Here is a 57,313-nt window from a genome sequence, read left to right as displayed (position 1 = left end):
ATAAAGTTGATAATGTAGCTCTGACGACTAATACTTGGACATCAAATGCAACAAAGAGTTACATTATAATTATGGAGCAGATTATTTTTTAAACAAAAACACTGTGAACCATTAATGATTTTATTTCTTGTGTTTATCTGATAAATAAATTGAACTTAAAAAAATGTTAATTAAATTTAGTTGGACACGAAGTGCTCATAATTGTTACAAGAGTTTACAATGTTTAACATTAATTGACATACTTGTTCATATTTACTACACTTTTACCTAGTACCCGGGTATGGTACTTGGGTACTTGATCGGAAAAACGTCTGAGTAACCGAGTATTAAAAATTGACTGATTTGACATCCCTAATATAAATACACAATTAAATAGATGTTTATGGTAAAAATATTCACAAATAACAGAAGTTGTCAGAATGAAAAAATATTTTTTAAATAAAATTGTGCTTATGTTTTGTCCAAGGTCATAAAAGTGATATAACCCGTATTTTTAAAGTTTAAAATTTCTACAAATTAAGTCGTACTTTTCTTTATGCATGCTCCAGTTCATGTTATAATTTATAACTGAGAATTTAAAATATTTTAATGTCACTTTTAAACTCTTTTTTTTTTTAAACTTAATGGCTATTTATACATTATATAAAAAAAGCTGAATTGTATGTAAACAATGGCCTTTATTTGTAGAAACTATGACAACTTCTTCATAAAAGCCCAGAAAGTAAGAAGACTGATTGCTGAGGACTTTAGAAATGTGTTTAAGGGAGGGGTGGATATACCCTCCCCCCCACACTGACTGAGGCCCCGACCTATACCTGGTTTACGGAGGAGGACAATCGCCCCAGGGCAGAAGAGCAGGATGTCTTCACTCAACCTATCAACAGGGCAGGTCTGTTCTGGAAGTAGCAGGGCTTACATACGAGTATATTCTAATAACTTGAATGGTTTATAGTTATATGTTATGTTTAGCTTGCTTTGTAAATTAATAGTTGTCTTTGAAAATTATTGAAATTTTACTTTAAATAATTTAATATCTATGATATTATTTCCTACAATTTATATCAAAGTAGGTTTTTAAAGTGATGCATTTTTAAAAATACTTACCATGAAAAAGTATATTCATATAATATCATTTACTCCCTTTGTGTACAGGTGTTCCAGCTATTACTGTGCCAGCCTCACTTTCATATTCAGGGCTTCCCATTGGTCTTCAGTTTGTAGGACCCAACTTTCATGACAGACAAGTATTGACTGTGGCCAAGTGGTTTGAACAACAAACAAATTTTAAACAGCTAGACTTAAGTTATTTAGATAAATCTTCATGAAAAGATTAAATAAAGAAATTTTTCTATATACTAAGTTTTCTGATTTAATGATGAGCTATGCTTTTGATAAGATTGACTTTTCGTGTTAGCTTGTGAATTTTTGTCAAAAGTTAACAATTTACAAAAAGCTCCCTCTATTATAAGGTTGAAAATTTGGCGGTGGGGCCTGAATAAAATTTTGTTTGTTTGCAGTTGCCTACCGACCCACTGAAAATGCCCCCGACCCAATTTTTTTGGCCATTGTGTAATTAAATTTTTTTTTCAATTTTTCAGAATATTGAAACTGTTTCATTTTCAATTTTTGACTTTTTTTTATCAATCAGTGGTTTATAGCAAGAGTGGAGGTAATTCATGTTTATAGTAGACCTATGAAAAGCTCTATTCTTTGTTATCTAACAAAAATCTGAATTTTTTTTGTAAAAAAAAAAAAAAAAAAAGGAAAAAAAGCCATACCTACCTACCCACCCTCTCTAAAAAATATGGGTCAGCAACTGCAAACAAAGAATTTTTTAAGCTTGGCCTGGTAGTGTAATGATTTAGAAAATGGTATTACATACAAGTAAGACTGATTTGGTTCTATTTAAAGAACTTTATTGGAAAAAGGTACTCTAATGATGTTCTACCTACACATGCCTAACCAATATTGCAGCATCCTGGAGCCATATTTCAGTTTGACAATACACAGCCACATATGGCTTCCTTGACAATTGCATTCTTGCAAGCCACAGCAACCTGTTTCTACAATTGCATTAATTAAAGTAAATTGCCATAGTTAAACCAAATGAGTATGATTTGGACAATATTTTAGCATGATTTTCCAGACAATTGCATCTTCAACTCTGCAACAGATGACCAAATCTCTACATTTAGAGTGGGATACATGTACATTCCTAATCAATTCTTAATAAACCTAGGTTTCATAAGATGCCGTTTAAGATGAACATTGGTGTCTGTTGGGCGCATGCCAGATATTGACCTTTCATGACCTTGAAATATTCATGATTTAAAAATTTTTGAGCAGTAGTTATGACATTTAGATAGTAGACATGTATATATTTCTCATATATATACATATATTATTTTTATCATTTATTCCAAGCGTTCTGATTGACTCTAACTTGATCACACGATTAAGTATATAACAGCATATAGACTTGAGTTACTATTTATAGAATCTGAAAGACTGAAATGCATATCGACTTATGTTCTCTAAAATGAAGATAATTTTCTGTAAAAAAGTACTCATTTCAATTATAGCTAAAACAATGTATGATTTGATGTTTCTAAAAATATTTACTTCAACTTCTATTAAATTTTTTAACGCTCAGCAATTGATGAGACGAAACAATGCATTAGATTAGGATCTACATGTACTTTATATTAAAACATATTTGATATGTTTGTCAAAAATTGATATAAAACTTAATGAAATAAATGAAATATTTTGAGTAAGTAAATCCTCTAAATTACTCTATCAATATAAAGGAAACACATTTACATTACACAACTTAATTTTTTTTTTTATCTCTAGTCTCTAAGTGTTACTTGTGCCTTTTCCCCATTATTTTCAATTGTCAATCTATGTAAAAAAATAATATAACAAATGTAGCCCTTTAATTTGGTCAATCCATAGATATATCAACTTCACAGAAAAGCATATTGATCTCGCACTTCGTGCTCGGTCGATATGATTTTTTGTGAAGTCGATATATCTATGGATCGACCTCATCAAAGGGCTATATTTGTATACATGTAGTATATAATTATAATATTGAATTGGGATATACCGGATATATGTGTCTGTATTTTTATTTCTTGCTACAATGTTTCAGAACAGCTTCTTGGTAGAGACTTTTCAAAAGTCTTTTTTAAACGTTGGTCACTTTTACTAGCTTATACCTAAAACTTTTTATCTTTTGAAAACGTTTGGTTATCTTCAATGCATTCTTATTTATAAATTAAACCATCCCATCAATAGTTGCATTCTCTATTGAAAATATTAAAAACGTAATTTGTTTTATTTAAATAATTTGTGAATTTCAAAAAAGTTTCCATCCTGCAAAGGACGATCTTCCTTCGGCATCGCTTTGTATGTAATGTAATGCCCCTGTTTGATGTGAAATGCGTGTTCTTACGTAAACGTCATCGCCTACGTTAACGTGTGCAACGACAATACCCGTTACTTCTGTCTCGAAACCTAATGTCTAGAGGTAAATAGAGCCAAATTTATCATTAGTTCAACTGAATGGGCATCGTCGGTACCTGATCGAATTGTCCATGTAAAAATGTAGACACCCGACTAGGGAACCATAAATACTCCTGTTGTAGGATGATAAGCGTTTCCAATGTTGGTTTTTACAGTGTCAAAGACCAAAACATAATGATCACTTGGCGAAATTAATATGGCTGACATATAGGCATAAAATGCAATAACACCGATGCCGTGGACAGTGTTTGAAGACAAAAGAAGTCTTTCTGTAATAGAAAAGAGTTTAAGTCATTTCTTTAACATGATAACTGGTTTGATATTGTGTTTTGTGACTATTAACCATGCATTATGAGATATACGATTAACAATCTCAATGTTAGCTTTAATAATTTTTCCTACTCTGAATTCTCCCAGTTATGTGGTTCCTTGTTGATTCTGAGTTACTAGTATGTTTTGCCTCATTTTCAGCGAATCAATTTTTTCCATCACTTGGTTTAGTAAATTTTTGCACACATTCTTTCTCCATTTGTGTAAGGAGGTTTTCTAAATGATAGATGTGATTCTTGTTTTTCACATTACTTTTTTTAAGCATTGAAATATCTCGTTCTTGGGTCTTTGAAATATCCTTAAGTTCACGTGTACGAGTTTCCAAGGCGTATACAGTAAAAATCGGTTATAACGAAGTCACAGGGACCTATGAAATTACTTCGCTATATCCGTAATTCGTTATAACAGTATAAGGAATTCATTAAATTTATAAAGCTGGGGATCCAAGATGACTTCGCTATATCCGTAAATTCGCTATATCCGTGTTCGTACTAAACGAGTTTTGCTGTATTCTTCTTGCATACTCTTTCTTCATCCGATCAAATTCTGCTTTATTTTCCAAAAGCTCAAGTTCAAGATTATCATATCGTTGTTGTTGAGCATGGTTAAGTCCATCAACTCATCTACGGTGTTCAGAAGGACTTTTAGTTTTTCCTCAACAGAATGAAGTCCATCATGCCCTTTTGCACATGTCCATGATGGTGAAATAGATATTACATGTATAAAAAATAATCTGAAGAATCTTTCCATGATTCTTACATTTAATTTGATGTTCGATTTCAGTTCCAGTATAAATTGTAACAAGAGGCCCATGGGCCACATCGCTCACCTGAGAAGCTTTGACCATTCTGTTCTTTACCAGATTTCCCCCTTGTTATACATAATGCATCCCCACCCTACCCCACTGATCATAATTTAGACATTTTGAAATCTACACTACCCAATGATCCTTCCATGGGCACATATGTTTCAGCATTTTTGGTCCAGTGGTTCCTGAGAAGAAGATTTTTAAAGATTTTTTCTATATATTTCTATGTAAAACTTTGATACCCTATAATGACCCCGCCCTTCCCCCGGGGGTCATGATTCCTACAATTTAGAATCTACACTACCCCAGAATGCTTCCATATAAGCTTCACTTTTTCTGGCCGCGTGGTTCTTGAGAAGAAGATTTTCAAAGATTTTTCCTATATATTTCTATATAAAAATTTGATTCCCCATTGTGGCCCCGCCCTTCCCCCGGGGGTCATGATGTGAACAATTTAGAATCTACACTTTACCAGGATGCTTCCACATAAGTTTCAGCTTTTCTGGCCCAGTGGTTCTTGAGAAGAAGATTTTCAAAGATTTTTCCTATATATTTCTATATAAAAATTTGATTCCCCATTGTGGCCCCGCCCATCCCCCGGGGGTCATGATTTGAACAATTGAGAATCTACACTACCCCAGGATGCTTCCACATAAGTTTCAGCTTTACTGGCCCAGTGGTTCTTGAGAAGAAGATTTTTTAATGACCCAACCCTATTTTTGTCTTTTCTTGATTATCTCCCCTTGCGAGGGGATATGTCCCTTCATTTTAACAATTTAAATTTCCCTTCACCCAAGGATGCTTTGTACCAAGTTTGGTCAAAATTGGCCCAGTAGTTCTTGAGAAGAAGTCGAAAATGTGAAAAGTTTACAGACGCACAGACAGACGGACGGACGGACAGACAGACGGACGGACGACGGACAAAATGTGATCAGAAAAGCTCACTTGAGCCTTCGGCTCAGGTGAGCTAAAAAGAAGACAAGGAGACAATACTATAGCTGCAATGCCATCTTATCTTACGTCAAATGTTTTCGTTCTCATCGAAATCTAACAGAGATCTTTAATATAACATTACACTAAAACTGTATGTACATGTTTATATAAGAATTGCATTAGTGGGCTTTTGCGAAAGGCGCTGACTTTTACAGTCGACGGCTTACTTTTACACTTGGACAATAGACGGAAGCTTTTTTGCAATAAAAATATTCAGCTCATCATTTAATTACACGAAAATAACGGACTGAGGCAAAGCACATATAAGTTGCCCATGAAGAATCCGACAATCAACCTACCCGCAAATACCACCCTTCACATGCTAGTGCCCCTAACACCATACCGTTGACCAATAGAAAGATTTTCTGATCTATTATAAATCCTGTACCTCCATACATAACACAGGTTTAAATGTCTAAGTCAACCGTCAAATGTAAAAGTCAGTGTCTTCGCAAAAGTCCATTTATAATGCTATTGATATATATTATAATCACTTCAAAATATCATGCCGTTACATCAGTTTAATGAATTAATAATATTCTTAAGATTCAGGGACATTCTTCGTAAATTATCAAAACATTGGAGCAGACTCTTTTTTTTACCAAGTGTGTTCGATTTATTAGCTTTCACGAACTCAAACTGAGAACAACTTTTGTCGACTTAAAGCTGAACACGGTTTTCAAAAAGAAAGTCTTGATTATCAAGACGTCTGGATGATCGAGACTAGTCAGTAGATTGTGTCTGCCATTTTCGATCGGACTCTCACTATATCGGAGGACACCTATATAAAGGGCCCGACTTAGTCTCTGTTAAGTGTAATAGTCTGGTCCTGATTTTTAAAAAGAAGGCTAGAAATAACTTCTAACGGCAAATAATTATTATTTGGTCCAGCATAGGTTTTTAAACTATTTCGAGTATGCTGAATCCGAAAAAATATGCTGGCCTTCATGAAAATGGCGTTGAAGAGGTCAAAATGGCGATTCAAAATGGCGGACATCCAATTTTTCTATATTTTCTCTTAATACAAAAAAACCAGCCCGAACACGCCGATACCCGTGACAGTACCACAGTCAGGTGTAACGAATGTAAAGAGTATACCCTACTCTGCTACCTTGCCTGTGACGAGAAGTGTATTTTGCTGTTGAGAAATTCAAAATATGTTATTATGATAATGTCTCGAGTAACTCTTTATAACAGATAAGGCTAAATCTAGTTAAAAGCATTCTCAAAAAAAATTCTTGTACGATGAGATGTAAAGTCCATTTATAAGGTATAAGTCAAGAAAAATCGTATATTGTACAGGTCGACACTTTCGTAATTTTGCTTTTATCAAAATGTCTAAATACATAGGTTTTTCCCCTACACAAATATCAATGTCAGAAGTTAATTAAGAAAACTTCATTTCTTTTGCCATTCAGTTGTAAATTACAATTTGACAAGAAAACTTCATGAAATAAAACAGTTCAGTAATCTCCTGAAGAAAACAAATTGAATGTACTTGATAGTACACTGTAATTGTAATATCTTATGTATATGACTTGTATAACACATGTTTTTAAGGACAGATGATATAAATATAAACTTAAAAAAATTGAAAAAAAAAACGAACTGAGTCATGTTTAGGTAAGTAAAATGAACAAGTTTAACCGTATAGTTTTTAATTTTTCATTCAAAGTTTTACAAAAATGGGATTTGAACAGACATAAATTTACATAGGTTATAAACTTAAAGACGGTTGGTGAAAGGTACAATTTTGAACATCACAGAAAGGTTTACAATTTGTTTCATATTTTAGAAATTTATAACATGTATTTGCATCATTTACAAAAGAAATAGGCCAAAATATATATACAAATCCAGACATCCATCTTTTGTTTATCATCTGTCCTAAATAACGTCTATATTATTAAAACACTTTGTGAGGAGTTAAAGATAGTGAGCACTTATCTGTTATACACTAAATCATGCAGTTGCAGCTCGTACACATTACAAATATTTGCTTGAGATAAAACTGGCATACTTTTAATAGCTTCGAAAAAAATATTTAAGTAAATGGAAGTTTGATTTTCAGAAATCAGCTGATATCATATTCCTAGCTCACAACCATGAAGAAATTGTTCGTAACAAGTTTTCTGTTACCATTTCTGACTTTTGGAGAACAAATTAACAGTCCTGAGGATGTAAATGCAAAATAAAATGTTCTTGAACACACTTTAAGCGATCTAGTGGATTTTGTCTGCATTCAGATGTTGTGAGGTGTGTTGTATTTGTATTATTTCATCATGTATATTATTAGTAACATTAAGTTTCTTGAACATTCCAGAGTGGTCAACATGTTCGGTCATTTTTCTAGAACATTCTTGAACTTTGTGCATGTCCAGAACTTTCCAGTAATATCATGTATTTACAATTTCTAGAATATTCTAGATTTATATTACTGTATAAATACCCTGTCAATTCGATGCAGAGATAGAATTGTCGTATAAGCATCATTGAGGTATTACTGGGATATAATTTCACTGGGACATTGTGTGCAGCAACGGACACTCTGATGTATGTATTTTTAGATTCTTGCTAAGTTTGTACTTAATGATTTGTATATTACTGTAAATAAATTATTGTTAAGTTTAAACTGTGTGATTGATCTTTGCTGGCATTTAGGGTTATTCTGACCCATAACAGAATTGGGGGCTCGTCCGGGATAAAGAATTTCTTGCACTTTTGCAGTTTATTGTCAGAATTTTGTTTATTGAACCGTTAAATTTGATTATAAGCCAGCAGAAATCAACATGGTGTTTTCGGTCACAGACTTTCTTAGTTCACCAAGTGTTCAGGTTTTTGATACGTTAAAAAAGGATGACTTGATCGCATTAGGTTTGCATTTTGGGTTAGATGTTAATAGCTATTCTCTGTAACCACTTAAACTTTGTTGCCACGCATGGTCACCAATTTTGATGAAACTTCACCCATGCTTAGTACTTGACACCAGAAACAAATATCAAACAAAATTTCGTTGCTATGTGTCTCGGTTGCTATGGCAACAGCCAGAAAAGTTTGAAAAATCGAGATTTTCAGCCACTTTAAATCTTGACCGTGGCTTAATAAAAACTGGAAAAAGCATACAAACCATTCTCACAAAAACATGACACCTTGATGTCACTTATACTGTAAAAAAACTGTTTAGAATATATCTCCAAGTAAGTGGTAACCAAGGGTACATTTGGAATACATTTAAAATGCTGAAATATGCTGCAAAACACTCCGTATTCACTAATGGTAGGTGTTACATGCTAAAACTCAATCAACGACTTAAGAAAAACAATGAAAATGTTTGACCTTAAGTATATAAGTATGAGCAATGTTATTCTATAAATAACTTTTATGGTTGCCATGGTAACACAGTATAACCATGCAAAACCAGTAACTAAGATTGGGTTAATGCTACTGTCTTGAGGAAAAGCATGAAAATTCAAGATTGGCAAATATGCATCCTTAGGACCTTGCAATACCAAAACCATAAGAAAAATTGGGTATAAATGCTACTTTGCAGTGTTACCATGGAAACAAAGTACCAGTGCTTAAAAGTGAATTATTTTTCGCTGCATTAAAAATTAAATTGCCATTTAATCAAGAAACAAATTAAAGGACTCAGCTTGAAAAGTACTTATATGTTAGAACTGACGTTGAATATCATATATTGATAAAATTTGATGAATAAAACAACACTGTTGCTATGGTTACCAAGAAGGGAAAATGTTCGATTTTGTGAACTTTATATTAATATTAAACCCTGTGTGCCAACTTCTTGCATCCACTTAGAGATTGGATGACAGTCAAAATTAAAAGTCAAGTTAGCTGTTTATAAATATCAATCATAAAAGTTTTGGGAATCTACATTTAAGGGTACGTATCCAAGGAAAGAAAATATTTTTCAGGTTTTTAAGCATATTTTTTCTGCTTATTTCCATAGCAACGCTCTATTTAAAGAATCTAATCTGATTTTTTTCAAATGGGAAAACTTGGAGCACACCAACATCTTATAAAATTGATCATTAGTTATGAGGAAATGTGCCTTTTTTAAAAGATAGGATCGGATTTAAACATACAGAGTGTTACTTTGAAGGGTTCTTGTGGTATAAAAACCTTGGCAACCATTGCCAACCAAAATGAAATATCATATTTTGTTCTTGGTATATGTTTCAAGGCTTTTTTTTCTATTATTTGGTCACATTTCATCCTATAATTGCTTTTTATTTTTACGTGTATGACTTTATAAAATTCAATGAATATTTTTTTTACTTTTGAATACTTTGTTACCATAGTAACGTATGTAATAGTTGATTTACCAAACATGTTCATCATGCATTTGAGACATCTGACCTTCAACTTTTGGAAACAGTCACTGCCAATTGTTTGCTTTGCCGCAAATGTTAACTGTGGGGCTCTAAACATGTTAAAAAATGCCATTTTCCGAACTTTAAGACATGTTGCCATGGTAACTATAAAACATAGCAACCAATTTTTGCCTGATTTCAGTTTAGGGTATCAATGACTTTTATCATAGAGAGTTTGGAGAAATTCTGAGACTATGCGTGCCACAGCTCCTATATAAAATTTCAAATCATTACAGAGAATGGCTCTTAAATCCTCTCAGAGAAAGCAAGACATTAGAATTAAGGTTGCAAACAAACTAGTAGAAGAAAACATCTTTGAAAAATACGATCTTCCAGAATATACAGTTAAAACAGAGTTAGGCTCTTACAAAATGGCAGAATATCAGTTTCAATTAGAGTTAGAGAAAATGCGATTAGAAAGAGAAAAATTAGAAAGAGAAGAGCGAGAAAGAGACAGAGAAAGAGAAAGAGAAGAACGAGAGCGTGAACGGAAATTTGAATTAGACAAATTAGAAAGACAAGAGCACTTTGAGTTAGAGAAATTAAGATTACAGCAGAAACCAGAACCCTCATTTGTCAAGAATGAATTTGATGCAGCAAAAAATATTAGGTTAGTTCCGAAATTTCAAGAAAAATCTGTAGACAAGTATTTTCCCCAATTCGAGAAAGTCGCAGAAAATCTTAAATGGCCACAACACGTTTGGTCAACAATGTTACAAAGTGTACTGGTTGGCAAAGCAGCTGAGGTATACTCTGCCCTAGGGGTAGCTGAAAGTTCAGACTATGAGAAGGTCAAAGCAGCAATATTAAACGCATATGAATTAGTACCTGAAGCGTATAGACAAAAGTTCAGAAAGTATAGAAAGTTTGATAATCAAACATTTGTTGAATTTTCACGAGAGAAAGAAGATTTATTCGATCATTGGTTTAGATCTAAGAATCTTGATAAAACTTTTGCTAATTTGCGCCAAGTCATCCTGGTAGAAGAGTTTAAGGAATGTGTTTCTCAAGATTTGAAAACACATTTAGAAGATAAGAATGTGAAAACTCTTGAAGAGGCAGCAGTCATATCTGATACTTATGCTCTGTCTCATAAAAAGAATTTTGTTTCAAGATCTCAGACTAGCTGTAATTCTACCAATTCAGACACATATAAAAAGAGTGGTTCAGGGTCTCAGTCTTTCACAAGTTCCCAGTCTCCATCCCAAGGTGGTTCTAAGTCCGGTCCAGGACGTTTTGAAGGATCTTCTGGAATAGGGTCGCTTCCTACTTGTAGTTATTGTAAGAAAAAAGGTCATCTGATCAGTGAATACTTTAAACTTAAGAGAAAAAATGACTTTGATAAAACTCAACCACATGCTTGTGCGGCAGTTAGAGGAGATAGAGAAGCCTTAGTTTCGATTTGTTCTGACACTCCTGATGTCCAGGGTTCACAGTCCAGTTCTATTGATTCTATGGAGGATTATAAGCCCTTTATGTCTCAGGGATTTGTTTCACTCGGTGACTCTAGCGAAATAAAACCTGTCCAGATTTTGAGAGATACTGGTGCTGCACAGACGTTATTGTTAGAGGGCGTGCTTCCTTTGTCTGAGCAGACTTCTACTGGTGGGTCAGTTTTATTACAGGGTGTGGAGCTAGGCGTCATTGATGTTCCCCTGCATAGAATTAGTTTGAAGTCAGATTTAGTTACTGGACCTGTTATCGTAGGTGTTCGACCTACTCTTCCTGTTCCAGGCATTTCTTTGTTGCTAGGCAACGATTTAGCTGGTGGAAAAGTTGTACCAGATCCTATAGTTTGTGAGAAAATCACTCCAGATGTCATGTGCGATGATGAAGATGATGACATTTATCCAGCCTGTGCTGTTACTAGAGCGATGGCCAGAAGACGAGAAATGGAGGCAGACCATACTCAAGCCTTTGACGAGACGAATTCCTCTGTTGATATTGATTTGAATGACACTTTCTTATCTGACCTTGATGGCACTCAAACAAGCATGGAACCACACAATATCAAGAAGCAAGAGAAGAAAGAACTTTTACCAAAATTTGGTGGTGAGGATGATGAGTTGCATCCACTAGTTAGCCAAGGCAAGGACATCCTCAGCCGAGAACGTTTACTCTCTGAACAACATAAAGACCCAGATATCATTCAACTTAGCAAGAGGGCACTTCCACCAGAAGAGGCTACTAAAGTTGGAGAATGCTTCTATATGAAAGATGGCATCCTTATGCGAAAATGGCGACCACCTGACGCTTCTCCAGATGAAGTGTGGCGTGTTGTTCACCAGATAGTGATCCCAGCTGCTTATCGTCGAGATGTCATGAGTTTAGCTCATGATACACCTATGGCTGGTCATTTAGGTATCAATAAGACTTATAACAGGATTTTGAGTCATTTTTATTGGCCTAAGCTAAGAAAGGATGTTTCGAAGTTTTGCAAGTCATGCCATGTCTGTCAGATGGTAGGTAAACCAAATCAGAAGATACCATCTGCTCCTCTCCAACCCATTCCAGCTTTTGAAGAACCGTTTAGTCGAGTGTTGGTGGATTGTGTAGGACCTTTGCCTAGGACTAGATCTGGAAACCAGTATTTACTTACCATTATGTGTACATCCACTCGATTTCCTGAAGCCATACCTCTTAGGAATATAAAGGCAAAGAGCATAGTTAAGGCCCTAACCAAGTTTTTCAGTTTTGTAGGAGCACCCAAGGCAATTCAGTCGGATCAAGGCTCAAATTTTATGTCGGGGTTGTTCCAGCAAGTCATGCATGAGTTGGGTATAAGGCAATATAGATCAACTGCTTATCATCCTGAGTCCCAGGGAGCGCTAGAACGTTTTCATCAAACCCTAAAAACAATGCTGAAGACCTATTGTTACCAGTATGAGAAAGACTGGGATGAAGGGGTTCATCTTGTGCTATTTGCTGCACGAGAAGCAGTCCAGGAGTCTCTTGGATTCAGTCCTTTTGAATTGGTGTTCGGTCATACAGTTAGAGGTCCTTGGAAATTGTTAAAGGAAAAGTGGCTGACTGAGACTAGTGATCTTAATCTTTTAGATTATGTGTCTGATTTCAAAGAAAAACTTTACAATGCTTGTAAATTAGCACAAGAAAATTTGAAGAGTTCTCAGATGAAAATGAAAATGTGGTATGACAAAGATGCCAGAAATAGGGTGTTTAAGCCAGGTGATAAGGTTCTTGTATTTTTACCTATTCCTGGTCATCCTTTACAGGCCAGATTTTATGGCCCTTATGAAATTGAAAGCAAGATCAGTGATGTAAACTATGTAGTTAAGACACCAGGTCGACGTAAAGAGAAACGGGTTTGTCACATTAACATGTTAAAAGAGTATTTTGAAAGGTGTGACCGAAATTCTGTAAAACCAGTTTCAACTTTAGCCAATGCTAAGACTGTTCAAAATTGTATTGAAAGTGATACGAGTGTAGAAATGAATGAGAAAGATTGTAATCAGAGTGTCCGTTTGAAAAACTCAGAAGTTTTGGCTAATTTGGATGCTAAACTTGGACATTTGAACATTCACCAAAAAGAACAAGTTAAAAACTTGACGAGTGAGTATCATCAAATCTTTTCGGATGTTCCAAAGAAAACTAATGCAACTTATCATGATGTCATAGTGGGTGACGCTCTGCCTATCAAACAACATCCGTACCGTCTTAATCCAATAAAATTGCAGTACCTAAGAAGGGAAGTGCAGTACATGTTGGACAATGACATTGTTGAACCTAGTAAAAGTGATTGGAGCTCACCCTGTATTCTTGTACCAAAACAGGACGGTTCGTACCGATTATGTACAGACTTTAGAAAGGTGAATTCTGTTACCAAAACCGATTCATATCCAATACCTAGAATCGATGACTGTATTGACAACATTGGAAACGCGAAATTTGTCAGTAAATTTGACCTGTTGAAAGGCTACTGGCAAGTACCGTTAACAGAAAGAGCAAAAGAAATATCTGCTTTTGCTACACCAGATGGACTTTACCAGTATAAAGTAATGCCTTTTGGCATGAAAAACGCACCGGCTACATTCCAAAGGATGATTCACTCCCTTCTTCAAAACCTCGAGGGTTGCGAGGCCTACATTGATGATGTCATCATATACAGCAACACATGGGACGAACATATCCGAATCATGCGTGCTTTATTTGACATTTTAGCTAAAGCAAACTTAACTGTGAACCTTGAGAAGAGCGAATTTTGTCATGCTTATGTAGAGTATTTAGGTCATAAAGTAGGTCAAGGTTATGTTACACCAATTATGGCTAAAGTGGAAGCTATTGCAAAGTTCCCGATTCCTACAAACAAGAAAGAGTTAATGAGGTTTTTGGGCATGGCTGGGTTTTACAGAAAATTTTGTCCAAAATTTTCCTCAGTAGTTAGTCAGCTTACAAATCTTTTGCAGAAGAGGGTTAACTTTGAATGGACAAAAGACTGTGAAAAATCCTTTCATAAAATCAAATCTGTCCTTATGAGCAACCCAGTTCTGTCAACTCCAGATTTTTCTAAGCAATTTAAGCTTACTGTTGACGCTAGTGATGTTGGAATCGGGGCAGCTTTGTTTCAATAACATAGTGATAAGGTAGATAGAGTTGTTTCTTATTTTTCAAAGAAACTTACAAAATGTCAACAAAAGTATTCCACCATTGAAAAGGAATGCCTTGCTTTGTTGTTAGCCTTACAGCATTTTGATGTTTATCTGAATGTTACTTTGCATCCAATTCTTGTATATACGGATCACAACCCCCTGACATTTTTGCATAAATTGTCAAACAAGAATCAAAGACTGACTAGATGGAGTTTGTTGTTACAAGAATACAACATAACAATTAAGCATATCAAAGGCAAAGACAATGTTATTGCAGATGCCTTGTCCAGAGTATCGTGAACATATATGATTTTGTATTAATGTACATATATTTCATTTTAACAATATAAGTTTTCATTGACATTCATACTTTTTAAGGGGGGAGGTGTTGTGAGGTGTGTTGTATTTGTATTATTTCATCATGTATATTATTAGTAACATTAAGTTTCTTGAACATTCCAGAGTGGTCAACATGTTCGGTCATTTTTCTAGAACATTCTTGAACTTTGTGCATGTCCAGAACTTTCCAGTAATATCATGTATTTACAATTTCTAGAATATTCTAGATTTATATTACTGTATAAATACCCTGTCAATTCGATGCAGAGATAGAATTGTCGTATAAGCATCATTGAGGTATTACTGGGATATAATTTCACTGGGACATTGTGTGCAGCAACGGACACTCTGATGTATGTATTTTTAGATTTTTGCTAAGTTTGTACTTAATGATTTGTATATTACTGTAAATAAATTATTGTTAAGTTTAAACTGTGTGATTGATCTTTGCTGGCATTTAGGGTTATTCTGACCCATAACACAGAGAAAACGTAATGAAGATTTAGAACTCAGGATTCTACAGAACCAAAAAGAATTCGAGCAAATGAAGGATCGGTATAGTGGAACAATAAAAACTTTGGAAACTCGTATATACGTAAACTTGAGGATATTACAAAGACTCAAGTTCGTGATCTTACGACACGGAGAAAAAATACAGTAGGAGAAAAGAGGTTTGTTACCCATTTAAAACGCCGAATTACAAATGTGGAAAAAGTCCATGTACCACAGTTTGAAAATCCATGTGACCCCGAAAATAGTTCCCATGTAAATGTTGCCAGTGGAAAAGCATTATTGATGGATAAAATCAACCCTGAGAGAATTCAGAGTAAGAGAAATCTTAGAGGTGAGTGGAAAAAATAATTCAATAAAATTTTCTTCACTTGATATGATGATTGCATTGTCAAGTGATATGTCTGAACTTATCGGTAAAATTAAATTTATTTTTAATTTTAAATATATCTGTTCACTTTGTTTTATAGAGCGATCTGTCACTCAAAGATCAAATGAAACTGGTATTATTGCATTCTATGCATATATGTCTTCGATGGTTGGGAACCCTAGTACACGCCTAGTATTGGTCTTTGATGTAGTTCGAACCAACATTGGAAATGCATACCATGCTTCAACTGGGGTCTTTATTGTTCCTGAATCTGGAGTCTATGTGTTTACCTGGACATTTCGATCAGGGAATGGTGATGGCCACTCAGTTCAACTAATGATAAATACAGTAGAATATGGTTCTGTTTATCATCGCACACTGAGAGCTGTAGAAGCAGAAGAAACAGGAATAGTTGTTGCGCAGGTAACTACCGGAGACGATGTTTATGTGAGGATAAAATCCATATATCGTCTAGGGATAGCACACTATATCCAAAGCGATTCCGATGGGAGAACATCTTTTGCAGGATGGAAGCTGTAAAGTAGATGTATGTCTGCATCAGTTAATGAAGAATACCATTCATTAATTTTTGAATTTATAAACTGCTCTCATTTTTTTAATTGCAAAGACAATTTACACACAAAAATGGAAATTTGTAGATGTTACCTGCACTGAAAATGCAGAATTTTGTAAAACCGAAGTACATATTAATTATCCTGCTCTTGTACTTTTACATTTTAAGTGTTGAAATATTTTTCATTGACAAGAACACCATTAATACTTATTGATGGATGAGCTCAAGAAACCTAAGCAAGCTTAAAGTGGCTTACTTTTTAAGAAAGCTGTAATAATGTAGCCTTTTCTATTTTTCCTCTCCAGGAAATGTCAGATTAAAAAAAATCGGAGAATGCTACATTATTGCAGCTACTTTTTAAGGTAGTTCAATCCTTATGTTCTGAAAATCAGCAGTTAAGTGATTGAAGTCACCCGAGTAGTGCAGTGGTTAGACCGTTTCTATAGAGTCGTGGAGTAAGGAAATAATCCTTACGTCGCGGGTTCGAATCTGTATGTGGGACGTGGAGACCAGTCCTTTGGATGAGATCATATAAACCGTGTTCCGTGTCCAGTACGTGCAGGCACAAAAAAGATCCCTTACCGCTAAATGGCCCTATGTGCCGACCATTGATCAAATTTTGCACCTTTCCACAAGCTAGTGATGGCGTTTCCATATGGGTGCAACCTTCTCTAGAAAACAAATATAAAAATATGGTAAAGTACTTTTAGGGTGAATTTAATACCGGTAGTTCGCCTTTAAAGAGGAATGTTAGATTTTAAAATGAAAAATAAATATTGACTTTATTACCGAAGGGTTTGGTAAAGTGTTTCCAGTACTTCCAGAAAAAAATAAAAGAAAAAAATGACGGGAAAAACTCAGCCATCTGTTCTTCGTATACCTGAAAAAAGTATTATGCTTAATACAATGTAATTCTGAAACGGAATAAAATGCATTATAAATATTGTACTTAATTTTTTCAACATGAATTGAGATAAGAACATTTGACCGGCTGTGCCAATTTTCAATGACATTTATACTTGTAACATATGATGAATGTACAACTGAGATAACACGTGGATAAGTGTTGATAATTTCGCAACATATTCAGAACTTTATTTTGCGTTGGTTTGTACGACGGTTTCAAAGACTGAAAACAAAACAGGCATGAAGGCATTGCTAACATTTTTTCTCCTAAGTGCTCTTTTACCAGAAAGGACTTGTATAGAAAATAGCAACGGGGAAGAACATATTTTAGAAAATATGAATGTTCCTCCAAACAAGCTGAAAGATGAGAAGGAGGACATAATGCACATCCTAAAACAACAAAATAAAGATCTAGAACTCGAACAAACCGAAGACAAAGAAGATTTTGAGAGGATTAAAAGCGAACTTTATAAAGCCATAAGCATTCTGGACAATCGCTTACGTACATTTGAGGGTGTAATAATGGATCAAAATCGTGAAATTTATAAACTAAAACAAGAAAAGGAGGAAGACAGGAATTATATCAATCGATTAGAAAAGCGCCTTACTCAGTTGGAATATAAGTTTGAAAAAAGTGATGAAAAAAGGAATTCTTCCTGTGAGAAGAAGTCTATAGAAGACATTAGATCTACTAACTTAAAGAACGTCGAGAGAATCCAGAGTAAGAAAACGTTTCTTTATAAATGCAATAAATAAATATAAAGAGTATTTATCACTTAATGCACAAGAACGTATTATAACAAGTATTGCCTAATATTAGTAATTGATTTTCCTTCTACAGAAAGACTTCTCACCCTTCCAACAACTTCTCATGGTTCTATTGCATTTTATGCATACATGTCTGCCTGGATACCGTCACCAAATCAACACCAGGTGCTGGTCTTTGATGATGTCAAAACTAATATTGGAAACGCTTATCATCCATCAACTGGGCTTTTTATAGTTCCTGAATCAGGCGTGTACGTCTTTACATGGATGTTTCGAACTGGTGCAGCCCATGACCATTCAATTCAGCTACTGATAAACAAAGACGTATTCGGTTCTTTGTATCTTCAGTCAGTTAATGGTCTAGAAGCACAGGAGACAGGTATCGTTGTTGCCCAAGTTAACGCTGGAGACGACGTTTACGTGAGAACACATGCTACGCTAACCTTAGGTACTTCGGACTACATCCAGAGCAACTCTTACGGAAGAACGTCTTTTGCCGGCTGGAAACTATTTTAAACATAAAATGAATATTTACTTTATTTTTGTCTTTAAAGTCACTTTAATCTCATTTTCTGTCTTGTTTATCTCTAATATATATGCCAAACGCCAAACAAAACAAAAAGAGAAAACGTTTGAAATAAGCTGATAGTAGTTTATACTGGGTATAAGGTGCCCCTGCTTCTTTCCTGTACTGTATATTCCGTTATGTAGTTTCCCCCTGAAGTTTAAACCTACAGTAGTACTAGTATGTTGTTTCTCTGTCATTTAGTTCTTTGCTTCTTTTCTGTAGTTAAAACCATGTACCACAGAGTCTGACGCATTTGTTTCATACTTGGATATTTTACTTGAAAAGACGTTAATGGTAATCTAACAACCAAGCTCTATGATAAATTTAATGACTTTAAATTTTCTATCGTCAACTTCCCTTACTTATGCAGCAATGTACCTTCAACACCTGCATACAGCGTTTATATATCTCAGTTGATTCGATACACAAGAGCATGCTCTAAGTATGAACAATTTCTAAAACGAGGTAAATTATTGACAAGCAAGTTGATGAAACAAGAATATCAACAGTCTCGTTTAAAGTCATCATTTGGTAAGTTCTATGGTCGATACAATGATCTTGTCAGCAAATATAATTTATTGAGTCAAATGCTGACTGACGTTTTTCATTCCAATCGTTAGTCCATTATTTATACACCGAATTGACGATTGATTTTTCCGTTATTTCCTGATCATGACAAGGAGCGCACGGCGCATGTGACCGGTCAGCAGGGGATGCTCACTCCTCCATGGCACCTGATCCCACCTCTGATGATTCGGAGGTCCGTGTTTGCTCTGCTCCTATTTTGTATTGTTTTATGGACTTTGATATTGAATACTGTTCCTTATCTCCGTATTCTTCATGTAGTTTCTCTGCTTCTTGCTGTATACCTCGTATTTAGTTTCCATGCTTCTTTCCTGCTGTTAATACAGAGTATGTAGTTTTCCTGCTTTTTTCCTGCAGTTAATACCGTGTATGTAGTTTTCCCTGCTTCTTTCCTGTTGTTAATACGGTGTATGTAGTTTTCCAGCTTCTTTCCTGTAGTTGATACTGCGTATTTAGTTTCCCCATTTCTTTCCTGTAGCTAATACCGTGTATTATATTTTTCCTTGCTTCTTTCCTGTATAGTTTATTCCGTTATGTAGTTTTCTTTGCTTCTTTCCAGTAGCATATACCTGGTACGTAATTTCTCTGCTTTTTTCCCTTTTTATTGCAAAAAGGGCAGTGCTCTTGATATTGATCCTTTTACGGCGATATGTGTTTTTCTGACGTCAGTGACGGATACATTTGGTAGCCAAGTGTACATGGTCCGCATGCAGGATCATCCTTACGCCGTGGATTCGAATTCTACCGCAAGTCATGGACACTGGTCCTTCAGAAAAGACCGTATAAACCGAGGTTTCGTGTGGCGTGTGCTTGCATGCGAAAACATTCTTACTTTTCGGCCGTAAGAGACGAGTGGAGGCCTTTATTTGCATCTCTCCAAAACCCGAACTCTTTATCCATTATCACATTCGATAATGCTTGTCATCTAGATGCTTATGTAAGAGGATTTTAAAGATTTTTTAAATTGTTCTTCATATATGGTCATCATATCATGACCAAATGACCCAAATCCAGGGGCATGGAAGTTGAAAAAGAACTAGCTGCTCAATATCACCCTACTATTTGCCTGCTGGACGTCCACGGGTTAAAAAGCGTGTTGTTTACAAGTATTAATATTTAACTAACTGGCACTCATTATTCGAACCAAATCAAGACAACCGCAATTGTTGCTTGATGCATGTATTTGAAATATCGAGGGTAAAATACTTAAAGAATAAGAAATTGGGACTGCGAAATCGCTTTGAGATACAACACTTATTCATGGCGTATTTCGATATAGTGGATGACATAAGCTCTTCTGGTTACATGTCAAACAGAACTACAGTATCATTGTCCTTTATGTATATAGATGTGCTCATGTAAATAATACATACATGTAATAATTAAATTATTTTATCAAAAGCAAAATAATTTTATTACAGCAACTTTATTACGAAGTACATTATCAATTTATGAGCACCTCCTGGTAGTGTTAAAAAATCGTAAAATACTGATAACTGAATCTAGTAATAAGCGTAGAGTGTCCAGAATAAGCATTATTTAGTTGTTTTATTTCACAAAAATTGGAATTTTGTTCCGATAAAATTTCATATGCTTAGAGTTAATTAATCCCTTGCCGAACATCGGAGCAAAAGGGATATCAGTGCCCTTTACATACAAAGCACACATTTTAAAAGGGCAGGGTGATTCCCGCCAAGCGTAACGGTATCCCATGATGTATTTGTTGGAGCATGTGCCTTTATAGGAGACAGTTATTTTGTGAGGCTCCTCCTTAATGATGGGGGTTTCCATCCACACTGAATCTGTTCCGTCACATTTTAACTGGTTATTGGTAGAGCAACAAAGCTAAAAAAAGATGGTAAATTTTGTACCTTGCGAAACAAAGCTTAGATAAAAATTTACCGGCCATTGCTTTGAACCTTTTCTATCAGAAATATAATGCAAATTTAAAGTAAACTCTCGTTTTACTTTTATTAAATATATTTCTTGAAAGCCTGATTATTTTGTAACAAGAATATTGTCTCATTAAGATATTAAGTAAATAACAAATATGTCAGAAAAATTTAAATTATCGAAAGATATCTTGCACCGATGAAAAAAGAAAATACTCTACAGCAACCTTTGTAAAAGAACTTTTTCCATTTTTAAACCTACCTCAAATCCAGCCTTTGACCTGACTTCTATTTCCACTGCATTATCAAACTCGAACCCGACAGTGAAAAAATCCAATATCTGCGTAAAAGGCTGTGATGTTAGGTCCCTGGAATGGACCTACTTGCATGTTATAAGCAACAGACAGACCTGCCAAGGCAAGGCGATGTCTCTTTGTCTCGCGGATGAACACTAAACTAAAAGAATTAACAAAAAGATACAACGAAATCAATCAAAATTGTCAAAGACAAACAAATGTTTCGCAAAATAGCAACAACTTTTGTTTGAAAAGTAATTTGACCAAATTAAGAGCAAGATAAATTTTGTTCCATCTTTATTTATAGCATTGTTTGACGTCATCATTTCTTAGTTCTTTGGTGGATAAAATGACTTTGTCAGCGAAACATATGGAGATAACGAACAGTAGTCACGCCCAAAAGTCCATAATACAAAACAAAATAGGAGCAAAGTAAACACGAAAAAAGCAAATACAATAAATAATTACGTCGAATGCTGACTGGTGTTTTCATACCAATTGTTAGACTTAAATATTATGAAAATCAACTGGTTTTTCTGTTTGCCTAATCATGACAAGAAAATGGATGTCACCGCTCGACAGAAGATGCCAACTTTTCCAACCTGTTTCAGCCTCTGATATCGATGTTTTAAGGGGTTCATGGTTGCTCTGCTCTCAATTTGTAAAATTTTGATGGTCCTATCTTGGTTACTTTTCATCTTTATATTATATTGTAAGAAACAATGTTCCCCTTTTCGCTTTACATGTATTCTAAGATTTAATGATACGTTTTTTACCTTAGAATGAAATTCACATTTGCACTTTTGAACCAAGTTTTCTTTGAGAGGCTCCTTTGAGCAAGTTAGACAAACTTTTTACCTCATCTAAGCCGAAGGCTCAAGTGAACTTTTCTGATCATTTTGTCCGTCCGTCTGTCCAGCTGTCTATCTGTCTCTCCATCTGTAAACTTTTCACATCTTCGACTTCTTCTCATGAACCACTGGGCCAATTTTAACCAAACTTGGTACAAATTATCCTTGGGTAAAGGGAAATTTAAATTTTTAAAATTAAGGGCCAGGTCCTCTCACAAGGGGAGATAATCAAGAAAAGACAAAAATAGGGTGGGGTCATTAAGAATCTTCTTCTCAAGAACCACTGGGCCAGAAAAGCTGAAGCTTATGTGGTAGCATCCTGGGAGAATGTAAATTGTAAATTGTTCAAATCATGGCCCCCAGGGGTTGGGTGGGGCTACAATAGGGAATCAAATTTTACAAAGAAATATATAGAAAAAATCTTTAAAAATCTTGAAGCTCTCAAGAATCCCTGGGTCAGAAAATCTTAAACTTATGTGGAAGTTTCCTGTGGAAGTGTTAATTGTTCAAATCATGACCCCTGGGGATTGGGTGGGGCCACAATAGGGAATCAATCTTTAAAAATCTTCTTCTCAAGACCCATTGGGCCAGAAAAGCTGAAACTTATGTGGAAGCATCCTGGGATAGTGTAGATTCTAAATTATACAAATTATGACCCCCGAGGGTTGGGTGGGACCACAATAGGGAATCAAAATTTTACATAGAAATATATGTGAAAAAAATTTTAAAATCTTTTTCTCAAGAACTACTGGGCCAGATCTAGAATAGCTGAAATTTATGTGGAAGCACCCTGGGGTAGTGTCGATTTTAAATTATACTAATTATGACCCCCGTGGTGGACGATGGGGTCACAATAGGTCACAAGGGAATATCTGGTTAAGAATGGCATGGTCAAATCTTCTCAGGTGAGCGATGTGGCCCATGGGCCTATTGTTTAGTATAATTTATATCATCATCATTTTCCACATATTTCATTTTATTAATCTAAATACATATCGTTGTCTTTAGTTTTCTCTATACACTGTATAGACAGGTAGGCTATATCACTCCCTGCTTTAAAACCTTGCAGTATAGAAACGATAATAACTCAGTACCTTCCGTATGGGGACTTGTAGTCCGGTTAATCCATAGTTACAGACATGAACACATTCTGCATTCTGTAGTTAGGTACGTATCCATAGTCTGCGGTTTGGTGCCAGCGAATATCTGGGAATCCAGTAATTACCGAGGGATTGTTACGATTAGGAGCTAGCTGAAATTGAACAAAGCATTACGGTTATGTTCTTAGAATTTGTCCAGAAATCAGATAAGACATGAGCACAAATTAAGGACGGACAAGTCATAGGATTTTCTTTTATACATATTTTTTTTGATTCATAGTATGGTAAATTGCATCTCTCAAGCATTGAATGATTCCAAATATTTCAATCTCATTTATGAAGATTAAAACATACGTATTTTTAATCAAACGTCAGCGTCTGAGAGATGTTTTTTAACAATAATAATTCACAAAATGTATAAAATTTTAATTATAGAAATTAGCGTAATTGTCCTGCAGTTTGACATTAATTTTGATACATGTATATCTAAAGTTAGTGGTTTTAAGATGTAGTTATAGTTGATAGTTTTACCTTACGACTTACGTGATCGCTAGTTGAACATATTACTAAAGATTTTATGCTAGATTATTAATCATGGATTGCTTTTCAGCTTACCATTCATGATGCCAGTTTTATGACAATTATACATACATGAATTGATTGAATAATTTTGTATTACAGCTTGTGCTAATTATAATACAAAAGGCCTTCTTTTCTGCCACAAAGCAGAAGATGTTGCAAAACATTAGCAATCATATGTGTGTTGATATATTTTATTATTAATTGTATTGAATCAGATAGAAAGAAAAACACCTCTAATCACGTTGATTTGTTATCTAGACTGATCATTCAAAACACTGGATAACATTGACGTTACCATGACGTCATAATTAAGATGACGTCATAATAGAAATATTTACTTAATGTCACATGTACTTTTACGTCACATATAAGAAGATTGTCATCAACAAATTGTTTATATTTCAGCTGATATATTTTGTACTCTGTTATTTGATGAAATGTGAGGACACATTTTTCTCAAAGAGGAGGAGAGTGTCACAGGGTGAATTATAATTAATTAATATTACTTATTATCATTCATATCATTTTCATATATTATTATAAGGCATCATATTATTATGATATATTATAGATGTCACAGCCTAGTCTAGGTATTGAAGAAATGAAAACTCAAAACACGGCTGCTTGGTTCGATTCTATGTTATATATTCACGTTATAAACAGAAAAAGGGTGACCTGAAATATAATATAACATGTATTAATTTTAATATTTCTCACCTCACTCACACTTTTACGCGAATCAGTTAAACTTATGAATTTAGATAATTTAGAAAATCACTTCAGTTAAATAAAATGATAAAATAGATACTAAATAATAATTGAATGTAAAGAAATAATTTAACAATTATTTCTTACCGTAATCTTAGACCCAATTTTGCCAGAATATCGTAAGATAATTGGTGTTGGGGAGAGAGAGCGTCTTCTCTCCCCAAATTCTAAGGTTGGAGTGCCCGTGAATTAGTATTGGCACGAATACGCAGGGGACAGAGAAAACCTGTTCGACCACTTACACACTCGTATACATGTACTCTCACTTACCACTCATCCGTATAAATGAATGAATGAATAAGACAGTGAATGAACATACCGGTAGTAAATTTCGTAGTGAAAACAGAATTCACTAGTTACTATTATATAAATATTGCATGTAGTGCAACATTGAAAAATTTCACCCCTTGGAAACCATTGTCAACCTCGGCTGCGCCTGGGTTGACAATGGTTTTCTTGGGTGAAATTTTTTCAATGTTACACTCAACTACATGCAATATTTATTATATTATACTGAATGTTTTATACAAATACATCTAATAGTGATCCGTGCGCGCATAAATTCTGCGCAGTCACTATTTTTTTTAGAATATCAACCGTTGTCAAGCAATGTTGACTGTTGCTACGCTGGAGGGCGAAGCTTCATTATTCAGTGGGTAATAGTATACAGTTAAAGTATATCATTAAGAGAGTTAGCAAGATTCCAGTTCCCCAAGACCAGGATTTTTTCCCGAGGCGCAGCGTGCCGAGGGAAATAGTCCTGGTCGAGGGGAACTGGAATCTTGCTAACTCCCTCAATGATATGCTATAACTGTTTTATTATACCGATACAAATTTAAATTGTAAAGACCACCTTTTTTTTTAAAAAAAATATTCATTTACAGATTAACTAATCATTATTCGTCGCAAATATTAAATTAGGAGACAGTTATTCCCGGAATTCTAATGCAATCATTGCATTTCGTTGTTTACGTCTTATTTTGTAGCGTTTTGTTATATGAAATACGTCACGAAGCATTGTGTTTTTGCGTCGCTCTATTATGACGTCACAATGAAAATCTATAAGCGTAAATTAGCATGACTAACATTCGACCGAGGGATTAGGTAAAAAAAACTAACGCACGGGGATTACATGTAGCCGATTCACAGCGATTACTAGGGAATTGTTTAGATCTAATCACTAAATTTTATACAGGGAAAAATTAGTAGAGGTGTAAAAATGTTTTTTAACAAATGTTTCTTGACCAATCAGATTGAACTAATTTACACTATAGCTGTATATACATGTCTATATAAGAATTGCATTAGTAATGCTGCTGTTGATACATGTATATAATTAGTCTTTAAAATATCATGCTGTTACATCAGTTTAATGAATTAATAATATTCTTAAGATTCAGGGACATTCTTCGAAAATTATCAAACATCTATGTTTGTAAACATTGGAGCAGGCTCAATTCTTTTTTTTTACCGAGTGTGTTCGATTTACCGGTATTACCTCGCACGAACTTAAACTCATAACAACTTATGTCGACTGAAGCTGAACACGATTTGTAAAAAGATATTGTCTTGATCGCATCGTCGCAAACCACGGCCAAAATGTACGATCCTCTCCAATACTGGCCGTGGTTCAACGAGATGAAAATTCTTCGAAGCTCATTAAAATATTGACCATAGTCGGATGATGAACTTTATCGCGACCTTTCAATATCCAATGGTAATATACGAAATATTCCTTGTATACTATTGATGTCAATTGGTAATTTCACTTGCGATGGAAACAACCCTTCCCACTGACTGAATATGACGTCACAAAAGAGAGACGAAAATATTCAAGATTACGATGCTTTTTTTGATCAAGCAGCCAGGGGTAGGAGAGAGCTATTAATGCAGACTCTGGACTGTGGCTTGAGACGATGGGATGATCGAGACTAGTAATTTTGAGTAAATAGAATGTGTCCTCCATTTTCGATCGGACTCTCGCTATTTCTGAGGACATCTATATAAAGGGCCCGATTTGTCACTGTTCAATGTAATGAATCGACGCTGGTGTAGACGGACGCTATATAGCCCTCGATAGCGACAAAAATAATTGTAATGCCGGTACTTCTTTTAATACAGGAAAGTAAGACATCAAAGAAACTTACCATAGTTGTACAGGTCAGTGCAATATACAAACAAACACAGATAAATGTAACTGCATTAAAATGTAAAGCAAGATAATCAGCCCACATCGATACACGTGACAATAAAGCAGTCAGGTGTAGCGAATGTGAAAAGTATACCCTGCTGTTGATATCATACTGTTAGATGTAAATCAGTTAGGGAAATTACTATATATATCATGCTAATAAATTAGACTGAAATGTTTAAATCAATTAGTTAAAAAATAAAATGTATCTATCACTATAGTTTGTAAGTGTATAACATGTTATTGTACTATGTATGTAATTGATAATTATATGTTTTACTAAAATGCTTATGGGATGTACGTCCCACGGAATAAAGAACAGAACAGTACTTAGATGAAAATATTGAATGTATATATACGAGTCTTCAGCTTTAAGTCAGTCGCGGCCGGGGTACGAACCCACGACCTTTCGATCACGGAGCGCTTAGTTTTATCGACTGAGCTACCTTGCCTGTGACGAGAAGTGCATTTTGCTGTTGAGATATTCAAAATAAGTTACTATGAAAATGTTTCGATTAACTTTTAATCTTTATTACAAATAAGGCTAAATCGAGGTATAAGCGTTCTCAGAAAAAAAAAATCTTGTACTATGAGATATGAAGTACATTTATATAGTATAATTCAAGAAATCAAATATTGCATGGGTCGACACTTACGCAATTATGCTCTTACCAAAATGCCAAATATGTAAGATTTTCCCCAACGCAAATATCAATATCAGAAGTTAAGAAAACTTATTTCTTTTGCCACCCAGTTGTTAATTACAATTTGACAACAACATTCCAAGGAACTTAAAACTGTTTAGTAATCCCCTGCAGAAAACAATGCACTTGATAGTACACTATAATTGTAAATAATATCTTATTATTATATGTAGAACACATGTTTTTAAAGACACACGATATATAAATACAAACGTCAAAAATTTGAAAATAACAATTTGAGTCATGTTTATTTAAGGAAAATGAACAAGTTTAATCGTATAGATTTTAATTTTTCATTCAAAGTTTTACAAACATATCTTGGATTTGAACAGACATAAATCTATATAGGTTATGAAGGACGGTTGGTGAAAGGTCTAATTTTGAACATCATAGAAAGGTTTACAATTTTTAAAAATATATTATTATTTGCGTCATTTACAAAAGAAAAATGCCAAACAATATACATGTATATACAAATCAAAACATCCTTTTTTTTGTATCATCTGTCCTATAAATAACGTCCATATTATTAAAACACTGTGAGGAGATAAAAATAGTAAGCACTTATCTGTTATACACTAAATAAGTTTCTTTTTAGTTACATTGATAATTATTGGGGGTGAAAAAAATGGTTGGTGTTTCTGGGAGTCGAACCTGGTTGCTTTGTTGTGCGGGGCAGCAGTTGTGTTGATTCGGCTATCCAGTTATATATCTATATCTATTATTTCACCTATGTGCCTTACTACTTAATTTAGATCTCTTTTAGGGTTTATTTTGCGGGCATGCGGTGATTCGGTCTAATTAGGGTATTTAAACTCGTGTTTTATGTTCTTTTGTCATTCGACAAGTTAGCCACGACTTATCAGTTTTCCAATTTTCTTTTACTTATATTTAATGAAACAGAATTCTTTTGTTGATTGACCAATCCTAGGCTTGCCTATGTGGTAAAGAATTGCTCAAATCGCTCTCGAAAATTTTTCTCTATGTACATAAACGAAAAAACTGTTTTGTAATGGTTCATAACTTCATAGATACATAGCTACCTTTAGCGGAAATATGTTTTGGTGTAGTGTTTACTGATATTTCTAATATATAATTATTTTGCACAGCTCTACTTAAACAATTTATTTTACATTATAATTAATGACACTTTTGCGTTAAGTTTGTGAGAATGAGTCCACCATTCATTTCATTTACCTCGCATTTGCTGTGGACTTACAGGTTTCCATAGTTTTTTCAACATCAATGTTGTTTTTTATCTATGGTTTTCCTGGGCGGCGAGGGATTCATAGTGATACTCTTTTATGGTGGTCAAAACAAGTGGGGACATATAAACATCTGTTAAAATACCTTCTTGTTCTGTGATATTTGATTAATTATTTTTCTTTTGATACATTAATTTGTAGAAGGAATGTTAAGAAGTTGGTTGTGTTCGTAAATATTGATACGTCTAAAAAGCGCGGCAAGCAAGCTCTTCTATATGTAGACGCACCTAAGGAGTCTGGACGCGTTAATATTTGTACCAAACAGTTTTATTAAATCTGGCTAACATTGTCACATCCTCTATATTTGTGTTTGAGTTGTTTTTGTATATGTAAAGAGAATATGAAATAATTTATGTTTGTCTGAGCGAACATAAATCATGCAGTTGTAGCACGCACGCATTACAAATATTTCCTGGAGATAACACTGGCATGAAAAAATATTTAAGTAAATGGAAGTTTGATTTTCAGAAATTAACTGATATCATATTCCTAGGTCACACCCATGAAGAAATTGTTCGTTACAAGTTTTCTGTTACCATTTCTGACTTTTGGAGAACAAAGTGCCAGTCGTGATGATGTAAATGCAAAATTAAATGTTCTTGAACACTTTTTAAACGATCTAATGGATTTTGTCTACATTCAGAAAAGACGTAATGAAGATTTAGAATTCCGGAGTCTACAGAACCAAAAAGAATTCGAGCAAATGAAGGACCGGTATAGTGGAACAAAAAAAAACTTTGGAAACTCGTATAGGTAAACTTGAGGATATTACAAATACTCAAGATCGTGATCTTACAATACGGAGAAAAAATACAGTAGGAGAAAAGAGGTTTTTTTACCCATTTAAAACGCCAAATTAAAAATGTGGAAAAATCCCATGTACCAGAGTTTGAAAATCCATGTGACCCCGAAAATAGTTCCCATGTAAATGTTGCCAGTGGAAAAGCATTATTGATGGATAAAATCAACCCTGAGAGAATTCAGAGTAAGAGACATCTTAGAAGTGAGTGGAAAAATAATTCATTAAAATTTTATTTCACTTGATATGATGATTGCATAGTCAAGTGATATGACTGAACTTACCGGTAAAATTAAATTTATTTTTAATCTTAAATATATCTGTTCACTTTGTTTTATAGGGCGATCTGTCACCCAAAGATCAAATGAAACTGGTATTATTGCATTCTATGCATATATGTCTTCGATTGTACACGCCTAGTTTTGGTCTTTGATGTAGTCCGAACCAACATTGGAAATGCATACCATGCTTCAACTGGGGTCTTTCTTGTTCCCGAATCAGGTGTCTACGTGTTTACCTGGACATTTCGTTCAGGGAGTGATAATGGCCACTCATTTCAACTTATGATAACTACAGAAGAATATGGTTCTGTTTATCATCGCACACTGAGGCAGAAAACACAGAAATAGTTGTTGCGCAGGTAACTACTGGAGACGATGTTTATGTGAGGATAAAATCCATATATGATATAGGAACAGCACACTATATCCAAAGTGATTTGGATGGGAGAACATCTTTTGCAGGATGGAAGCTGTAAAGTACATGTGTGTCTGCATTCGTGAATAAAAAAGATTACCATTAAATATTTTTTAAATTGATCAACTGCTCTCTTTTTTTTAATTGCAAAGAGATTTTACGCACAAAAAAGGGAATTTATTGATGCCGCGTGCACTGCACTTGCAGAATTTTGTAAAACCGAAGTACATATTAATTATCCCGCTCTTGTATTTTTACATTTTAAGTGTTGAAATATTTTTTTATTGACAAGAACATCATTAATACTTATTGGTGGATGAACCACTGCTCAAGAAATCCAAGCAAGCTTAAAGTGGCTTACTTTTTTAAGAAAGCTGTAATAATGTAGTCTTCTCTTTTTTCCTCTCCAGGAGATATAAAATCAAAACTAGAGGTACTGTGAGCAATGAGCTCACTAAATGATACCCTCCGTCTCCCACATGAATATAATGGCAGTGGCCATGTTTTGCTATGGGAAACTTAAAATATGCGTCGGATCAAAAAGTAAAATAAGAGGTGCACAATGGAATATGTAATAAAGATTCCATGAAAGTTTCATCAAATTTCATTAAGTGGTATGAGAGGAGTTACGGATAAGAGATGGGTACCCCAAAGCGTAACAGACGAACGGACATAACGATTACTATATACCCTTCCGCTTTTCAAGCGGGGGGGGGGGGGTATAAAAAAATTGGAGAGTGCAACATTATTGCAGCAATTTTAAGGTAGTTCAATCCTTAGGTTCTGAAAATCAGCAGTTAAGTGATTGAAGTCACCCGAGTAGTGCAGTCGTTAGACCGTTTCTATAGAGTCGTGGAGTAAGGAAATAATCCTTACGTCGCGGGTTTGAATCCGTATGTGGGACGTGGAGACCGGGCCTTTGGATGAGTATATATAAACCGAGTTTCCGTGTCCAGTAGGTGCAGGCACAAAAAAGAAGATCCCTCACCGCTAAATGACTCTATGTGCCGACCATTTGATCAAATTTTGCACCTCTCCACAAGCTAGTGATGGCGTTTCCATACGGATGCAACCTTTTCTAGACAACAAACAAATATAAAACTATGGTATAGTACTTTTAGGGTGAATTTAATACCCGGTAGTTCGCCTTTAAAATGAAAAATAAAAATTGATTTTATTACCAAAGGGTTTGGTAAAGTGTTTTCAGTACTTCCAGAGAAAATAATAAAAAAAAAAACATGGCGGGAAAAAACTCAGCCATCAGGTCACCTAAGTTACTTTGTATGCCTGAAAAAGATATTATGCTTAATACAATGTAATTCTGAAAGGAAATAAAATGCATAATAAATATTGTACACACATGTAATTTTTCTCAACATGAATTGAGATAAGAACATTTGACGATTGTGCCAATTTTCAATGACAGTTATACATGTTACATATGATAAATGTAGAACTAAGGTAAGTGTTGATAATTTCGCAAAATATTCAGAACTTTATTTTGCATTGACTTGTACATGGATTCAAAGAGTGAAAACGAAACAATCATGCATGTATTACTAATATTTTTTCTTTTAAGTGCTTTGTTACCAGAAAGGGTTTGTATCGAAAATAGAGACAGGGAAGAAAGTATTGTGGAAAATATGAATGTTCCTCTAAAACACCTGAAAAATGAGAAGGACGAAATGATGTACATCCTAAAACAAGAAAATAAAGATCTAGAACTCAAATGTACCGAGAAAAAAGAAGATTTTACGCGGATTAAAAGTGAACTTTATAAAGCAATAAGCAGTCGGGACACTCGTATACGTACATTTGAGGGTGTAGTAATGGACCAAAATCGTGAAATTAATAGACTTAAACAGGAAAAGGAGGAAGACAGAAAGTATGTCAATCGATTAGAAAATCGCCTTACTCAACTGGAAAGTAAATTTGAAAAAAGTGAAAAGGAAAGGAATTCTTCCTGTGCTAAGAAGACTATAGAAGACATCAGATCAACTAACTTAACGAACATCAAGAGAAATCAGAGTAAGAAAGAAGATACTTTTAACCGTTATCTATTCTGTTAATTTATCCGTTGAAATATTACCGACTCGGTGTTTTATTAAGACATTTAATTAACTATCAATATTTTGTAAGGTTAAAGAATAATGCATGCCTTATTTCTTTATCAAAGCAATGAATATATATATATATATATATATATATATATATATATATATATATATATATATATATATATATATATATATATATATATATATATATATAGAGGAGAGCATCTACCCCTAAATTATATATGTATATACATGTACGTATTATAACAAAATTGACCTCATCAATTTATTCTACAGAAAGACTTCTCATCCCTCCAACAACTTCTCATAGCTCCATTGCATTTTATGCATACATGTCAGCTATGATACCGTCACCAAATACACATCAGGTGCTTGTCTTTGACGATGTCAAAACTAATTTTGGAAACGCTTATCATCCATCTACTGGACTTTTTATAGTTCCTGAATCGGGTGTGTATGTCTTTACATGGACGTTTCGAACTGGTGCAGCCTATGATCATTCAATTCAGTTACTGATAAACAAAGACGTAGTTGGTACCTTGTTTCTTAGGTCAGTTGCTGGTCTAGACGCACAGGAGACGGGTATTGTTGTTACCCACGTTAACGCTGGAGACGACGTTTATGTAAGAACACATGCTACGCTTCCCTTGGGTACGTCGGACTCCATTCTGAGCAGCTCTTATGGAAGAACGTCCTTTGCCGGCTGGAAACTTTTTTAAACTGTAGAGTGAATACTTCCGCCATTTTTATATGTCATTAAAGTCCTATTTTACTGCATTGTTTATCTTTATTTTTCATTTATTTAATATGCCAAAGGCCAAAAAATGAAAACGTTAATATAGGTTGAAAGTAGTTTATACTGAGTATGTAGTTTCTCTGCTTTTTTCCTGTAGTTATACGGGTACACATGTATGTAGTTTCCCTGCTTCTTTTCTGTAGATATACTGGGTATGTAGTTTCCCTGCTTCTATCTTGTAGTTAATACTTCGTATGTAGTTGCTCTGCTTCATTCCCTTCGTATTACAAAAAGAGCAGTACTCTTGATGGTGATGGTGACATGTGGTTTTTTATGCGCCGGGATCGAAAGATTCGAGGCGTATATTGTTTTTGTCCTGTCCTGTCTGTCTGTCTGTCTTTCTGTTTATCTGTTTGTCTGCAAACTTTAACCTTCGCCATAACTTTTGAACTATGAAAGACAGAGACTTTATATTTGGTATGCCTACTCCACTAATAAAGGTCTTTCAAATGACACCAAGGTCAATGACCATGTGACCTTGACTCTGACCTAGATGCTAAAAATAGAGTTTTTTTTGGAAACTTTAACCTTTGCTATAACTTTTGAACCATAAAAGATAGAGACTTCATATTTGGTATACATACATACACTTATTAAGCATTTTTAAAAGACGCCAGGTCAATGAACTTGTGACCTCGACTGTAGCCTATACGCTAAATATAGCTTTTTTGACGCCAAACTTTAACCTTCGCCATAACTTTTGAACGAAGAAAGATAGAGACTTAATATTTGGCATGCATACACCAAGGTCAATGACCTTGTGACCTTGACTGTGTCTTATATGCTAAAAATAGCTTTTTTGAACCTTCACCATAACTTTTGAACCATGAAAGATAGAGACTTCATATTTGGTATGCATACTTCACTAATCAAGATCTTTCAAATAACACCAAGATTTTTTTACCTTGTGACCTTGACTGTGACCTTTATGCTAAAAATATGTTTTTTAAATTTGTTGCCGCCGGGCGCATAGTGTTTCACAAACACATCTTTTTTTTTTACGTCAGTGACAAATACATTTTTCAAGCTTAAAAACATCTTATTGCACGTTAAACAATAAACAATCTATCAATCAATCTTGAAGCTTAGGTACATGTAAAAGAATTGTGAAGATTTTTAAAATTGTTCTTCATATAAAGGCATCGTATCTCGACCAAATGACCTGAATCCAGTGGCATGGATTTGGAAAATGAACTAGCTGCTCAACATCACCCTACTGTTTGCCTGCTGGGCGTCCACGGGTTAAAAAGTATGTTATTTATTTTTTAACTACCCCGGGTACCTCGCACCCATCATTCGACCCTAGCCTGTAATCGGCCAAACCCTTGAACAAAGAAAAAAAACCTCAATTTCTGCTTGATATTTGAAATGTCGATTGTGATTAAAATACTTAAAGAGTAAGAGGTTGGGATTGCCAAATCACTTTGAGATACATGTACAACACTTATTCCTTGCGTATTTAGAGATATTGGATTGCGTAAGCTCTTCTGGTCTCTGACCAGTAGAGCTTAAAATCAGCTATATATGTTAAAAGGAACTATATTATAATATCTTTATGTGTTTTATATGTGTACATGTAATTCAGAGAAATAACACATTACAATTAAATTATTTTAACAAAAGCAAAATAACTTTATAACAGCAACTTTATTTCGAAATACAATTATATTATTTTCATGAGCACTTTTTGATAGTGTTAAAAAAACTATAAAATACATGTAAGAAAATTTAGCATTAAGTTCCGAGTATCCAAAATAAAAATAATACATATTGTTTTATTTCACAAAAATTGGAATTTTATTCCGATAAAATTTCACATATTTAGAGTTTATTAATCCCTTGCCGAACATCGGAGCAAAGGGAATATCAGTGCCCTTTACATACAGGGCACACATTTTAAAAGGGCAGGGGGATTCCCGCCATGCATAACGGTACCCCATGACGTATTTGTTGGAGCATGTGCCGTTATAGGAGACGGTTATTTTGTGAGGCTCCTCCTTTATGACGGGGGTTTCCATCCACACTGAATCTGTTCCGTCACATTTTGACTGGTTATTGGAAGAACAACAAAGCTAAAAAAGATGATAAATTTTGTACCTTGCGAAACAAAGCTTAAATAAAAATTTACCGGCCATTGCTTTGAATCTTTTCTATTAGAAATATAATGCAAAAGTAAACTCTCGTTTTACTTTTATTATATATATTTCTTGAAAGCCTGATTTTTGTAACAAAAATTGTCTCATTAAGATATTACTCAGTCAGAAAATAACAAATATGTAAGAAAAATTAAATTAAAATTATCGAAAGATATCTTGCACCTATGAAAAAAAGAAAAATACTATACAGCAACCTTTGCAAAAGAACTGTTAACTTTCCATTTTTAAACCTACCTCAAATCCAGTTTTTGATCTGACTTCTATGTCTACTGCATTATCAAACTCGAACCCCACAGTAAAAAATCCAATATCTGCGTAAAAGGCCGTGATGTTAGGCCCCTGGAATGGACCTACTTGCATGTTATAAGCTACAGACAGACCTGCCAAGGCAAGGCGATGACACACGTCCTCTTTGTCTCGCGGATGAACACTAAAACAAAACAATAAACAAAATGGTAAGAATAATAACTCAGTATTAAAGTCAATTTTTATGAACGAAACATATTTGAAATACAACGAATCAAATTTGTCTAAGAAAAAAAATAATTCGAAAAATAGGAACAACTTTTGTTAAATATAGAATTTGAACGAAATAAAAGCTAGATAAATCTTGTTCCATTTTTATTAATAACATTGTTAAATGTCATCTTTCGCTAGTTCTTTGTGGAAACAATGATCTTGTCAGTGAAACATATGGAGATAAAGAACAGTATTCAACTTCAAAATATAGCAAATACAATAGTGTATAACCGTATGTATCATTACGTCGAATGCTGACTGGTGTTTTCATACCAATTGTAAGACCTGTATCTTATTTATGAATATCAAAGGATTTTTCTGTTTGCCTGATTATGACAAAGAGATCTTGATCGTGAATGGATGTGACCGCTCAACATGGGATGCTTACTCTTCCATGGCACCTGTTCTAACCTCTGATATCGATGTTTTTAAAGGTTCATGTTTGCTCTGGTCCCGATTTGTAATATCTTAATGGATCTATTGTTGTTGTTTGTTTTGAACATACTTTACTGACAATATGTCAAAGGGATTGAACTCAAGTTTCAAAAACCTAGACGGTCCTCTCTCTTTCTTAATTTCTTTTTATTATCTTTTTTTTTATTGTAAGAAACAATTTTCCCATTTTCGCTTAACATGTATTTTTAGATTTAATGATACGTTTTCTGTCTTAGCACTTTCGAACAAAGTTTTCTTTGAGGGGACCCTCTAAGCAAGTTAGAAAAAAAAACTTTTCTTAGTGTAACACATATTATCATCATTTGTTTACTGCATTTAAATAGTCTAATTACATTTATATCGTTGTCTTTAGTTTCTCTATGCAAGTATATAATTCCCTGCTTTAAAAACTTGCAGTTTAAAACGATAATGACTCAGTACCTTCCGTATGGGGACTTGTAGTCCGGTAAATCCATAGCTACAGACATGAACACATTCTGCATTCTGTAATTAGGTACGTATCCATAGTCTGCGGTTTGGTGCCAGCGAATATCTGGGAATCCAGTAATTACTGAAGGATCATTACGATTAGGAGCGAGCTGAAAATTTAACAAAGCATTCATCTGGTATGGTTTTGAAATTTGGGGATGATAATATGCATGCACACGACTTAGGGACGCACAAAAGTCAAAGGAATTTCTTTAATACATAGTTCCTTTTATTCATACAGAACGGTAAATTGTATCTCTTAGCAATGAATGATTCCAAATATTTCAATCTCATTTAAACCAGATTTTTAATCAAATGTCAGCGTCTGGCAGATGGTTTAGTTAACGATAATAATTTACAAAATGTATAAAATTTTTAATTACAGAAAATAGTGTTATTTTCCTGCAGTTTGACATTAATTTTGATACATCTGGAACCTTTTTTTGTCATGTGCATGGAAATTTATAAATTCATATAATGGAAGAAAACACTGGTGTTTTTTGAGATCGTGTTCTCTACAAAATAGTCTATAAAATGAATTTTAATATGCAGGAATGAAAATCCAGAAGTCAAATTAAATCAAGGAATAAACATACTTATATTACTAACTAACGGTGACTTTATCACCATTACTTAACAGTTTTTTTTTCAGTTGTGGACACTAGCCTGAACAAAACCGAACGGAAAATTTGCGGCTGTTCCGGATGCAGCATTAAATTTCTTTCTCCAGTCGTCAATCATCGTAGGAAAATAGCATTTGTATTTGTCTGGTTTGCCTGCGTTTGCCTCTCCTTGAACATAGATAGAAAATCAAAAATACAAACTACGACTATCATATGCATAAGCTTAATTCAAAGCGTCAATACAATTTGAATACAGTTCTTTATATTAACGAACGTTTCCTCTTTTGGAAAAGTTGAGAGTCCGTTTCTACGAACCTTGATACCAGATTGCACCTTTAATGGTCATCTTTGTAAAGGGGTGCATCATTGCATTCCATAACTGGGAATTAGATATGGCGTTTCTTTGACTGAAGAAAAACATCTATTTATTTTACATGTAATACAAGAAGTATTTATTCAGAGAATTTTGAATGAAATGTTAAAATAATGCTAATGAATATTAATAAAATGAAGCAATCCCCAACTTTACCAGAATAGAAGCAAAAGTATCTAGTGTAACTTCTGTAAAAAGTGTATCTCTTAAATTGAATTTGCGTAACTCATTTAAATTTCTAAAATACAAATTGACTAAACTTTAAGGACTTCAAAAATATTTAAATTATTGGTAAGGGATATGATTCTTTTACTGTGACCAACCTTTCCACCTTGTTTGGAGTATTGCAGAGCTTGAGTGCATCAGGGGATGACCAGAGCTCAATAGCAGTCCCTCCCCACGAGGAGGCCACGAGTCCTATAGGGTATTTCAGTTTCTGGTATATGTATTTACCATACAACCAACACACAGCGGAGAAATACGTCCAGGGCTTATGTCCCAGGGTGTCTAAAATACATATTATATCCGTCAATCGAGAGAGAGAAAGAGGGAGAGAGAGAGAGAGAGAGAGAGAGAGAGATATCTTACACTGTACTTAATAAAAAAAAAATAAGTGCATTGAGGATCTAAGTTTGCATTTGACCTTTAGAAGGTTTAGACCACGGCTCGTCTATCTGGAGTAAATCTAATTCTGGATTTGATGACGTTCTCTTTGTGGCTGTGAAAACCCGTATGTTCTGGTAATTTGCAGTATCTGCTAATTCGTCCGATGCATTTAATGCCTGTCAGTTAATATAAAACATGTAAGAAGTGGAGTAAAATATTGCGCGTCTCATGGTACGTACAACAACAAGTAATTAAAATAAGTTGGCTGTCATAACCACAGTCGTTTTGTCTCCTACATACACTTACCATATCTAACGTAAATTCCATGTTACTTTGACCAGAGCATATCCAAACATCACCAAATAGAACATCAGTCAGATTGATTTTGTTTTGTCCGTCTGTCGCCTCAATTGTTACTGGTCCGGGACCTTCCTGAGGGGATAGAGTGGCGGTCCACACCCCGCCTTTTACGTTAGGGTAGTCCACAGCAAATGCCCGAACAGGCTGTTGTCCGTTTATGGTCACCGTGATGTTTTGTCCAGGTTTGGCGCAGTACCCCCAGACCTGGGCAGACTGGGGAGCTTTTTGTAGCACCATGCCATTATTGAAGTAGGACGCAAAAGAAAGCTTCTCTGGCTCTAATAAAATTAAGTTGAATGTTTTCCATGAATAAGAAGAAACGGCTGTTAATTTTAAGTGTAAAAAATGATTCCTTTATAGTTTTAACATTACAATTGATTTTGGATAATTCAAGTATAGTCAGCTTTGAATTTTTTTAATTATCCGAGAACAAATTTTAGTGTTTTTGGTGACACAAACAGTTATCGAGCACAAAGTCAATGAAACAATACTTATATTGCAGTAGCAGAAGGATAAAACGTACGCTCAACTAGGACCTTAGGTCCCCTGTTCAGTTCACTACTATGGGGCCTGTTTACTCCGCTACAAAATGTAGTGCGTTGCATACGTAAAGTGAAAATAGAATAAATCGTAATACTGTGAAGCCTTTACAGTGTAAAAAAAAAAACAGAAAAATTATCTTTATCAAAGGAATAACCATCTGATGGGTATATACATATTAGAAAAGAAAGGGGGGGGGGGGGTGTTGCAGCATGAGCAACATTAACTGCAATATTATATATATATGTTATATAAGAGTCTAACATTTATGGATTATGTTGGGTGACCTGTGGTCTCCCCTATGATTTTATTATTCCATGTAAGGTTATAGTATTTATATAACACAGTGCCTAACCTATGATCTCCTTACTAATAGTAAGCGACTCAGAGTAAATGACGTACGTCCAGTCGCTGCATTAGTAGATCTCTTACAAGCAGGGGGAGGATGAATATCTTCCCCCCTACCACCCCTACCTTTTCATTTCGCTTGAACTTTTCACCAATCCTTTAACACAATGGAATAATTATTTGTTAATAAATTATTTAATGTCTCCTTTGTATTCCTTATGAGGTCATGCTTCAACTTTAAAAAATGCACCAATTGTTATTTACTTTTGGTCACCTTATTTTGAACATCACCAGGGGGACCAGAGGACACCTTATATTAAACATCACTAGGGGGACCAGGGGACACCTTATAATGTACATCAGTAGGGGGACCAGAAGTCACCTTATACTAAACATCAGTAGGGGGACCAGAGGACACCTTATATTGTACATCAGTAGGGGGACCAGAGGACACCTTATATTGTACAACAGTAGGGGGACCAGAGGTAATCTTATATTGTACATCAGTAAGGGGACCAGAGGACACCTTATATTGTACTGTCCATCAGTAAGGGGACCAGAGGATATTATATTGTACATCAGTAGGGGGACCAGAGGTCACCTTATATTGAACACCAATAAGGAGACCAGAGGTCACCTTATATTGAACATCAATAGGGGGACCAGAGGACACCTTATATTGTACTGTATATCGGTAGGGGACCAGAGGACACCTTATATTGCACTTCACATCAGTGGGGGACCAAAATAATGGTATATTGCACAACAGTAGGGAGACCATAGGACACCTTATATTGTACATCAGTAGGGGGACCATAGGACACATTATATTGTACATCAGTAGGGGGACCAGAGGGCACCTTATATTGTACATTAGTAGTGGAACCAGGGGTCACCTTACATTGTACATCAGTAGCTGAACACCTTATATTGCACTTTACATCACTGGAGGGACCAATGTTATCGTATATTTTACATCAGTAGGGGATCAGAGGACACCTTATATTGTACATCAGTAAGGGAACTAGAGGTCACCTTATATTGTACAAGACCAGAAGTCAGATTATATTGAACATCAAACGGGGACCAGAGGACACCTTATATTGAACATCAGTAGGGAGACCAGGGGACACCTTATATTGTACTTCAGTAGGGGGACCAGAAGTCACCTTATATTGAACATCAGTAGGGGGACAAGGGGACACCTTATATTGTACATCAGTAGGGGGACCAGGGGACACCTTATATTGTACATCAGTAGGGGGAACCAGAAGACACCTTATATTGAACATCAGTAGGGGGACCAGAGGACACCTTATATAGTACTGTACATCGGTAGGGGACCAGAGGACACCTTATATTGCACTTCACATCAGTGGGGGACCAAAATAATGGTATATTGCACAATAGTAGGGAGACCATAAGACACCTTATATTGTACATCCGTAGGGGGACCATAGGACACCTTATATTGTACATCAGTAGGGGGACCAGAGGACACCTTATATTGTACATTAGTAGTGGGACCAGGGGTCACCTTATATTGTACATCAGTAGCTGAACCAGAGGACATCTTATATTGCACTTTACATCACTGGGGGGACCAATGTTATCGTATATTTTACATCAGTAGGGGATCAGAGGACACCTTATATTGTACATCAGTAGGGGGACTAGAGGTCACCTTATATTGGACAAGACCAGAAGTCATATTATATTGATCATCAAAAGGGGGACCAGAGGACACCTTATATTGAACATCAGTAGGGGGACCAGGGGTCACCTTGTATTGTACATCAGTAGGGGGACCAGAGGTCACCATATGTTGTTCATCAGTAGAGGGACCAGGGGACACCTTATATTGTACATCAGTAGGGGGACCAGAAGACACCTTATATTGAACATCAGTAGGGGGACCAGGGGACACCTTATATTGTACATCAGTAGGGGGACCAGAAGACACCTTATATTGAACATCATTAGGGGAACCAGGGGACACCTTATATTGTACATCAGTAGGGAAACCAGAAAAAACCTTATATTGAACATCAGTAGGGGGACCATGGGACACCTTATATTGTACATCAGTAGGGGACCAGAAGTCACCTTATATTGTACATCAGTAGGGGAACCAGAAGAAACCTTATATTGAACATCAGTAGGGGGACCAGGGGACACCTTATATTTTACATCAGTAGGGGGACCAGAAGTCACCTTATATTGAACATCAGTAGGGGGACCAGAGGACACCTTATATTGAACATCAGTAGGGGGACCAGAGGACACCTTATATTGTACATCAGTAGGGGGACCATAGGACACTTCATATTGTACATCAATAGGGGGACCAGAGGACACCTTATATTTTACATCAGTAGTGGGACCAGGGGTCACCTTACATTGTACATCAGTAGCTGAACCAGAGTACACCTTATATTGCACTTTACATCAGCGGGGGGACCAAGATTATCGTATATTTTACATCAGTAGGGGGACCAGAGTACACATTATATTGTACATCAGTAAGGGGACTAGTGGTCACCTTATATTGTACAAGACCAGACGTCAGATTATATTGTACATCAAAAGAGGAAACAGAGGTGACCTTTTACATCAATAGGGAGTCAGAGGTCACCCTTTGTTGTAGATCATTATGGGGACCTAAGGTCACTTTATATTTTACAACACAAGGGGGACCAGAGGTTACTTGTATTGTGCATAAATAGGGAGACCAGTGTTCCCCTTTGTTGTACATTTTTAAGGAAACCAGACATAAAATAAAATTTATATGAATGCAGAGATAAGGCATCAACAATTTTAAGACCCGTTTTAACCAAGAGACATCTAAATAGAAAATGACGGCGGACCAGAGGTTACAGATAAAATGCATATTAACGGGATACTAGAGGTTCTCTTATAAGATCACAACAAGAGGTCTATGGGTCTTATAGGTCATCTGAACATCATGTAAAACATTAAAACTATTGAATTTGGTTCGCGCTTTGAACCAGAGACCAAGACATTCGCAATTTTGATAAAAAAAAAAGCACCATTGCTTATCATAACTATATACTTAGCATGCTTAGTTTAGCTACATAATACCTATATAGAGCGTAGGGGAACGAAAAGTGCATTTCAAATAATCAGTAATAATTAGCAATAATTAGTAGTGCCCATTGACCACAAATCCCTCATCCTGGGGTCATACATTTCATAATTTTGGAAAAGGCACCCTTGTTCATAAAAAAAATTGGTTTAACAAATTTCAAAGCATTAATTTAATTACAGTATTTACTGTAGATCACTTGATTTTCGCGACACCTTATTTCAACGCGAGTTTTTGACTCTTTATTAGCGAGACAAAATTTTCACGAATCGTGGACATTGCTCTATATAATCTTACGGAATGCTATTATACGCGAGAGTTAAATTTCCGCGAGCATACTGTCTCGCATAATTACGCGAAAATAAAGTTCTCGCTAATAAAAAGTGATTTACAGTAATTAGAGCCCCCACCCCTCAATGGTACCCATGAGCAAGGTGCCTTGAAATTTATAATTCTGGAAGAGGCTCCCTTACTTATCATAACTGTAATATGTAGTTAGTTTAATTAATATCCAGGAGCAGAGCGGAAGATTTTTTTAAAAAGAATTAATGAATTTTCATTTTACAATTTATATAGCCCCACCGTAACGCCAGAACCCCATGATCTTTGGGTAACAAATTTCAAAACTTTGGAGAGACTATCCTTCCTCATCATATCTATGCATGTAGTTAGTTTTTTTAATATCAAGGGCAGAGGGAAATATTTTCAAAGAATAAATGTATTTCACGATATAAATTTTTATAGCCCTGTCCTAACCCCAAGGCCCCTGACCCTGTGACAATGAATTTCACAATTTGGGTAGAGGAGTCAATGCTTATAATAATTATGCAAATAGTTAGACGGCTTGAAGTCAATGAGTAAAGAAGATTTTTAAAGATTTCATCAATTGTAGTAGTTTCGTCCCAACTTTCTTGCCTTAGAGGGTGGAGGGCAGGGACCATGATTTAAAAAATCTCCCATTCACCCATAGATGCTTTATGCCAAAATTGGTTTTAAATGGTTGAGGGATTGCAGAGAAAAGCTGAAAATGTTCGAATGTTAACGCACAATGCACAGTGCACGACGCCAGAAAAAACAGATAGCAATAAGTCACATAAGTTGATTCAGGTGACCAAATAAGGAGTCCTTTGGTCTCAATATTTATGTAAAATATTAGACGTTTTCTGGTCTCTCTGTTGACTCACAATATAAGATGACCTCTGATCTTGATAAAAAATATAAAGTGTCTTCTGGTTTCTTCACTGTCGTTCAAAATAGTGTGACCTTTACTCTTTATGATGTACAACATAAAGTGACCTCTTCTCCCACTACTGATGTACAAATTACGAGGGCTGTTCAATAAATAATGTCCTGAACTCTATGACATACAATACAAATATCACATGGCTTTAACTTAAGCTTGACTTTCTCTCATTATTAAATCTTTAATGAGTTTATAACATTTTATGTGACCACTGTGAGAAACTGATAAACAAGGGTATTCGAGACACTGCATTAAAAATGAATGGTAAAGAATCAGCAAACTAGAGTGAAATTAAACCGTTCATTAAAGCTGCTGTAAAACTTAGAAATCCCAAAGAAATACTCACTGAAATATGTAAAATGTACAGCAATCAATGTCTGTTTTATAGACAATTGAGCAGGTGGATTTCAATGATAAAAAATATTATAATGGGCATCAAAAATGGATACCGTCCTTGCAAACAAAAAAGTAAACAACTAATGTACTGTTTCCCAAATTTCAACAAATAATCACAGATGGTGTATGGTTGACTGTACGACAACAGCAAATTTGAAAGACATCATTTCGGGAGTAGTTCCCACTGTTTTAAAGAAACGTTTTACAGTTAAAAAAAAAAGGCTTAGTACTTAGTATTGTCTCTAAACAATTATTAAAATATCAGCTATTGTATTTATCCACTTTTGTTTGAATTTCAAACAGATGATGAAACTTGAATCTATTGCTTAAAACCCTCAAAACAAAATTTACAATAAGATGTACTTGACAAAAACAGCAAAGGTCTGAGAAAAGCAGAGAATTGCAAGAGCACAAAGACAGATTTATATGCAATTTTCTTAAATATTAATGGTCTTGTTGTTCAAATTCGTATTCGAGGAGGCAGTTTAATTTCTGGAGGAATCTAAAAAGTATTTTTTTTTTCAAAAAAAAAAAAATCAAAAGGTTAATGAGAATCAGGAATCCACTACTTTAGATTTTTTCATGACAGCGTCCAAATCCGCACGCCCTGAAGATTTAAGGAGTCTTTGGGATAAACAGAAAGTTGATGTTCTTTCACATTAACAATAATCGCCAGATCTTTCTCCTTTTGTCTTGTTTCATATTCCAAACTTGAAAAAAAAAACGCCTTTCAGGAGGAAGAAACAAGTCCAGAAAATCATAAGCTCTGCCATAATCCAGTTTAAGAAGGGTCATACCCAAAACTAAGTTCTAAAAACAATCACAAATTGGATAAAAAATGTAGCAGACATGTGTTTTAATTAAAAGGTAATATTAGGTTATATTATAATGACTAAATTATTGAAAAACGTCTTTTGTTTCTTTCCGAGCACAGAGAACATTAATTATTGAACAACCCTCGAAAAGGGTGACCTCTGGTCCCCCTACTGATGTACAATATAAGGTGACCTCTAGTCTCCTTATTAATGTACAATATAAGGTGACCTCTGGTCCCCCTACTGAAAAACAATATAAGGTGACCTCTGGTCTCCTCATTGATGTTCAAGATAAGGTGTCCTCTGGTCCCCCTACTGAATAACAATATAAGATGACCTCTGGTCCCCCTACTGATGTACAATATAAGGTGACCTCTGGTCTCCTTATTGATGTTCTATATCAGGTGTCCTCTGGTCCCCCTACTGATGTACAAAATAAGGTGACCTCTGGTCCCCCTACTGATGTTCAATATAAGGTGACCTTTGGTCTCCTTATCGATGTTCTATATAAGATGTCAACTGGTACCCCTACTGATGTACAAAATAAGGTGACCGCTGATCCCCCTACTGATGTTGATGTACAATATAAGGTGACCGCTGGTCTCCTTATTCATGTACAATATGAGATGACCACTGGTCCCCCTACTAATGTACAATATAAGGTGACCTCTAGTCCCCCTTATGATGTATAATGTGACCTCTGGTCTTCTTATTGATGTTCAATATAATGTGTCCTCTGGTCATCTTATTTATGTTCAATATAAGGGGACCTTTGGTCTCCTAATTGATGTACAATATAAGGTGATCTCTAGTCTCCTTATTAACGTAAAATATAAGGTATCCTCTCGTCCCCTTACTGGTGAACAATATAAGGTGACCTCTGGTCCTCCTACTGATGTACAATAAAAGGTGACCTCTGATCCCCTTACTGATTACAATATAAGGTGACCTCTGGTCCCCTACAGATGAACAATATAAGGTTACCTCTGGTCCCCGTACTGATGTACAAAATAAGGTGACCTTTGGTCTCCTTATTGATGTACAATATAACGTGACCTCTGGTCTCCTTATTGATGTTCAATATAAGGTGACCTCTTGTCCCCCTGCTGATTCACAGTAAAAGTTGACCTTTTGTCTCCTTATTGAGGTATAATATAAGGTGACCTCTGGTTTCCCTATTGATGTACATTATAAGGTGACCTCTAATCCCCTACTGATGTACTGGACACTACTGATTACAATATAAGGTGACCTCTTGTCCCCCTACTGATGTACAATATAAGGTGTCCTCTGGTCCCCCTACTGATGTACAATATAAGGTGACCTCTGGTCTCCTTATTGATGTTCTATATAAGGTGTCCTCTGGTCCCCCTACTGATGAAAAATATAAGGTGACCTCTGGTCCCCCTACTGATGCTGATGTACAATATAAGGTGACCTCTGGTCTCCTTATTAATGTTCAATATAAGGTGTCCTCTGGTCCCCTACTAATGTACAATATAAGGTGATGACCTCTAGTCCACCTTATGCTGTATAATATGGATGACCTCTGGTCTTCTTATTGATGTTCAATATAATGTGTCCTCTGGTCTCCTTATTGATGTACAATATAAGGTGATCTCTTCTCTCCTTATTAACGTAAAATATAAGGTGTCCTCTGGTCCCCCTACTGATGAACAATATAAGGGGATATCTTGTCTCCTTATAGATGTACATTATAAGGTGACCTCTAGTCCCCTACTGCTGGACAATATAAGATAACCTCTGGTCCCCCTACTAATGTATAATATAAGGTGACCTAAGTTGGTCTCCTTAATGATGTAGAATATGAGGTGACCACTGGTCTCCTTATTGATGTTCAATATAAGGTGACCTCTGGTCCTCCTGCTGATGTACAGTATAAGTTGACCTCTGGTCTCCTTATTGATGTATAATATAAGGTGACCTCTGGTTTCCCTACTGATGTACATTATAAGGTGACCTCTAGTCCCCTACTGATGTACTGTACATTATAAGGTGACCACTGGTCCCCCTACTGATGTACAATATAAGATGTCCTCTGGTCCTCCTACTGATGTACAATATAAGGTGTCCTCTGGTCCCCCTACTGATGTACTTTTTAAGGTGTCCTTTGGTCCCCCTACTGATGTAGAATCTAAGGTGATCTTTGTTTCCTCTACTGATCAATGTACAGTACAATATTAGGTGACCACTGGTCCCCATGCTGATGTACAATATAAGGTGTCCTTTGGTCCCTCAAATGATGTACAATATAAGGAACATCCTCAGGTCCCCCTTATGATGTGCAATAAAGGGTTATCTTTGGCCCCCTTTTAATTTAAAATGTAAGGTGACCTATGATCCCTCTAATAATGTACAATATAACAATAGGGTAAGGTGACCACTGGTCTCAATACTGATGTATCATATAAGGTTACCTCTTGTCCCCCTAATTACTTTTACGTTTCTACTTATATATATATATTAGAAAATAGATCTCTTTAAAGTTATAAATATGATTATTTTGGAGAAAGACAAAGAAAACTGTCTGTCATGTAAAATTCAATTAGTATATAGTGACCTAAGGTCTCCGTATTGATAACGATGAATTTACTTTTGTGCCTTTTATGCCTGAAGAGTTCCTAAAATGTTTTATTACTACGCAAAATGACGAACTATTTGCGGGGGACCTGAGGTCCTAGTTGAGCGTACGTTTTATCCTTCTTATATGGAGGAATGAAAATATGGAGATAACGAACAGTATTCAATATCAAAGTCCATAAAACAATACAAATTAGGAGCAGAGCAAACACGGACATCTAAAACATCAGAGGTGGGATCAGGTGCCATGGAGGAGTGAGCATCCCTTGCTGACCGGTCACACCTGTCGTGTGCTCCTTGTCATGATAGAGAAATAACGGAAAAATCCGTCGTCAATTTGGGTATAAATAATGGACTTACGATAAGTATGGAAAACGTCAGTCCGGGTATAAATAACGGACTTACAATAAGTATGGAAAACGGCAGTCAGCATTTGACTCAGTGATAATTTGTTTTTGCTGACAGGGTCATTGTATCGACAAAGAACTTACAAAATGATGACTTTAAACGAGACTGCTGATTTTCGTGTTTCATAAACTTGTTTGTCAATAATTTACCTCGTTTTAGAAATTGTTCGTAAGTAGAGCATCCTCTTGCCAATCGAATCAACTGAGATATATAAACACTGTATGCTCGTGATGAAGGTATATTGCTGGATAAGTAAGGGAAGTTAACGCTAGAAAAGTGAAGGTCATCACGTGTATCACAGAGCTTGGTTGTTGGATTACCATTACTGCTTTTTCAAGTAAAATATCTAAGTATGAAACACATGTGTCAGACTCTGTAGTATCTTTTATCTCTAGCTCACCAGGATATATCGTATCGACATAGGAATGGAAATGACTATTGTTAATTGACAATACGTCGTCGATATATCTAAATGTTCAGTTAAAGGCCACAGCAAGTGTTTTCTTCTTTTCAAGCATAAGATTTTGCACAAAGTCTGCTTCATATGAATACAAAATTATACAAAAAAGGTCTGCTAATAACGGGATGCAATTGGTATCAATGATAATTCCAATAGATTGTTGGAAGGACTGGTCTCCAGATAACCACATAGATGTCAATTTCAGAGTATTTGTGTTTGCAATCAAAATGTGTTTTAACAAAATAAATTTGCAAATGACCAATGACCAAGTAAGTAAATTTACGAGTTACATTTTTATTGAAAAAAAAACACCTGTGAATGATATCAAAAAGCCTGGACTTTTGTATATCTTGGGGAATGGTTTTGTATAAAGCTGAAATGTCGGAAGTTTTTTAAGCTGTTGATTTTGGTAAAATCTTGTGATTTCAAATAGTCCAAAAGTTCTTTCTTTCTATGTTGACCATACGTTCTTAATTAAAAATAGAAAGCTAGCACACCAGCTCGTGCATGCGCGGATCTAGAGGGGGGTCGGGGGGGGGGGGTTCAGGACCCCCTGGAATTTACCAGGGTAAAAAAATATATATACTAAAACAAAAGAAAAAGTTAGCATGGACCCCCTTTGGAAAACGCTGACCCTCCCACCCCCCCCTCGGTAAACGCGAATATGTGTGAAATGGGTATGAAAAGTGAAAGATTTGAGGCAATAGAAGTCACCACTACCCCCCCCCCCCCGACCCACCCACCACGATATAGTTTTTTGACGTTTGGGCGAGTTTAGGTTTTTTTTGTTTGTCAAGAAATTTCTGGGATTGGATTTTAAAAAATTCTGGATCCGTGCCTGTCGTGTTCAGTGAAGTACACCCGGTAAAATGTAAATATCGCGGCCTTTGTTTACAAACTTTGATATTTGAAGTTAAACACGGAAGAGTTTTGTTGTTAACTAATTTTAAGAATGTTTGCATTAGTTCAAATCATGGAAACTGAAGTCATTTCTTGATTAAGAAACGAGATTTAAAATTGTAAACAAAATAGCGCTACCCCCTTTCATAGTTATATCTCCATATATTCAGTACAAGTACATAAGGGGCTATATATAAATATATTTCATACCTGTTAGCACTGACACTATGTCTATGACCAGAAGGAACCATAATAATGAAATTCTGATGCTTTTACCCATTGTTTCCGTGGGTGTTATCCTATGTATTATCCTTAAATCTAGGGTCCAATTTATCTACATTGTTATCTTGCCCAAACATCGTTTTACTGTTAAGATGTCCGATTTTATCTCTAGGCCGCTTATCTCCTTCTCAACGAGATACGATAGATTTTTTAAATGCTAAGATTTGATTTTAAAAAATTTTGAACTTGTTATTTACTAAATGACAAAATTCAGCCACAAGCATTTACGTTACAAATTTTTCTTCTTAAAAGCAAATGATGAGCAATAACTAATCGTAATGGATGAGGATTATAGTTTTGTTTTAATAAAATATAAGAGGGTTGTTCGAAAAGTTCGTGGACTACTGTCATATCTTTTTTTTATTTTACGTCATATGTTATCCAAATTTGGTAGAAATATTTTAACAATAAATCCAAATGATTTGTATCAATTTGTTTTCAAAATATTCCGATTTATTCAGAATTTATCCAGATTTTAAAAATGCAGAAATCGGATCGCAGAGCAGGTCAAAATTTAGTAAGTTACAAACAATACACTAAATAAAGTCTGTGGTCATATTCTCTGTAAAATGGAGCAAAGACGAAAAACAACCTAGAAATTCAAATTAGGATTTGTTACATCGATTCATATTCCAAATTATGGCTTAATATTTTGCTTTGTTGAAAAGAAATCAACTTAAGAAGATAGGTAGTCCTCATTGAGAACGACAAAAACGATGACGTTAAAGAACGTCACGGAGCAGCAGATAACGATGCAATTTTGTGTTTGACTCTGGAAAAATGTTCAAAAATCCTGAATAAACTCTAAAAATGTTGGAGGAATAATAAGATGTCACAAGCGAGTTGTGCATGTGTGTACAAATAGTACAGTCAGTATTTGAGTGACAGAGACTCTGTATCGGATGAGGACAATCTGTGAAGAAACGGTTTAACTGTAAAAATCTGAAGAAAAAATTTAAAAAGTTGAAACTTCAAAGAAAGACATAGGCGCTTCAGAGTTGCTTATCCTGTGAAAGCAGATTTAAGTAATAAAAAAAATTAAAATCTTAACAAAGGAAAAAATACAACGAGAGCAATTCTTAAAAAATAAATATCAAGTATTAGAAAAAGGATTTAATGAGTAGGCATTGAATTACACTGTGTAAAATGCAGGGCTCTCCATGAGCTGTTTTACTGTGTTGCTCTCGACACAGTAAATTTTCTCCGACACAGTAACGATTGAAATTTTATGCGTGCGACACGCATTTTTTGATCTTTTGCAAAAAATTGCTTTCTAGACTTCTCCAGAAATTCAACTACCTTATTCAATAAGAATATGAACATCAAGACCACTAATATTTAAGAAAATGGCATATCAAACATTTTGTGCTTTTGCAATTCTTTGCTCTTCTCAGACCTTGCCTGTATTTGTCAAGTGCATCTTCTTGTAAATTTGTTTTGAGGGTTTAAAGCAATGAATTCAAGTTTCATTATCTGTGTAATTGTTTAGATATTTTCACTCGCAGCCGCTTTCACTTATTTTTCAAATTTTAAGCTTTTTTACTGTCAAATATTTCTTTAAAACAGTGTAGACTACCCCCAAAATGTTGCCTATCAATTTTGCTATGTTTCTTAAAGTCAATCAAACATCGTCAGTGATCATTTGTTGAATTTTGGCAAACAGTACATTGGTTGTTGAAAATCCTGGTTGCCAAGAACGGTACCCATTTTGATGCTCATTATATCATTTTTGGCTATTGAAATCCACCTGCTAATATGTCTATAAATCATACATTGGTTTCTGTACATTTCACATATTTCATTGAATTTTTCTTTGGGATTAATAACAAGTTTACAGCAGCTTTAATCATATTAATGAAAAGTTTAATTTCACTCTAGTTAACCGATTCTTTACCATTCATTTTTAATGCAGTGTCTCGAATAGCCCTTGTTTTCCAGCTTCTCACAATGAAACTATGTGATGAAAGTGGTCACATAAACTATAATCAATTCATTAAAGATTTTATCATGAGAGAAAGTCAAGCTTAGTGTCATATGATTTCTATGTTGTATGTCATAGAGCACAAGGCATTATTTATTGAACAGCCCTCGTATGAAATTGTTGTACAGTATTCCTGATGTTTCTCCTTCACTATTTCTAATAATTTAGTAAGGAGTAAAGAAGGAAATTTGTAAAACATTACTGGAACCCACTATGTATCTTTGTTTGTGAGGATTTTTGTGAAATTTTAATATCCAATATAGACATTGTAATTAGAATTCATGTTGATTGTTTGGAATATTAGATGTATTCAAAACTTACGATTTTGAAGAATTTCCTCCTCAGAGAGGGGGCTTTTTGAGTCTAAGATGGATTACCACAAGTAGAATCAATTAGCCCTTTAACGGCAACTGCTGTACTACTTTTCTGCAGGGCAAGTTAACAATGTTTGGCGGAGTTTTGTTGATAGATAATTAAATGACGTTTTCTAAACAATTGCTCTTACGTATATTTCACAAAAGTATTTCATTTTGCCCTGCAAACGAGCAGTACCGCAGTTATCGTAAAAGGGTTTAAATAATGAGCCTAACAAACAGACTGAGACAATATTGTTACCTGCTTCGTCTGTAGGGCCCATTGCATACTGATCTTGTAATCTACATTGTATCTAATTTGAACAAGAAAATATTTATATAACCATCAATTGTCGCCCTTAAATAAATAAAGTAAACAATGGAAATGAGTCTTGATCATCAAACCGCATCGATATATGTGAGAAAGGCATGCGTCTTAATGATGGAGAAGATAGTCGAGAATACTTTGAAAACTTATAGTCGGATGAAAATCGAACAAGAACGATACCCTTTTAAACTTTATCAATTCATCAAGTAAATGTTAGCTGTATAAAATGTAAACTTAAACCAGACTCATGCATCACGTATTTTCAAAAATGTATTTCACTTTAAGAATATAAAATATGAACTGTGTGAAGTACGTTTTCATGCGATAAGTAAAATTCGATGTTCTAAAAAAAGGGACCTGTCATTTTTTTTCGATAGTAAATGATAAGCAACATTATATTTTAAATATGGAAAACATATATATTTTTACAAATTCGCTTCATGGAAGTAAATATATTATGTATCTCGTAATTTTTAAAGGGAAAGAACATACTGATTTACAATCTTGTTAATGTTCAGAAAACCTCTAATTCTGAATAACTTCCACCTCAATCCCCATACACAAACACTTAAACTTATATGTATAGAGCAGCCCGGTCCTCCGGGCTGCAATTACTTAGTGCAAGGACATTTACAGTCAGCTTTGACACATGAACTCTAGAAATATTAAGTAATCGGAAAAATGCTCGGATCATGGTAAAATCTTGTGAAAGAAATTGATTTTTTTTTCAACTTTAGCACACGGCTAACAAAAAGCAACCAGCAGCTAAATAATATGATTTTAACAGAAGAAGATAAAATTTATATAGGATTGCAGAACTTTTCATAAACTAAGTGGCTGTTGAAGATAAATTTTTTCGGCTAAACTTAGCTTTTTAACTCTTATATGCCCTAGCACTACTTTTGAGTTTCTAAGTGATATCAGTACTGGGAAGTGTACATATAGTGATAAAAGTAAAAAAAGACAAAAGTATATATAGTAAATTATGATATTATGTTCATAAAAAAGGTACATGAAAAACCTGCAATTACTTTTTTCTGGTATCATTAAAATACCCCCCCCCCCCCCCCCCAAAAAAAAAGAAGAATAAAATTGAACTGCGATCCTGACTTTAATGTATTTAATCGCAAAAGGGTCTTATAATTCTATTTCTCGAATTAAATGTACTGCAAAACAGTCAATTTTTAATCATAGTGATAAGAAAATTGTGGATTTTCAATCTTGAATACTGTTAGAGTGGATTTAATGCGTTGTGGAAGAAATTGCAATGAATAAAAAGTCACAAGATTTATCACTAAATGAATGGGTTAAAAGAGTACCATAGTAAATTTAACCAAGAAATGATGTTAATTTCCGCAAAAATAACCCCCGATGGAACGCCTTGTTTTGTGGAAATTGCGGGATGCTCAGTGTAAAATATCAACGTATTTACTTTACACTTTTATTTATATAATCACCGAGTAAACCACAAGTTCTTTTTATACACAAAGCATTTTTTCCTCCTATCACAATCTTCATGTTGAAAATTATTCTTATTAACCATCTTTCAGAGACTTGCATTTATTTAGACACAAAATCTACACTGCGAGCAATGAATGACCAAATCAAAAATACGCTAAGAAAGCTCTTTAACATATGTAGATTTTAGAAAAAAATTGCCTTAAATTAAATCTTTTCATGGTTTTAATTCATGAATACACACTCATTCATAATAAAAGCTTGATTCATTTCAACTTTAATAAATAAATAGGAAGAAAATATACTTTATTCTGGTAAAATCAATATACAACGAAAAGTTTATTGAGCTAAATTACATTACTGAAAATATAAAAGTCTCTTTATAAAGACAAAGAGGATGAAGTTTCTTTGTCGTATTCAGCCCTCTTTGTTTGATATCTATCCCATGGCTCAAGGGATTGATTGTGAAGGAGGTGGAGGACAAATCTCATTCATTGGAGATACACAATCTGGCATTGTAGACTGCTTATTGTCACATATTGCTAAAAAATACAAATAACATGCTTTATTAAGTCATTTGATTCACACACACTTACCCTCATGCTCATACACAGTCACAACCTCAGAGATAGAGAGAGAGAGAGAGAGAGAGAGAGAGAGAGAGAGACCTGGATGTCCTATTGGAGTTCCACTCGCAAACACACAGTTAGGGTCCCCTAGTTCAGCACCATTTGACAAACCATCTCCATCGGAATCTAGATTGCAAATCAAAGCCCACTGAAAGTTGGCACTTTTATAAGCCTAAAAAGAAAAGCATTTACTATATAGTTAAGAAGGTTACAACGAACAAGAAAAAATTACAAGCTTTTAGTCAAATAAAACACGCCCCCATCCGAAATTTTAGAGATGGCATCAGGAACCTATTATAAGTAAGCGCCAACCATTATACGCAGCGTGATCCCTATGCATTGATCAAGTACACGAAAACATGCTTAGTCAAATTTACTATGAAAACAAAGGCGTATAAATGACACCATCAAAATACAACCTTATTATAAAGTATACCATAGCAGAATTATTGGCGAGGATTTAATTTAGGAAATTATTAGCGAGGGTGCTGTGGTCGCTTAAATTGAGTATCGCTAAAAAATGCTTCTTTAATGAGCATTTTAAAATCAGTAAAATTTTATTTGGCTAAAAATGAATAACCAATTGATAAGCATAAATCGCTTAATTTGCATCTCGCTAAAATTTCAACTTGTACGGTATACTAATAACGTCATTATGAAGATAAGTAATTACTGCCGTAAAACGAGGTTATTAAAATCTTTGTAACATCAACTTATCATACAGAAGCCTACGTTAAAAAAATTAAGCTTGCTCTCGAGTATCGAATAAGTTTGGAAATGTAAACATCATATGCAGCTGACAGCAGAATATCACTTCATAAATAAGGAAAGTTGACGACGGAATAACTGAAAGTATATGCTTAAAATAGAATTTAGTCTTTTATTGTCTTAAGTCAGTATGAAATAGATGGTAGGGACTCGTTAATGTCTTTTATTACGTATTAGTGTGGACATGATAGAAGTGACATGATTTGTGTTGCTGCACGGACGGAACACAATATTTTAATAAGTGTTTTTAAAAATCTCGAAATCTTACCATTATTTGTCTGATTTCCAAGAAAAGTAATGAATCCTATAAACTTAGGTGAAATGACATAGGGACCTACCTTTTTTCTAGTCCTTTATTAAATATTAATAATGTTATATAATAGATTTTGAATGTCATTGGTTTTATGCATTAAAGCTGTGGAAAAAATCTTTTCAAGGAACTACATTGTATATTAAAGAATTAACAGTAACAGTAGTTATGTGAGATAAAAGGCTAGAAAAACAATGTACTTATTTTTTTTTAAATCTAAGATTAATGAAGACAAGAAGATTCCAGAGAATTTCAATTCCCATAAGAATATTATTAAAATTAAAGAATACATGTAATCAGTCAATTTATTATTAATTTTTTTTTTTGGCAAATCCGTATACAGCTTAAACAGAAAATTATCTTAAATGTACTTGAAGATAAGTCAATGAAGCTTCAAGACATCTTTTTACGTCGGAGGGTAAAGTCAAATATTATACGTATAATGTAGAACGTGGTATTTGACTGGTAAATAACATATTTTAAAGGTATTTTATCCATACGATATTATTTTACAGATTGAACAATTTTTTAAAAAATCTTCCTTAATTTTCATGGATTTTTGTAATCAAATATTCACTGCAATCTTGTCATAAAGGGCCTAGGTTTTTTTTTGTCTAATCCTTTTTCATTATTATTCAACTGTACATAAACCTCGTATCCTGGGATTCAAGGCTAATGAAATGTAAACAAAACCAACAGTTATCACGCTTAAAAGTCCCTTATTGCAAGACAAATTGTGAGCAAAGTTAGCATGGAGCTCTTATAAGATGTGGGATCGGAGCCTTGGAGGATAAAGCATCTTCTGTCCAGAACAGTACAAATTTGTGAAGAGGGAGTTAACACGCATCTCTCGAAATTCTAGAGGTGAGTTCAGGTGCAAAGAAATAGTAAAGATCCTCTGTTGACAAGCCACACCCACCTTGAATCCTTTGTATCGATTTCAAATTAGCTGAGTCATGTAGAGCAATGTGAATTATATAATGATAATTTTTTTAAAAAAAAATTATTATAAGTAGTAGACGAAATTATATGAGTAAGTATCTTTTCTTAATCTAGAAAAATCACGAAATACTTAAAGAGAAATCACGTAATACTTAAAGAGCTGAGTCATTTTTTATTGCCTGAGATAACTCTATCGAAAAAGGGAAAAGACATGTCATATTTCTGTTAGTGTTTTTTCAGTAATTTTTTTTGAAAGCCATTTTGTACTTGGTATTTGTTTGATTTAGATAAGGAAAAGATATTTATTAAAAAAACTAAAAATTTTACTATTTACAGAATACTTAGTAGGACAAGTAACCTGCTAAAGAATAAACTTCTTGAGGATATCTATATTTAACAACTTGTATAAAAATAATGTCAACAAAACGCATAAAGAAACAACAACTATAAAGAAAACTTATGAATATCTATCTAACGTTTAAAAAGTATCTTCTTACGTGCATACTATACATAGTCATTAATCAGAGAGCCCTACATAAAGACGCATGAAGTCATGATATTTTCACCAAAAAACAATTGTAAT

At 34.7% G+C, this 57,313-nt stretch overlaps 4 protein-coding genes and 1 long non-coding RNA gene across 5 annotated transcripts; 3 read left to right on the top strand and 2 right to left on the bottom strand.

The window, feature by feature from the left end:
- Positions 1 to 15,673: 15,673 nt before the first annotated feature.
- Positions 15,674 to 16,890, top strand: LOC134237987 (complement C1q tumor necrosis factor-related protein 3-like). Its single transcript, XM_062720115.1, has 2 exons — positions 15,674 to 15,846; positions 15,983 to 16,890. Exons 1-2 carry the CDS (start codon positions 15,798 to 15,800, stop codon positions 16,420 to 16,422), a joined length of 489 nt encoding a protein of 162 aa, XP_062576099.1. The 5' UTR covers positions 15,674 to 15,797; the 3' UTR covers positions 16,423 to 16,890.
- Positions 16,891 to 17,404: 514 nt separating this feature from the next.
- LOC134237986 (uncharacterized) lies at positions 17,405 to 18,646 on the top strand. Its single transcript, XM_062720114.1, has 2 exons — positions 17,405 to 18,083; positions 18,204 to 18,646. The coding sequence occupies exons 1-2, from the start codon at positions 17,603 to 17,605 to the stop codon at positions 18,644 to 18,646; spliced, it is 924 nt and encodes a 307-aa protein (XP_062576098.1). The 5' UTR covers positions 17,405 to 17,602.
- Positions 18,647 to 31,868: 13,222 nt separating this feature from the next.
- Positions 31,869 to 33,224, top strand: LOC134237989 (uncharacterized). The gene is made up of 3 exons (XM_062720117.1): positions 31,869 to 31,888; positions 32,007 to 32,455; positions 32,782 to 33,224. The coding sequence occupies exons 1-3, from the start codon at positions 31,869 to 31,871 to the stop codon at positions 33,222 to 33,224; spliced, it is 912 nt and encodes a 303-aa protein (XP_062576101.1).
- A 1,820-nt stretch (positions 33,225 to 35,044) lies between these two features.
- Positions 35,045 to 50,076, bottom strand: LOC134237984 (sialate O-acetylesterase-like). Its single transcript, XM_062720113.1, has 9 exons — positions 49,890 to 50,076; positions 38,809 to 39,140; positions 38,540 to 38,678; positions 38,220 to 38,403; positions 37,839 to 37,930; positions 37,567 to 37,691; positions 36,853 to 37,010; positions 35,692 to 35,887; positions 35,045 to 35,373 (listed from the first exon to the last, which is right to left on the bottom strand). The coding sequence occupies exons 1-9, from the start codon at positions 49,957 to 49,959 to the stop codon at positions 35,077 to 35,079; spliced, it is 1,593 nt and encodes a 530-aa protein (XP_062576097.1). The 5' UTR covers positions 49,960 to 50,076; the 3' UTR covers positions 35,045 to 35,076.
- A 4,294-nt stretch (positions 50,077 to 54,370) lies between these two features.
- On the bottom strand, positions 54,371 to 54,922 carry LOC134237988 (uncharacterized). The gene is made up of 2 exons (XR_009985916.1): positions 54,750 to 54,922; positions 54,371 to 54,623 (listed from the first exon to the last, which is right to left on the bottom strand). It is a non-coding gene; the product is annotated as an uncharacterized LOC134237988 (long non-coding RNA).
- Between the last annotated feature and the right edge of the window lie 2,391 nt (positions 54,923 to 57,313).

The sequence above is a fragment of the Saccostrea cucullata genome, unplaced genomic scaffold (assembly GCF_032062105.1).
Source record: "Saccostrea cucullata isolate Sc308-1 unplaced genomic scaffold, CSIRO_AGI_Scuc_v1 ctg3079, whole genome shotgun sequence".
NCBI classification, from domain to species: domain Eukaryota; kingdom Metazoa; phylum Mollusca; class Bivalvia; order Ostreida; family Ostreidae; genus Saccostrea; species Saccostrea cuccullata.
Note: the sequence above shows the minus strand (reverse complement) of the source record. Positions and strands in the feature narration are given on the sequence as shown.

What these genes read in the sequence shown, in the direction of transcription:
- LOC134237987 (XM_062720115.1), top strand. Translation starts at nt 15,798, where the DNA reads ATGGATAAAATCAACCCTGAGAGAATTCAGAGTAAGAGAAATCTTAGA. An exon ending in GAGTAAGAGAAATCTTAGAG is followed by an intron (nt 15,847 to 15,982) that starts GTGAGTGGAAAA and finishes TTTGTTTTATAG; the next exon opens with AGCGATCTGTCACTCAAAGA.
- LOC134237986 (XM_062720114.1), top strand. Translation starts at nt 17,603, where the DNA reads ATGAAGGCATTGCTAACATTTTTTCTCCTAAGTGCTCTTTTACCAGAA. An exon ending in GAACGTCGAGAGAATCCAGA is followed by an intron (nt 18,084 to 18,203) that starts GTAAGAAAACGT and finishes TTCCTTCTACAG; the next exon opens with AAAGACTTCTCACCCTTCCA.
- LOC134237989 (XM_062720117.1), top strand. Translation starts at nt 31,869, where the DNA reads ATGATAAATGTAGAACTAAG. An exon ending in ATGATAAATGTAGAACTAAG is followed by an intron (nt 31,889 to 32,006) that starts GTAAGTGTTGAT and finishes TTTTCTTTTAAG; the next exon opens with TGCTTTGTTACCAGAAAGGG. An exon ending in GAACATCAAGAGAAATCAGA is followed by an intron (nt 32,456 to 32,781) that starts GTAAGAAAGAAG and finishes TTTATTCTACAG; the next exon opens with AAAGACTTCTCATCCCTCCA.
- LOC134237984 (XM_062720113.1), bottom strand. Translation starts at nt 49,959, where the DNA reads ATGGGTAAAAGCATCAGAATTTCATTATTATGGTTCCTTCTGGTCATA. An exon ending in ACTCCAAACAAGGTGGAAAG is followed by an intron (nt 37,931 to 38,219) that starts GTTGGTCACAGT and finishes GTTTTTCTTCAG; the next exon opens with TCAAAGAAACGCCATATCTA. An exon ending in GATCAAAAACTGGATTTGAG is followed by an intron (nt 35,374 to 35,691) that starts GTAGGTTTAAAA and finishes CATCTTTTTTAG; the next exon opens with CTTTGTTGTTCTTCCAATAA.